The sequence below is a fragment of the Mugil cephalus genome, chromosome 17, assembly GCF_022458985.1.
Source record: "Mugil cephalus isolate CIBA_MC_2020 chromosome 17, CIBA_Mcephalus_1.1, whole genome shotgun sequence".
Classification (NCBI taxonomy): domain Eukaryota; kingdom Metazoa; phylum Chordata; class Actinopteri; order Mugiliformes; family Mugilidae; genus Mugil; species Mugil cephalus.
Genome location: NC_061786.1, coordinates 11,276,787 through 11,347,432, shown reverse-complemented (window position 1 = coordinate 11,347,432; position 70,646 = coordinate 11,276,787). Strand labels below are relative to the sequence as shown.

Genomic DNA, 70,646 nt, shown 5'->3' with positions numbered 1-70,646 from the left:
GGACGGAGGAAAGTCTCTCATGTCCAGCTCGGAGGACGAATTTTCTCCACCTCAGAGTCCCGACCAGAACTCAGCGCTTTTGCTCCAGGGTAACATGGGCCACCCCGGGGCCTCCGCGTACTCCATGTCCGGGCTGGGGGGCCCACAGCCGGTGCACGGCATGCACGGACATCCACACCAACTGCAGGACTCCTTGTTGGGACCTCTAACCTCCAGTCTTGTGGATTTGGGCTCTTAAAGAGGCCGCCAGATTATTATATTTTACAAAAAAGAAGACAGAACGCGAAGAAGACTGATAAGTGTATCGGATTGAATACATGTATGAAATAACACTATAGTAGCCTACCTTATAATATAGACTGACTTGTCTGTCGTTAAATTTGGTTAGATCAAAACTCCTTAATGCGCTTAACCTATATATCCCCACTGACAGGAGGTTTTCTCGTCTCCTGCACACGAACACACAAACAGGACCTTTCTGAAACTCTTAATTCAACGGGACACTTAACTGGACTGCCCATTTTGCTTAATTTATGATATTTTGTTAAGATTACGAAAGAATAATGGCAACTTCCTGCGATGGAAACTAAGAGGTAACGTTTTCCCTAGACTCATGGTAATTAGTTTCCAATAAAACAAAAGTAATACATTTGTCTCTGTGTTATTTGTGTTTTTAAGGAAATAAAATAGTCATTAATGTAGATTATTCGCCCCAAATGTATTCAAATCAAATGAAGCAAAGAGTGATCATTTTTCTTTTTTCTTTTTTTTGAACGTGCACGACTTTTAAGAGTATGTGCTTTAAAAAGTTGAAAAATATGCTTTACGGATACAGCCTAAACAAATCTACGTTGGTGGGATGTGACTCGGGAAATATTCTGAGTCATTTTGCAGGAAAGATCAAATCCAGCTCCACGGGTTCTTTGGTTTTTAAACAATAAACCAAGAGTCATAAAGGGAAATTCAATTTAATACAAATGTGAGTCAACATCAGCAGCTGTCCGTCAGGAGGATGTTGTGTACACACGAAGCCGCTCTGGTTGCTTAGAAAATCGTCTCTGTTCCATAATACAATGTTTGGCCAAAGGAAAGAGTTTTTTTTTTTTTTTTGTTATTTTTTTTTTTCTCGTCATTTTTGGCCCGAGTGCTGCGGATCATTGGCTTTTTGTTGCCGTGTTTTCTTTGCTCTCTCCGAGAGTTTGTTCTGTCGGTTCCGGGCCATGGGAAAGAGCCACCACTCAGACTTTACCAGCTCTGGATTTCCACAATATATATATATGTATATATATACACATATATATGTATATGGCTGATATTACTGGCTGATGATATATACAGAATTTAAACAAAACAAAACAAATTATGAGGGGTGCAATCAGATTACAGGATTTGTAGACAATCCTATATAGACATAATAATAATAATAATAATAATAATAATAATAATAATAATAATAATAATAAAGCAGTCTATCTTTTTTTGTGGGACAGAATCTGTATTTTAGTGAGGACAGCTCTCTTGTCCCCCGCCCCCCAAAACGCTCTCTTTTGGGCTCATGTCAGGGTAAATTGTTTTGAGCAGAGAGCACCGAGGATTTCCTGAGCATAATCTGAAACAGTCGCCGCTTGCATTACTGCCTGATTGCGAAGATTGCAGGGGCTGCAGGGGCTGCAGCGCCCTGCTTCAGTGGAGGGACCTTCAGAGGTATTCTGCATCCCGGAGGCCTCACTCTCACTCTCTCAGCATATCATTTCTACTCAAACACCACGCCTGCGCTTTCCCCCCCGGACTACAGCCCCCGATATCACACACAGTTTTCCATATGGCCGTGAGTGACTGATGTGTCTGGCTGTCCTCAGCAGACCTTCAAATCAACAGGGTTTTGGTCAGTGGTTCGTTTAATCTAATTTGGTGGAAGGTATTCTGGTATTTGGATTTAGTAAAAGTAGTTACAAAAAAAAAGGGATCTTTTTATGAGGAATGGCCGCAGATTGTGGTTTATTGACTTGTCAACAGTACATTAATGTTGTCTGGAGCTAATATGGACTAATTCATGAACTGAAATGCGTCATAGTCTATTAAGAAATCATATGATTTGTATGTAAACATTAGTCTGCAATACTCCCCCTTGGCTTGATGTGGAACTTTTCTGACTAAAAAAAGCAGAAGTTGGAGAAAAGATGGAAATACTGAGTTCATCTTCTCATGGTGAAAAGCTGAGGGAGAAACAAGCCCTCGTTTTCAGAGTATTAAGCTCTTCAGTGAATTTCCCCAGTGACATTAAACAAGTGGTGTGAATGCAAGAAGACTGAGACTGCGATTAGAAAAAGCGGCAGAAGAAAATACAAAATATGTGCAATGATTTACAGTCCATCTTAGATGCAAAATGGCCACAATAGTATAGTATATAAATATATATGTATAGTAAATTTGTATTTAAAAGCCTCAAGAATTGAATTTCTAACAGAATATTTAGTGGTGGAGCCCATTTGAGCCCAGGACAATTAGATTTATCACGAATGCAAACATAAAAATAGTTTAACTTGTCTGTAATCGCATTTATATATGTATATATTAAAAGAAAAGAAAATGTACAACTGAAAGTATCCCACAGCACTGCTCATATGCATCACTCACCAGAGGTCAGCAGAGAGCACAGGTCCTGCAGATCAATGTATCTGCCTGAAAACGGCACGTGTCCCTCCCTCTTGGCACATGGCGCGGCTAAATATTCACAAATTAACAAACAGGTGATCACAAAGCCACCGAAGAGACTCCTCATACCTGTTAATCTAACGACAACGTGTCCGGCAGAGTACAGACACAGCAAGGATTAAACAGGCTCTGTGCCACATGACGCGCAGAGACTCTCAGAGTCACCTTCAGGATGTGCAAGAGACTAAAATCAATCCGACACGGAAACGCAGACGGTGCTTTTAATCACGCTCGAATCCCTCGCTTCCGAATCAGGAGGGACAGAGTCCGCATTAATAAATCTATCTGCTGCATCAGTAGCCGCATTTCCCTCTCATCAGCAACAAGTGCAAGTGGAAGGCCTCCACCCCCACATCCACCCACCCCCCATCTATGGACTAGATGACAAAAGCCGGAGGTAACGTCAGCCTTGAAGCAGGCCGGTGCCAGGAGCGGCAGCTGCTGATGGCAAACAGAGTCGGAGTCATCAAAAGGGTATTTCATTTGTCATAGGCGTAAGTGGCAGTGGCTCTAAATCAACAGCAGGAAGGGCCCTGACGTGTGCAAATAAACATGGAGAGTAGCCCGCATGGGCCTGCGCAGTCCGCCTCAGCTGGGTTAGTGTTTTCTCTGGCACCAGCAGGCACCTCTCGTATGAGGACTGAATCGAAAAAGCTGAGAAAGTTTTGGTTGAATTGCCTCCGCACGGTCTGGTGCCTGCAGGTAGCTTTACTGCACATGGGAGCCGGGTGTGAGACCGTCCCAGGTATCCATAACCACAGGCTGTATGAGGGGTGTGTGTCAGCGGAGGGAGGGAGGGAGGGAGGGAGGTGGGGAGGTGGGGGGGGGCGAGAGTGGGGGTTAGGCGGGTGATGAGGGACAAAAGGATCTTTTCAGGTCTGCCTCAGAGGGGCGGAGGTGGTGGTGGTGTGGGAGGGTGGGGGGAGGCAGGGAGATTTTCTTACCAATGATGCATGGATCTGACAATGTTCCTGCTTGGCTGAACCCAGAGGCAGATACAGGCCGCGTGTGTGCGTGAGTGTGTGTGCGCTTGCACACGCTCACGTGTACGGGTCTGGGAGTGTGTGTGCGTATCTGAGAAAACAAAAGTGATTAAAGTAAATCTCACGCCGTATCTCGACGGCTATAGGGGTCTGCTGCATTTCCAGGAGACGGCAGAAATTACGCTGCTCCGTCTGAAAAAATGTTAATTACGCTGATGCGAGGGCTCCGAGCCAAAGACAGCTTCCACTCACAAGAGTAGGAAGCCATTCAGGAAGCTTCTATGTGACGGAGCTGAAAGAAATATTTATCTCTTTCTCCCAGTCGTCTGAGTGATGCATGACCCGCGGTTCAGACACGGGGATGAGGAGGAGGAGGAGGAGGAGGAGGAGGAGACTCTGAGGACGATCCCCGACTATTAGAGTGTTAAATAGCCTGTTGAATGTCAAATGAAGGACAGCGTCATATACATTACTTGATGAAAGGGTGGGGTGGAGGTGGTGTGGTGGGGTGTGGGGGTCCTAATGCATTACAAGGCTGCAAAAAAAAAAAGAAAAAAAAAAGAACACAAGACAAGATAAGACGTGCGTGAATTGTCTCGTGTAAAAAGAAAATGTGTCCAGAAGGTGCAGGCTCACATAACGAGCCCCTTCCTGAGACAAAACCTGGCTCTGGTTGCCGCGAATCAGATATCTATATTTTCGGAGCTGGGAGAGAAAGCTGATAGTGGCATTAGGCTCATATGTTTGATCGGGAAAGTGACTTCAGTCTGTAGGACGTTATAAATGGGCACTTCATGAAGAAAACTGTGAGTGAGGGGGAAACACCTCAGAGTACGGAGGAGAGGCAGTTCTGAACAAAAGCACAGTTAATGTTTAATTCTTCACGAGCATTTGTTTCCTTGGAATAAAGTATTTGAGTCGCTGTTCAATAGTTGTTGCTCTGAGTGAATGTAATGCTTCCACTCTGCTGGCTGACAATGTAAAACACGAATATATAGTTTCATATAGTTCCAAAGAGGCTGGTAGTAGAGGACGTATCTGCCGGGGGTTTGACATTAATACATGGGCTGATAAGTAATAAGATGTTTACAGCAGTGAGACTGAGGGTTGTGTGCGTGTGTGTGATGAGTAAAAATAAACTACAGAAACCAAACAGTCGTCCTGCTGAGGAAACATGTCAGCATCATGTGGTGCGTCTCTTTTATGGGTTTGATTAATTTATGCAGCCATAAATAGTTTGCAAGAGTAGTTCACTGATTACGATTCGTCTTTTCATTTACTCACAATGAGAAAAAGTCAAACATTAAGGTAGAGGACAAGAAATACATCAGCAGAAGTATCGTAGTGTATTGTTTCAGCATAATTTAACAGCAGAATAAAAAGCGTACTTGAAATGTATTGTGTAGTTCTATAGTTGTTCGTCTCTTTAATGGTCTTTCAGGACCAAGTTTTATTTCCTAGATGTCTGACTGCTTACTGCTTTGCGTTCTTTCGCTGAGGCTAAAAGGAAAGTGTTGAAATTTCAACTTGCAGTCTGAGATGGTTAGTAAAAATAACATACAGTTTAGGTCTGGTGATCGTTCTACATTTATTTTGGCAGCACATCCTGTGATAAGACCTAGAAGGTATTTATCTTACTAATGTGTGTGTCCAAAGTCTGACATATGTAGCTTAGTGGCATCACTTCCAATAAACACTAATACGATTTTTTATTTTTACTAATGACAACAACAAACATTGCTGGTTTGAGTGTTTTGGGGGATTTTTCTAATAAAAAGAAAGAAAATTATCACCTTTAACATTTCCTAAATAGAAACTAATTAAAAAATACAGCTCTTTTTATTTTTTGGGAATTGAATTGTCACTTAGTGTTGAAAGAAGTGTAAATCGGCCTTGATGGCATCTGTGAAGAAGCCAGACATAACTAGAGTCATAACGACTGGTGTCGTATTGTAGGAATTATTTCAGAATTAATAATTGATCATCCTGCAGGCTGTTAACCTCTACCGCTCGTTTTTCTGCCTTTGTGCCAAGCCAAGAAAGATCCATGCATCTAAACACGCTCCAGGCTCAAGGGGCTTTTGGGGAGGGGCGGCGGTGGCAGACACAACAAGAGGAAGTGGTATGGGATATGGGATAATGAAATCTACCTCACACTCTCAAGGGGCATCACCTCACCTATCCCGGGGCTCACAAATAGCTCAAGTAACCGGCCGGCCCAACTTCACACACACGGTCCACACCCCCGCAGAGCCCGAACCGCACCGCCGCTCCCCTCCTCCAGGACCCTGCAGCTATACGCAGTTTGTACTTTATTTGTTTGCCGACGCTGGAGTGACAGCAGCCTGAATCTGAGCTGCCATCTTGCTCCCCTCGCCCCTTCATCTCCGTGCTGCAGAGGGGGATAAAATACCCTTCTTGGTTCCACACGGGGGGAAAAAGAGGGGGGTGAAAAAAAAAAAGAAAAACATTCAGGAAATGAAAGTTGTAACACGATCCTCTGTGTGCCAAACGTCTCCCTGAGCAGGGACAAAAGGCCCAGAGTAAAGCTGCCGGGCCTATTTGAGCCTGCAGATGATAGAAGGAGAGGGAAGGCGGCGGTGGGAAGCACAGACGGAAAAAAGAAAAGAGACGATGTAAAATTAGTGCGATCTGGAAATCAGGAGGATGCGCTGGGAATGAACTAAAAATGAATTCTTGAGTCACTCAAAGAAGGGGAAGAGGAGGAGGGTGCTGCGGTGATGAACTCCTCTGTGAAGAAACCGGAGTGTTCCTGCAGCCCACTGAGCACAGAGCCCCACATCCCACAGATATGCACGCACCAAGAAAAATAAACTTCCCATTCCGGCCCTGCAGTATGTTTTCTAGAGGCCTCTCCTGAGAGAAAGCTTTTATGACTCCTCATTCAGTGCTTACGGTCCAGTCGACTGTGTCCACGATGAGGGCAGAGAGAAAACTTTTGATGTTCGGCGACAACTAAGTGGCTCCTCGTGATGCATTAGAGGGGGGAAAACGGTCGGCAAAGCGAGTGAAATCCATTCGTTCTTATTCTTCCGCCTAAACACTGGTGTGCCATGGCAGATCACCAGGGCATCCTGGCAGCAGAGGGAACGGGAACTGCACCGCTGCTCCTCTCACTGCTGACTGGTGCATTTGCAGCATGGTGTCAGTGGTCGGTGGTAATTACCAGGCTCTCTCTGAGTTACCACTACACCAACGTGCCACCGGCTCTGGTATGCCAGCTAAGCTCTGTTATTAGGCTCAGAGCTGCCACTGGACAGTAGGCGCTGCTTCAGCAGAGTCAGTCTATCCATCTACCCGGTCTGTCTGCGCAATGACTGATTGTTTTACTACGTACAAAATACAGGCTGAAGTGTTAAATTAGTAGGATCTTTGTCACATGTGGGAAACATGTTTATTACGTATGGCAGCTATAATTATCACACTCCACCAGAACGACTGAAAGGTCTAAACAAAGGCTGCATTTGGAACAGTTTGAAACATTTCTGTGTCACTTACAATTAAAGGAGAATCCCTCTCATCATCCCTCAGTCCGTGTCTCCAATCAGCGCCTGCAAAAGACAGACGAGTTATATATCAGCAAATCAAATAAATCCTAGAGATCGTATCTAAAACCTGTCCTGAAGACTACAAAGCCACAGTCAGGGCTGCTAAAATGACAGAAAGCTGAATAATATTTAGAATCTGATAAATTTAGTCAAATGAAAGTCATTGTTTCCATAACCTATAGCTCATTTTCTTACAGTATACACACACAGTGTATACAGATATATAGATATTATACAAAAAATAGAAAGACTATTGTGATTAACTTTATACTGCATTAACAATGACATATTTATAACCTTTAAAAAATAGACTTTTAATTAGGACATAGAATCCCTTACTGCTGCCGATACCATCAAACTCATCCTTCACCAGAAAACACAACAAACATTGTCTGTTCTGATCTGCTTGCGGAGCTCTATCATTCTCATTGCTGAGCTTACTACTAACAGCGTTTTTAACGTTCACATTAACAGGAACATTTTAAAAAACAAACAAACAAAAAAAAACATTTGCGATGATAAAATCTCTTTTGCAACATTGGCCTGCAATAATGCAGAAATGTTAGCAAAGACAAAGACTTAGCAAAGATAAAGAATTCTGTTTGAAACTGGCTGAAGAGATAAGGCTCAGACCATGGACTGTAGTGAAACAGTCTTCTTTTTCCAGCATTCAGCTGTATTAACATTGTTGTACTTAACATTGTAGCTGAATAATTTAACCTGTAATTTAAACATATCTCAAAGCAGCATGATAAATCAAGAGGTAAAAACATAACTTTAAACTGACGAACACAACTTTGAAACATATTTAAATAAAACTCATCTTTAAAATTCAGAAGAAGAGAAGGACCTGTAGTGTTATAACGTTAGTTTTGTTCACATTTTAATGCAGTTTTCACTCAGTGGGAGGGCTGTATTAAAGGTAGTACCTGGTCACAAATGTTAATGACATTTAATTAATTAAAAAAAGAAGAGGCCCCGAAACAAATCCTTGGGGAACTCCATTTCCAGAACATGATAAGAAACAACTTTACCATACCTGACAAATTGCACCAAGTCAGTTAAATCTCTGAACCAACTTGTCGTTTTACGACCAATACCAGCCTTCACCACCAAGTGAGACAGACTCATCATTAATTAACCTGCTCTGCCTTCATGTCACATACATATTTACGATAACATGCAAGAAATTAGAAGTCTTTGATTGACCTGAGGATTGTTCATAAATTTTGATTATTTAAAAACGATATTTTAGTTTGTATTAAATATAATGTTAAAGTTTAGTGTTAAAGATAAGGACTCGCTCGTTGCTAGGCAGGTATTTTAGTTCAGTGGAAATTATATTAGACACATTCATAGAAACGGCATAGTTTAAACCAGGGAGTATATGAGTTCAGATAATTTCACTGTGCATGAATCTATTGTTAGCTACATATTCAGGGCAATCTTCAACTTTCTTGAGCTTTAAGACGCGTGAAGCAAAGGGCAGACGAGGGTCTCTGCTTCACTCTCTCTGTCTCTGAGTTTGGCAGGTTTATAACTACGACCCCAGAGCATGACCGAGAATCGTTCAAGGTGCTGAACTTAAACTTGGCGACAGCTGCAGAAACTGGAGACCAGATAGTTTAAATATAGACCCTTAAAAACCCCAACTGGTGCCCTCACTGTGCCTCAACGCTTTCTTACACATGTACATTCACACCCTCCACTCAGCAATGCTGTACGCTCATTTACACTTGGGGCGAAACCCCTGAACCTGTACTGTGTTTGTTTATTTGTGCACAGCAGTCGTTGTATATAATATTCTTTACTTATTTGTTTTTTTGTCAGATTTGAGCATCCCGTTGAAACACGATAATATTTAAAGGGAAAAAAAAGAAGAACCAAAAACAAATGTACTATATAATGTTACCTCAAGTTATTAAATGGAACTTTTGCTTTCTCCTTCTTTAAACAAAAACAGTCATAAAAAATCTCTTTGAGGCTTTCACATGGTTTATTATGTGATAATGCAGTGAAACAGGACAGACGTCTACAAAATCAGCAGTCTCTGACTTTTTCTCTTAACCATGGCTCCTGCGCACCATCTTTTGGCCAAGAAGCAGTACTACAATTCAACCAGAACTATATTTTAAATCATAATAAAAGTTGTGCGTGACGGAGAAATACATTTTAGAAAGTTTGAGATTTCCAGAGCTCTCGTTAGGTAAAGTTTTATGTTTATTAATTATGTACTAACACAGACTAACACTAACACAACTTGTCATTATAACTCTCATTGGAAAGAAATTAGTTTTCAGAAGGTTAAAGTACGGCCTCTGAGTTTAATTTAATGATTGTCCATTTTTGGTGGAAATTCTTAGAGACAATCGAGGACTCCACCGCGTAGACACTGCGTATGAGTTCTGTATGAGTACCAATGAAATAAAGCAATATGTAAAAAATGCCAGATTTTCGTTCATATAAACATATAATCTTGACGTCTTCCTCTGGCCATTGTCTCCATCTAGTGGTCGGAAAGTGTATTGTACTGAAAGATCAAACGTCATCCATTCCCTATGTGTATGATAGTCGCAATAAACGTGAACTAGATCAGATGCGATATGGACCACTGGTCCAATGGTTCAATGGTGAGATTCAGTGATATTTTACTTCATTTTTTATTTTATTTTTTTCTTTTACTCAACTGCAGTTATCTGATTGTGGAAATTATGGACGCAGCATAGAAAGCACGGTGAATATTGCACGACTAAAGCTGAATCCTACGAGTAGTGTATGGTTTTGGCAGCAGGTGAACGTGAACTGATTACTCAGTGGGAAAAATGGAAAATTCAAACAAGGTGCATTGTTTGGTGATTTCCAATTTTGGCAGTTTGTCATTATTTGCTCGTTTGCTTTTGTTTGCAAACGTGTACAAATGCACAATGTGAGACCTTGGGTGGGCTTTAGAAGTTGAATCAAAACAATATTTGTTTTCTGTTCGACAAGCCATGTTGACGTGATAGACAGCCATTCATTTTAGATTAGACTCAACTTTATTGTCATTACACATCTACAGAGCAATGAAGTGCAGTTAGGCATCTAGCCAGAAATATAATAAGCAGTAAGTGTATGTAGCATAAACAGTGTGGTATATAAGCGGTATGGTACAGTTTATATATATGTGGTTTTTTTATAGCATATGGACATACATTTTGAGGATTGTAACCCTTTAAATGTCAATTTGATTACTTAAAGTCAGTGTTGTTTTTTATGCGAAAAAACACACACTCAGAAATGAGTTATTTTCCATAAAACTAATGTTAGAAGGCTGGGGTGTTTTTCCAAATCAGTCTTGGATATGATCAAGACTATCTAAACTATTGACTTGATTGCATTATGAGATTTTGTGTAGCATCAGACTTAAAATTTACCATCCTCTTATAACCTTAGTCGACAAAAATCTCCCATTGACTCCCATTGTAACCACATTGTTTAATCCCTCAGTCATGACACAATAGATTGATTCATTCTGCGATATTAGGGTATCATTTGTGAGAATAATAGTCAAATTTGTCATTTTTAGCATTCAACACTAAAATCACACATTTCCTTATTATAAGGCCTATTCATTAAATGTTTGTTATTTGATTGGCTTTTGTGCTTATGTTATGTTACCGAGCTCAGCAGGCTATTTTAAGGTGTGTGTGTTCTTGTACAGCTATCTTTCCAAGAACCAGTTTAAGTTTTATACCATCAGATTGAGGACATTTGTCTAAAGTGGTCGGTCCTCACTTTTTTTTGGCTGTTTTGAAGGTTAAAACTCAGTTTAAGGGTAAAAGTTACAATTCGGTTAGAGAAAGAGTTAGTGTTAGGGTTAGGCATTTAGTTGAGATGGTTAGGGTCAGAGTAAGGGGCTAGGTAATGCATCATGCCAACGAGTGTCCTCACAAAGATAGCCATACAAACGTGTGTGTGTGTGTGTGTGTGTGTGTGTGTGTGTGTGTGTGTGTGTGTGTGTGTGTATGTGTGTGTATGTGTGTGTGTGTGTGTGCGAGATCCTTCCGACCCTGGAAGAGATGTGTGTGTTGACAATCACAGCTGAGAGATTAAACATTGTGGTTATAATGGGGGTCAATGGGACATTTTTGTCCACTGAGGTCACAAGAGGATAGTACATTTTTAAATCGCATGATAACCCAAAACTAATAATGCAATCAAGTTTACAAAAATTCACAATGTTCTGTTGAACTATTATACATATATATCTAATTTATTTATTTAATTACTGGATGTCAAACTTTGTGTGGAGAGATACTTTGTTACAATTCAATTGTGTCACATACACTAATGTTGCCAAACTGATGTCCAGATGAAGAAGAAAAAATTGCCCAAATGGACAAAAATGTCCCTAACACTGCAACTGCAACATTTAAAGAATTATTCAGATGTTTACAGTGAAATATGTATGTCTCTGTGCCTTAAAACTCAAAGTCCTCAACAACATGCAGACAAGCCAACCTCCAACAGCAGCAGCACCGCCTTCATCTTAATCCCCCAATGCACCACAACTGCTTTTCAGAATCACATATTCATCTCATGTTTGTTACCAGTGTCTGTAAAAAACAAAAGCCAGTCACAGCTGTAATAACCTTACTGTAGCGCTCTTTGTGTGAGCAGAGCAGTCTGATCATCAGAACGCATCGCTCTCATAATTGCCTCACATTGTCTGAGCGTCTGCTGACAAACACACCGAGTCAAGGTTGGAGCCGTGCGTAGATTGAGCGATTGATCCAACCATGACTCGGAGGCTGAACAGATGATTTGAAGCAGAACTAAACGAGGCCAATCGATGTCTCCTAAACTAACAGAGCTCTGCTGAAACTATAACCTGGTTGAAAATAATGAATGAGTGGATCAAAGAGTCGACCACCATCCAAAACATTTTTTAAAGGATTTGTTGTTGCACAAAGTTGGAGGATAACACCAGCCCCCAAACCATCAACACTCATCTGCTTTGTCAAAGAACAAATGATTGACTGAAAACAGAGTATGGGGCTCTGTCCATGGTGCTGAAAGTCTCCTGAAGCCCATGGTCGAGAATTAAATGACAAATATCCCACTTTAAAGGACCCAAATTCATTGTGTGGTCATGTCTGATGGTTCTTTGGTAACTTCATTATTTCCACATTTGTATGGACGTTATTATTGGTTTCATGCACCAATAATGTGTATCCCCCCAAAACATCAAAGATATCATATGGATGGGATATATGTCAGAGCAATGTATTTCATATTGTGTTTGTAATTATATCAAATTTAAGTCTGTAGAATGTATTTGACTAAATCCAAGACAAAACCAGGCTCCAATTTTAAATCTAATCTAGAAAGCTGCCATTAAAGACAATGTATTATTGAAATAACTGTGGGAATATTAAAGAATCTACATTTTACAATCACACACAAACACTTAGAATAAAGAGACAATTTCTGTTTTTTGTTTTTTTTGTTTTGTTTTTTGTTTTTTTCAGGGTATGTTTAAAACTAAGCTAAGACACAATAATATTAATAGTTTTTTTTAATGGATTTGGTGTTTGTATCATTTACATTTTGCAAACAACAGTGTGGAATCTCGGGTGGTCGAATTTGAAATTAATGTTGAAAGAAATATAGACTTTTTGTAGGTTTTTGGAGATTTTCACTAAATTCCTTTGTATTATTTGTAGTATTATTGTCAACATCTATTTGAGGCATTCAGTAAAAAAGTAAGTGAATTTGTATTATTTTGACTTTGATCTGTTGGAAATGGAAACAAATAGGCCACCGCCTTAATTACCCGCTTGAATAGAAGATTAAACCCTCATCTGATGTCTTATTTCACTGTACTTCGTTCTTGGATTCGTTTATTTATTTCAGCTACACTGACACGGACCCCAGTGAGAATCCGCCGCCACCAGGGGGCGCCACTGACACGCAGTTTCAATTTTCCTCTCCTCACGATGGCGATTTTGCCGGGGAGCCTTCAGTACGCGAAGCATCTGCACACTTCACATGACATTGTTTCTCATTGTTTGAAAAGATAAACCTCTCAGCCGGGAAGAAAGGCATCTTACGAAGCACAGACAAATACCTCAAAAATGGTTGTACTTCCAAGGTTGGAGAGCACTGAGGGGGAAAGGAGCTGTGTTTAATGAATTATTTTTATATAAATGCATGGCCTTTGTACAATGGCCATGGATTTATTTTCGCAGTGAAATCTGGTCTAACCTTGTAAACAACAATCGGTGGGGGTTAACAAAAAAAAGGAAAAAAAAAAAGAAAGTTGTTGTAGGGCGGACAAGATGAAGCCCCGGTGAAAGGACGACGTGACCTCGACCACTTCAAGAGGCGTGTGGAGGGTAAACGTGCACATGATTAAATTATTATTATCTTTACCAATTTTATTCACTTGTAGAGAAACAACAATACTATAGAAGAAATACACATATTGTAGTAGAAAAAACACAAATTAGCGGCCACTTAAGTAGGTCATTCAAACCTTTAGCCAGCCTATTTGAAAACATAAAACTAAATTAAAACTACGCTTCATAGAGAAAGGCCCATTTAAAAAAAAAAAAGTTATAATTATTGATGCATTTATTTGTGAGCATACCGATATTTTGCAGCTTTTAAGTCATGTAATGTAATCTTGCCTGTATGACATAGGCTACTACTGCCTATGATTCTTGATTATCCGGTGGATATAACTGCACGATTTAGCCGAGTCCATTGCAACTGCTCTAAGCTGAGACTCGTCTTTACGAAGGCCACAATGTTCGGGTTTTTGTTTATGTGCATGCATTCAGTTTCTTGTTTACTGCTATGCACACAGTTAAATGTGGTCGTGACATACATAACAACGACACAATATGACTCCAGTCGTTAAGAGCTCCACGAGAGTACTGCCAATAAAAACAGAAAGTGATGGGAATCCTAGAGAGAGAAATGGCATTACGCAGTAGATGGCATCGGGCTGCCTAATAAACCGGCCATCGAGTATATTTTTTATTAATAATATAAGCCTGCACTAAAAAAATAAAACAGACAGGTAGATACACTATAATGTAGCGGAGCAGGAGTGTGGTAGCATTAGGCAGCGATGTCTAGAAATTGTAGAGAATCGGACTTAATATACTCGTTGGCATTGCACCACCGGCAGAGCATCAGCGCAGAAACAAACAAACTAAGGATGACGACCATTTTCACCTATTTTCTCTATTATACGTACTATAACGCTAAATCAGCAAAAACCCTTACATTACATGTTTGGATGCAGCACATCCAGATCAGGTGAGGCGTCTGCACCCACACGGACACCTTAACCGGCCACTCATGCATACTACGCGCACGTTTCCAGTCGTGTTGTACTAATACATCACTGTAACCACACAACCCACACTCAAGAACAACGCTTGGCAACCAAAACAGACACATCTGCCTCTTTGATGGTCGTGTTAGAGTGGCGAGACATTCACGCGTAGCTGAACGCGTTTTATTCGCTTTTGACCCCCAAGAAATCCAGAAAATGCTGATTCTTCCTGAAACTCCCAGAGGCGCTCGACACCAATCTGTGGGTTGATTTAGCTCATTAACTTTGAAATAATTATTCAGCGGAGGTTGTTTCATTTTTATTTTCCCATCACATTTCCTAATTCCCTGACATGCACAGGATTCGGTAAAAGGCCCTCAGTTTCAGGGTTATATTCGTTTTTCTATTGATCATCTCGTTGTGAGGTGCACATTAAAGCAGGTGCACGCGCAGAGCTGGGCATCTTCAACGAACTGAATGTAATTCATAATTTTAAGTGATTTCTTTTAAATGATTCTTCTTATTATTGGTAATGATAACAATGGAATGGAACTGGATCCAGTTCAACCAAGTGCAAGAAGACAGGGCTTCTATCCACAGAGAGTTGTGCAGATATTTATGAAAGGAAACTATGAGGCGCTCCACGCTGAAGGACGCGCAGCAGAGACGTATAGCCAAAACCGCCGCCTGCCCTTCATCTCATATCACTACTACAACTGAAAGAGTCTCTGCAGAGCTTGTAAAACAAACAAACAAATAAAAAAAGTCTGACAAAATTTCTGCTAAGACAATCACAACTCGCCCTTTACAATTTTGAGAACGAGTTAAGGATTTTATTTCCCCCCAAGCTGCCAACAACCTATGTTGAGTAATTCATGAAGATCACACTGAAGCATAATCAAAGAAGTCCGGTGTCTGTGAGATGGCTACTACAGCAAGTAAGTAAACAATCACCTGGTGATTAAAGTCTTTTTAACAGCCCGGGCCATGAGCTCACCCTGTAGAGAGCACACACACACAGACACACACGCACTGGAGAAGTTGTGATTTCCGTGCCCCAGACTCTCCTCACAGGAGCCTTTTCTTTGGAGAGGGACCCGCGGTCGCTTCTCTTCACAAAACAGCGGCAGGGCCCCTTTTGTTCGAGCTGGGACCCCAGACCCATCATTAGCACTGATTACCGCTGACCAGTTTGACAACCGTATTGACTGCGAGAAAGACTTTTTCAACGAGTCCCCCGGGCCTGTCCTTACTCTCAAAAGAAACGGAAATATTTAGCTATTTTGTCCCCCGTATAGTTTGAAAGAGGAGCAGGCGACAGGAAGAAAAAAAAAAAAAAAGAAAAAGAAAAAAAGGCACCCCAAACCCCATTTATTTCCCTTCACTTGTTTCCTCCGCACATTTAGCTTCTGTCTTGTTCAAACTGAAAGGCTTTTGTGCGTTTCATAAGTTACTGTAGCCTAATCAACTGCAAATTGGAGGAAACCAGGTGGTTGCACCATCAACTGGAAAAGCTAAACTTTAAGAAAGAGAAGAATATTTTTTGTCCCAGATTTAGGTTTTGAAAAAAGCCGTAAATACATGTCAGGAAAAAAAAGCGCACGAACAATGCCAGAGGGGAAAATATGACCACAAAGATCTGTCCAACAAAATCACTATTTTTAGATCATGTGTGCGCGAATATAACACAAATACTGCCAATAATTATAAAGGATAAAAAATCTACCGCGTCCCTTTATGTCAATAAAAAGATGCAATTTGACCCATGCGCGGTTTGTTTACTGAGATCTTGGGAAAATGGACACTTGCACGACTGAAGAAGCCTGTCTCTGCATTGTCTGTCCTCCTCCATGCGCTGCGTAAAGCTCAGGTCGACAATCTGCTGTTTTGATCTGTATGATCTCTCTCGCAGATCATCCGGGTTACTGAGCCGGCCTCGCTGTGACCTCTCGCTGTCACCCTGCATTACAGGACGCAGAGCATGTTGGCCAATTAGGCTTGGCTCTAAAACGTGTCAGGAAATACAGCAACGTGGCATTATAATCACGAAAACCTTTCTCTTCGCGCAAACAGCCGAGAGGAGTCTACAGAAGCGTATAATAACGTCGATATTTTACCATTTTTATTCATGTGCATTTTTTAAAATAATTTTAATACGAAGGAAAAAAATAGGACTAAACTTTAAACTCTCTTCATCAACAATTATTTTTATTAAGTTATCTTTACTTTTTTTTCTTTTACTGAAACACATTTTCACTAAAGCGCGCATGCTCAACAGGTTTACCTGTGTACAAGGTAAGTATTAAAAACACCAAGCAAATGAATATGAAATTCGAAGAGACAGAGCAGATCGTTTTAAATAGGCAAATAAACATTATTTATAAAACTTTGAAAGTAAAGTAAAAATATCACAGTTCTTTTCAACATGAAATACCCACAGAGAACAGCAGGTTAGGCGCGTTTGGATGCCCTCATCCCTTTTCCTTTTTTTTTTTTTAATATGTATTTTTTCATCTGGTAGCGTTGGTTGATTAGTCCGTGAACTGTGTTTCGTCCGTATTAAGTTCGGTTATCCACACGTGGGTAAAACGCAAACAAAAGTAGGCCTAAAAGGATAAGGACGGGCAGTCCGCCGCGGATCACAAATCCCCTCGTGTTTTGTCAGCCGTCAAATATCAGTTTGTGTGTGATTTTTTTTTTTTTTTTTTTTTTTAAACTCAACGCAGGCACTATGACTTGTTTTATTAGATTGTCTTTCACTCGCATCCCCTTAATGCATTAACACCCTCGATCTGCCCGTCAGATGTCACATTCACTGTCGCTGGAGGTGATGGAGATGGCCGAGGCGGCTGCTTTGCTGGACAGACTGGCCTCCGGACTGGACGAGTTCCCCAGGCGGTCCACGGTGGCGTCGTCGTCCGCCAGGGAGCGAACCGAGCCGCCGGACAGGACCTGCTGTTGGAGCCTGCGCAAAGGGACAGAGAGACGACACAAATGTCAATAAAACTACATTATTACGGGGATTTTACATTTTCCACGACAATACTAGTGAGAGTTAAAAAAAAATAATAATGATAATAAAAAAAGGAAACAAATAAAAACATCTCAACCAGTTATCTATTTTTCTTCTCACTTTTACAAAACACGTAATATGAAATTTAATTAAGTAAAAATGGAATTTTGTTTTTGCACCGTGTGTGGTTGAAAATATCCCACATTAAACATGTGCATTTTAGCTATAATACAAGCCTGTCAAACATATTATTTACGTTATAATAGCAAAATTATAAATAATATATTTTCAGTAATAAATATTTACTATTTAGTTTTGACAAACAACAACAGAGGGATCTTGACCTGCTGAATAATACAGCTACAACCTGGAAAGCACACAACAACAGAAAATAAACTACAGTTGTAACATTTTTATTATTGTTTTTACTGATGTATAAACGAGCATATCATATCAATATATTATTAAAATCGTCATTAATCGCTTTCCATGTTGTTAATCTCACTGATAACAAAACTAAAAACATTTATCCCGATACAGTCGCAATAAATCAAAATAAATGAGAAAATTTTAATTGTAGATTATCGGTGTATTTTTCGTTGTTGCTGTCACTAGTGCTGACTCGCCATTTTCTGCACTTTAACCCTTTCTAAATAATGTCATGACAGACACTGGGAGCAGCATTTATACCAATACTATACAGATTTTGGGATTAAAGGATGATTCTGAATTTAATATCCACAGAAATGATGCCACAACCGAACGGCTCCCAGCAGGCCTGTTAAACTGGAGGTCTAGCACATGATGGAGTCTGGATCTCTGTTTGCTCTGCTGTGTCCAAATAATTTAACATAAACTACAACCAAAAACCATGTAAAGATGCTCACCTGTTCTTCGCAGCCGCTGCTCTGTCTCTTTGTCTGCGGTTTTTGAACCAGTTTCCTACTTGTGTGGGTGTAAGTCCGGTAGCTTGAGCAAGCTCCCGCTTTTTACTGGGGTTTGGGTAGGGATCCTGCAAGTACCATTCTCTTAGCAAGTGCCGGGTTCTCTCCTTGAAGCAGTGGGTTTTCTGCTCTCCATCCCAAATGGTTCTGGGTAGGGGAAACTTCTTCCGTACCCTGTATTTGTCCACTGGCCCCAGCGGGCGGCCCCGCAGCTTCTCAGCCTCCTGGTAGTGCGCTTCGAGCCACAGCGCCTGCAGCTTCGTGTGCGACTCTTTGGTGAACTTGTGGTTCTCCAGGATGTGGTAGAGTTCGCGGAAATTTCCCGTGTGGAAAGCGACGACGGCCCTGGCCCTCAGCACCGACTCGTTCTTGTTGAGGACCTCGCAGGCCGCTGGCGCAACGGGCAGCGACCAGAGGAAGCGGCCCAGACGCTCGACGTCCCCGCTCTCCTCCAGAGTCTCGCAGACCCCGGCGACCTGCTGGGGGCTGAAATTCAAGATGGGCAGCTGAAACATGGAGGCTTCTCCTGTGTGTCCCTCTCCCCCTCCTTTCTCCTCTCTCGCTCTCTCCCCGGCGTCGGGTCCTCCTCGCGTCTTCTCTCCGTGCGCCAAGGCAAATCCAAGACAAACCAAAAAAAAAAAACAAGGCAATCCCAAAGTTTACCGAACCAATCGTCTGACCAGCCGTGGAAATCGCAGACAAGAAACGCCGCGGAGGAGGGACGATGATGCGCGGGGGCCGGCTACCGCATCCTCGGGCTTGGCAAACTTGGCAGGCAAAGGGCTGAAGGTGCAGGAAAAATAAAAAAAAAAAAATGCCGGAGCGGCGATGTATTTGTCAAGGTAGGCTAGGACTGAGTGTAGGAAAGAATTAAAGCCGGAGCCGAGATGTATTTTTAAGGGGGGGAGAAAAAGACAGTCAAGCCCCCTCCGATGATTTCCTATTGGACTTGGCAGATTGGTTGCCCGGTTGCCATGGATGCACGTCAATCACTGTCAAGTTCGGCCAATCGGGCGGAAAGGAGATCTCAGCACCTCCCTTTTCAAAAATAATATAAACATTTTGACCTTTTTGCTTCGCGTTTTCAATCGTTTGGCCGCCCCACCGTGCTTCCCAAACACACCCTGCCTTTGTGCGGCAGGCGGCGTTAAAGAAAGACTCTTCAGTCTATATTGTAAAGTGCCTATGACAAAACGCGCTCAACCCAGTCTCCTCTTAGAGCCATTGAAACAGGCTTTACACAGCAAAATGACACATCTCCGCTCACTACGGGCTGCCCGAGGTACACAACAGTGGATAATATTATACATTATCATATTTAAAGTGGTGAATTTCATTGTGTTATTTCCGCACTGTATCTGTAAAGCAAATAGGTCTGTATTATATGCGTATAGTTATATAAAAATGTGACCATTTCCTTATGATCCTTATAAAATACGAATCTAATATATTTTTTTAAAATGTTTTTACTATTATCCATAAAACCTTTAACTAAGGTAATATGTTAGCCATGTCAATTATAAATTATGGAAATGATTTTTTATTTTTTTTTATTTTTTTTTAAAAAAAGGGTGAATATGTCCTTCATTTGAACATTTCAACGGGACCGTGAATTTTCAACCTTGAACAGTTAGTCGAGGCTTCCCAATTTATTTATTTTCTTTCCAATCTCACAAAAATCATTATTTAGGCCATTAATCTTAATAAATTATATCATCGCCAAACTCGCGATGATGCATGCTCTTTTATGTGGGGCATGAATAAATGCTCTTTTCTTCAAAACACGCTCTCGCAGTTGTGTAGTATGTTGATTTATTTATTTTTTCCTTTTAAATGTAGCCATTATTATTTCTATTTACAGTCATGTTGCGGTGCCCGGAGCGTCAGAGCGGTGCGGTTGTGTCCAGTTTGCGATGACTGTAGAGAGAGGAAAGAAAAAAAAAAAAGCAGTGGAGGAAAATATTTGTGTATATAGGATTATCGTGGCCCCGCCAGGCTACTCGGTTGGAGTATCAGGCTCACTCCGTTTTGTGCACAGGCTGATTTAGTAAATAAGAGGGCGGATAGATAGCGCAGATGGTTTGAAGTGTCGGGTCAGATTATTTCATGGCTGGATACAGTAGTAAAGTTCATTCTGACGGAAAAGCCTGATATTATTTTCACAGATACTCTCTCTTTCTCCCTCCCTCTCTCTCTCTCTCGTGCACACGCGCGCACATATGCACGCACCACACACTGGAGCTGCATCGCCTTCGGGATCTTTTTGCATGAATTATAGACTCTTGATGCGGCGTTATGAAATGCCTTCTGCACAGGAAGCTGTTCATTCTCTTGCTGGTTTACTGGAGAGCACATTAAAAAAAATAAAAACTTAATAGTAAAGAATTTCGTCACATAATACGGATGGAAGAATACATATGCGAGATATAGCCTATATATGGATATATATGTATATATAAATATCCGCGCGTGTGTGCGTGCGTGCGCGCGTGTGTGTGTGTGTGTGAAACATGCCATCCTAACACAACATGGCATACCAATACTCCCATAGCGCATATGATCACGACGCATTGAGCAACGTACAGATTAGGACGATTTGACTTCTCTCTATCAGGGTCACCAGTCACACAGATATTATAACACCAGACGAGTTAAGTAAATAAAGGATAAGACCTCTATCAGATGAAGCAGTGGAAGTAAATTGTGAGGGCGACTGACAAGGTGCTGGTCTGAAAAATTTAGCTGCCGTAAATATTTCATTCTTGCAGTCTTGCAGGATCCCCGTCCCGACCCTAAATTTACGAGGACTCCAATGATCTCTTTCTTTCTTTCTTTTTTCGTTCTTTCTCTCTTTCTTTTTTTTTCCTGGGGAAGCGCGCATCAATTAAATATAAGTCAGCCTTGGATCTCCTAAACTGTGGGCTGGAAGTAACAATCGTACACCATGCTGTGTAAGCAACACGTCTGACTTATGGCATTTAGAACAGAAAGGAAAAAGGAGTGCGCACGTTTTGTATTTTTTTTCTCTCTCATTGAATTTGTGCTTTAGTATTTCTGCGCCATATTAATCTTTCTGCGCATCATTTTACACGATCTTAGACACGGTACATGTTCTTTAGCCTTAACCCATGATTTGTGTGTGCAGTCTATTTAATTCCCGCACCGTTTTCCATTGTATATGCGAAAAATAATTGCAACGCAATCTTAAACAAAGTAGCGTAAGATCTACTGTGTCTCAGTGAGTCCAGGCCTATGTCACTGTGTCAGGAGATAGGCCTCCTGACACCAATATCTCCGCATATTCAGCACAGCAACACAGTGGACCTCATTCAAACACATTTTTTTTTCTGTCTTTTGCCCACTTGTGTCATGAATCCCACCCGCGCAGTGAGACACGCCAGATCTTAGCACTTTATCATTTCACCCTGTATTATCTCAAAACAGGTGATTTCCTCGTTTATTCTGGTGCTGACATACTTGGTTGTAGCTACATACAAATTAGTACACATTAGTAGTAGTTAAGCACCCTCTTATTGAAATTCCTTGGAATAAACATCCAGTGAACAGGTTTCTGAATCACGTGGAATAAAACAACGTAAAATAAATCACAGCTCAAACTGTGATCAGAAAACTTACTGGAAATTTAATTTCTTCACTTTTTGGACATAGTTGCAACAAAGACTTTCCATTTTGTTGTTGTTGATGGTTTGTGGGGTCACTGCACTGATTTGCATTTAGGAATCTTGTCATCTGTCTGTGGATATCAGAAAGGAGAGTAATGGTTTTTAATTTAAATGAAGTAAAGGTATAATAGCAGCTACAAGAAGACTTTAAAGAATTCATTAACATGGAAATCTTTATTTGACTTTAGTGTCAGCCGCTCATACCAAGGTTATTTACTACCTTCATGTTAAAGTTAAATAATATTATCGTCTATCATTTCAACAAATCTACCCTGCAACAGTAATTCTAACACAGTGAAGAATATTGAAGCCTTGGTAAAATAGTGGCAGATAGCGTCAGTAGCACAAAAACATAGTGAATCCCTGCGTTAAATGATCTGAAAATATCATTGGAAAATAAAAAGAGCTTGATGTGTGTGCGTTTTTCAAGGTTTGCGGCATCTCAGTGACAAATATAAACAAGACTACGAGTTCAAAGAAGGACTGATGCAGCACAGAGGCGGTGCGTCCGGCTGCAGACCAGTTTCCTCCCAGTTTACCATAAAGAGAAGAGGAAAATTTACTTAGTGTCATCATTAGCATGTAGCTGGGTCGTAGCTTGCCCCGGGCAGTGGGAGGGAAGGAGTGGGGAATAACTACATGTGAACAGGCTGGAAATGACCCAGATTCCCTAGGATCACTGGAGCAGACGAGACGCTACAAGAGCCTGTCACCAACAGACATCCTGCCACTATCCCGTACACAGCTACAGTACCTTTCTCTCTCCACATCGGTGCTGCTCTTCTCATCCACAGAGCCCACTGAGAAGTATGCAAACATGCAAACAGGCACACCAAAGAGCATACTTAAAATCTAGGGTACGTGCCAATCCGACTCTGAAACCTATAATATCACCTAATTGTTGACAGGCTTTGATACTGTAAATTTCCTCTTCTCTGTGTGAGCAGACACCTTTTTAAAGCACTTAAACAGCATGACGAGAAGGCTGGCAGTGAAGTAAAACAGAGTCATGATGCTAATGTATAGTGTTAATTGCCCGGGGCGGGCAGGCACTACTGCTTGCCAAAGATGTAAACATTACTGCGCGAGTGTTCGCCGCTCGCTCGACTTCAGCGTTCTGCTGAATTCTCTCTGCACAACAGACTGTTTTAACTCAGAGTCAGCTGTTCCAGCGCAGGATTAACTTTCCAATTAAGATATCATGTCAGCAACACTACCAATAGCCCCTGGATGACCCGGATGTATTTAAAAGGCCTGCCCCATGCAGCACGACTTAAAGGGAAGTCGCTTCACTCATATGCTGTCTCGTGGCCCGGTGGTGACAGAAGGGTTAAGCCCAAGCTCTCTCAGAGTTGTGTTTTCAGACCCATTTGCCCCCGGGGCAGCACTAGCTCTCGACGCTGCGTTTAATCTGTGGATTTGCGGTAACAGAGAAGACTTCTTATCCACTGACCCATTGGCCCCCAGTGTACGTAATCCAGTGCCTTTCAGTCACACAGCTCTGCTGACACGGATAGAGGAGCGCCAGAATGCTGCAGCAGTCACCGTGGGGGTGCAAAAACGCTGTCCTGACACACATACTATTCCCCCAAGCTTTTGTTTCACAGGGCATCTACAACACAGCTCAGGCATGCCACTGTTATGATGGTTATTAAAAACAGTCCACATGATATTTGACCTCATAAACACCAAGCCAGTTCACACGTAGAATATATAATTCCGTAACGTTTATGTCGGAACCGAGACATCGCAGCAGCGATGAATATTCCAACTGGAGTGCAGACGTTCTCAATGCTAGCATGAAAAGAGTCACTTTACCAACAGACCCGTGAATCATGCACACAGTGAGGTCACACAAAAGCATCACGCCTCGGTCAAAGAGATTTTCCTTTGTGTAAACCTCTGCAGTGCTCCTACATGTTACAAAGGGTTTTACCAACCATCTGTGGAATGTAAATGTAACTTCATTGAATCCCGCTATTGTCGCGCAGCATAAAAGTGAGAACCTATATGGAAGGTTTTCGAGAATCCGAGTACGTTCATCTTGGCTGCAGGTCGCAAAGTGAGGGGTACTACATTTGGCTCCCGCAAACAAACAATACAGTGAGAGCGAACCTCAAATCCTTGGCAGAAAGCCATTAGGAATACCTTGAAACCTACCCTTTTTTTTCAGAAACACATTTGCGGAGCATGTTATAGAGTGCATGCAATTATTACATCCATTCCACTCTTGAATGCAGTCAATTTCTAGCCAGATAAAGGGCTAAATGAAACTAGGGAGAGTGCATGGTGCATGCCGCGTTGCTTTATATAACCTGTGTTTGTGAGTGTTTGTGTAAGCGGCGGAGCGATAGAGAGCAGAAATTGCAAATGAACAAACCCATAGCGTGCAATCACCTATAGCACTTGCACAACAAAGTGATTGTGTGTATGAGGTAATTATGAACGGTAAATCAATTGTTTACGCACGGCCATATACGACGTGCTCGAAAATGAAATTGAACACAGCAGCAAGTGACTTACTACATACAAAACACACATGAAATTGGCGTCCAGTGGTGTGCGTTCCTTTTCAATCGCTCCCTTGTTTTCAGTCACAGTGAACTGCAACAGTCACGTGTACGGCTGAGCGAAAGCAAGCTTTTACAAAGTGCTGTGTTTTCTAAGGTGCGACATGAGGGTGCGGTTGTTAAACCTGAGGAAATATCTTACAAATAAGACCTTTTCAATGAATGTGTTGTATTGACACAGCTACGGACAAACTGTCAAAACAGGTGGGTTGATTGAATGCTTGGTCTTTAGACCTTCCCCTGCAGCCTCCCACACACCATCTCTGTCTCCCCCTCTTTTTATTCACTGTACAATGCATCGGGCTTCCAAAAGAAAATAATGGCCACTCTGTTTTTATGACATGTCAATGATGAAAATTTTGTCCATTCCAAGTTATTGTTGTACCGGTGTATGAAAGGGTTTTCTGACAGTGACTGAGAAGACGACATTAGAGGAAGCATGAGCAGCGCAAACGTTTAGCAAAAGCTCTGTTTTGTTTTCAGTCGTTTTAATTCTGTTTGCAAAGTCTCCTCTCTCCTTTCTTCACTTGCGGGGATGGTGGTCAACCTCGCTCAAAAAGAAAGAAAGAAAAAAATACTGTCCATGTCATAGGATCTTGACGACACCCAAAGGTGACAGGAGTCAAAACTCATCACGGTCAGGAGGTCCTCTGGCGCCGGGGAGCTACATGATGTGTGAGTCAGGGCACAGGTCAGAACGCCGCAGCTATGCCGCCTGGGCCTCACCTCCACTTCACATTGTCTATGAGCCTTGGCTCCTTCAAGCCAAAACACACACACACACACACACACACACACACACACACACGACTGTCAATAGATGTCTCTTCTAGCAGCATATTTTGCTCTTTTGTCTGCACTATCACAGCTTTTTCAGCAATGACCTTTACACATATCTCTTTAGGATGTGTGCGATTTAATGTGTTGTATGTGAGCAGAAAAGAAGCTCGCATGAAAAGCTGCAAACACTTCTTCATTGTATTTACATAGCTTGCTGGATTAATCTATTTTATATATTTATATGTCCATTCAAGAAATATAGCATAAGAAAAAAAAATAAATAAATACTAAATTGTGCGCATTAGCTCACGGGAACGATTCGCACCACAGTGGCTTCACAGTGAAGTAACAATTACTTTATTGTAAATGGTACACTCATCCCATTTGGTGCCATCCTATATGATAATGATTTATGACTGGTACTTCTTTAAGCTGATGAGCTTCCTTAAAACAGGATTGCTTCCTCGAGCTAGTGTTTATCGGTGCCCGACCGCAGATGAGCAGCAATCTGCGAGCTGCAGCGTGGCTCACTCCAGAGAAGAGCGTCTGTGTACAATGCAGCACAATTACACTCAGGGTCTATTGAAAACTGAGACGTTTTCATTGGCTACGGTTGTTATTTTCCAATCAAGGGGCATATACATTTTTGTCTGTTTAATATATTTTGAAAATAAAATAACAATAATCAACATGATCCTTAAAAATATACTCTATTCTGCAAAATTGATGGGAAATTAATTTGTTGGGGGGGGGCAGCTTTGTAGGTTTGTGGGACTTTGTATTTCTGGCAAAGCTAATTGAGGTCACGTCATTGATATCTATTAGGTCGAGTGGAGATCAAAATAATCTGCCTTCTAACTGCAAAAGAGTTGTCTTCAGCGCGAGGGCAAGGGGTATCCCAGATTTCCAGAGTTTTAGTATCTGTCAGCTGTGCTTTATTGATGGCTTATGTCAAATGCCATTCTGACAGACCTCATTAGGATGAAGGGAATTGTCTAGGTAGAGGCAGGAGAAGGCAGAGCTGGTGAGCTGCCTGATCACTGTGTGCACCAAGCTCACCACTCTACCTAGAGGGTGATGCCTCTGACAGGAGTTAGCTGACAGGGCTGTGTGCATGTGTGTGTGTGAGATACACAGAGGAGGGTGAGGGAGGGTGGCTGTACTCAGAAATAAAGTATATGTGTATGTGTCCATGTCATTGCTTGAGTTACCCGGTGTCACTGAGCAGGTCCCTGCTTGATGCCAGGACTCCAAACACAACTGACAGGCTGAGAGTCATCTCGCTTTCGCCACTCACACATACTCAAATATTTATCCATGCGCAGGCCTCTCAGTGCACCGCGTGGCATCAGCAGTCTTGTGCTACAAGGACAAGGCCCTGTGGAGACTTCGGGGACCTTGAGAAGATGAGTCAAATGATTTCCTCACTGGTCGTTGCTTTTCTATGCCGCGCAGTAACTATAACATCCTGCGATACCCTAAAAAAAAAAAAAAAAAGACACAAAGAGGGCATTTTATTAGCATCTCAATAGTCACTCCGGGTGAGGTTCTCATCCAGTAAACATGCATTTTACACATCATCTTCATTCAGTGATTAATCTCTAATAGCTAGCAGCCTGTCTCTCTAATACTACTCTAAACAGCTGAATCCATCTTTGCTATGGCCGGCGGCATCGCTGATGAGCTCAGACTGTTATGTGACATCTTAATATACTGATTAAAAATGCATGTTGGGAGGGTAAGCAGAGGGGTGCTCTGGGTGCTCCTGCCAGGGAAGATTAAATCACTCTACTTAACAGACATACTGGGGATTCGGGTCAATGTAAATGAGCAAGATATGAGACACAAAGTCAGCAGCAGATTTTTCTAACGAGGAAAACTAATAATATCACAAAGTAAAAGTGGATATGATCAATAAAAGGCCGTGTGTGTGTGTGTGAGCCCACGTGTGGCCAGTTCATGCTGATATGGCAGCGTTCATTCAAACAAGCCCTGCAGAATTTGGTGCCATTTACATTATATTTTCAGTCAGTTCAAGCAAACATAAAACATCCTATTTGTCCTTTTTTTTTTCTACAGAAAATACAAAGGCTGGATAAATATAAATATAAAAATAAGTCCTTGATCTGTAAAAAAAATATAATACAAGTCTGTTTGCCGTCCAGATTCAGTTTGGAGATCGTTCCACTAAACTGCTTGGCACACTGCAACAAATCAGCAGCAGCAGCACGGAGGCTGAGCCAGTACAACTCGAGACAGCGTGAACGCCATCTTATCTTGAAAGTTGTATGGAGCCCGGCCAAGGAGACGTGCCCACTAATCCAATCAGCCAGAACACAAGTCCAAATAAGATTTGGGCTGAGCTGATCAATAACAGTTGCTCTCTCTTTGCCTGATACACTCTCGCACATGTCCACTGACAGGTGGAAAGGCATAAACAGGGCAAAGCCACTGTAAGGAGGCACGGCTTACAATTAAATGAGCAACAATTAACACACACACACACACACACACACTGGTTAAAACTCGTAACAAACAAAAGAGGTCTACAATAAAAATCTACAATTTATTTACGTGTTAATTACATTTAACTGAACAAAATATATAAAATGATAGTTTCATGTCCATTTATGCATTTACTCATTTATTTTTAAAATCACTATGAAGCTTAAATGATTTAATATTTTATGAACTGAACTGAATTCTGCTGCATTTTTATGTTGGTCTAATTAAATAATTAATTAATTATTAACTAATAATTACCACAATATTGCTAATGCTGATTCAAATTTACATCAGCAAATAGTTGTGACTTTAATCACTTAATATTGTAATTTCTGATCTGTAGATTAATGAAATGTGTCCAACAACATCAATATAGTCGTCAGAAAGTCACTAAAGTCACAAAAAATGGAAGTGTACTGTATATGGACCGTAACGTTAGAAACAGCCCCTCTCATTATATAAAAATCTATAAGTTTCTTTAGCACACGAAGGCTACATCAAGGATTATTTTACTATGCAATATGTCTCTATTTTGTTCCTGACAATTTTGCAACCTCTCACATATAAAGGTTTGACATTGTATACAATATCTTCCTTTTCTTTTCTTTACCTTGGTGGGTTCCTGTCAGTTTTTAGCATCACCGTTTACAATGTTCCAAATGCTTTTAGAAACACTGACTGTCATGGCCTTGTGCTGAATAATACAGCTTTAGAGAGAGCAAGGGAATTTTCCTCAGGGCACAGGTGTGCTCTGATAGTCTCATAAGCCTCCGGCAGCACAAAGAAAGAAAGATGCTTTCTTAGTGAAAAGGAATGGGGAGGCACAAGGTGGAGGAACAGATCAACAATGGCTTCTTCGTTTGGATGTATTTGGTTTTGACCTTCAGACAGAGCTTCAAATAAACGCGACACCGAGGGGGAAATCAAAAATCCAGATGACCCTGAATCTCTAAACCCTACGCTGGCTGGGAATGAATATATTCAAAGATGACTTGGAGAAAAAAAAAAAAAAGTGTAATACATTTGCAGACAAACAGAGAGAGGAAGCGTGCGGGTAAAGCCTCTCCACGGTCGGCAGCACCAGCAGCCACACTCACTTCTTTTTATACATTCATACCCTTGAACACAGAAGTGCTGCAAACATATGCCTGTAAATGACAATAAAAATATATGCGATTTGTGCCCAATGCCCGTGTGTCCGCGATTCAACACTGACACGTGTGTTCTGTTACGAGTAAAGCTGCCTGCTGTCTATACACGGAGCTACCGCAAACGGGACTTGGGACTTTAAACTCGTCCCCGTTTCCATCATTTTTTACAATCGGAGGCTGCAGACGGCCTGAGAGGCTCGGCGTGGCTGCACGGGGCCGAGGCGCTTGATGTGTGGTGACGGGGGTTGACAAGGTAAGTGGTCAGGCTGCTAAGTCAGGCAGTCAGGAGAAAGGCAAGACACTCATCGGAGTCCAGGAAGTGTTTGCTCAGGAAAATTCAATGAGTTTCTCAAAATAAAAAAAGGGAGGGGGTGTGTGTGGGGGGCTTTAATTACTGAATGAGATCATAAAAATTGATCATTTCAAAAATAAACACAGCCCGCCTAAGTGACCGCAGCTCGTGTCTCGGATTATGTTTGGAAATATCAATGTTTCAAATGGCAAAGCTCCCAAGCAGCGATGCCTTCGGGGAGGTGGGGGCTCGGAGAAACCCTGCCTGTCCTTGTGTGTCACTTACAAGCCACAGGAAAAGACACTTTTTTTTTTTCTCCTTTCTTTTTCTGCTGATAGCGCAAAGTGTCTCCATGAGGTTAATGCTTTATGTCAGATTCTATACTAACTGCCACGTTAGAAAGAGGAGATTCACCTTTACTTTTGTCGTAAAAGCATTTTTTCCTTTGCTTCCACACTTAGCAGCGGTAAGGTTTTTAAGTATCGACGCAGTTGAAAAGCTGATGACTGGCTGCTTATTAGGTGCTAGAGGTGTAGTGCAGAATCCTCCGTGATTCATCCTGTTTTGTCTATTTTCTCTTCATTTTATTATCTACACTTCAACCTCAACTTGCAATGAGGAGGGCTAGACAAGTGAATTGATGGGAGGGTGGAGCAGGGAGGGAGGCAGGAGGCAGGGGGAGGCGAGGGGGGGTGGGGGTGGGGGGGGGGGTGATAAGGAAGAAAACAAAACAAAAAGGAAAACAGACAAGGAGTGCCAGGCTCTGAAAACTGGCATGCTGCAGTTGTATGTCAGTCACCTAGCAACAAGTCCTCCCCATCACTTACCCCCCGCTTCCCCGTCTCCCGCTGCGCTCTCTAATTCAACAAATCTGCTCAGAATGTATGGCTGCTCCTCTAACAAAACGTATTCTGCGCTAGGGGCTAAGGATGTGGGCCTCCGCTGAACACGCCACTCAGCTGCCCATTGACCACCGGGGCCTTTCTCTGCACACACTAAGGAGTGAGGGACAAAGACCCTGAAAGCAGGGGCAGCTCCACAGAGAAAACATTAGCTTGTAATTGTGTTTGACTGCATAATGAAAATGATGTTCTTTTTTAATTTGTGCTTGTTAAGGCCACACTATTTTCCTCTGGTCACCTGATTATTGTAAAGAACCAACCCCTCACTTGCCCTATGGGGCACAGAGGGGGGAAATATTGAAAATGGTCCAAAGACCTCCCCACTCTTTACTTTAACCCCTCTTGTGTTTCAAGTGTTCTCAGGTAAAAACATAAATATGTAGGCTCTGTTCATTACAGGATGGGAGAGTACGCTAGAATGAGTTCTTTTTCTTTCTTCTTTTTTCCAGAGAAAGGATAACGACGGCGAGGTGTACACACACACACACACACGCAGACACACGCACGTCCACGAATGGGAGCGCGGCCATGCCTGCCCTGAGTTGTGAAGCATTGAGAAGGTTAGCATTCCTGGTCCTACTTCAGTGAAACAGACCATTAGTGGGAGCATTGGGCTAGCACCCAAAAGAGTGCTTCAATGAACACATTCACATCCAGTGATTATTTGCACTTTTTAGCCCCCAATTTCCTGTTTTATTAATGCGCGTTTTCCACATTCATCGTGCCTTCCCCTTTTTCTGCTCGCTGCTCTTCGGTGGCAAAGGTGAGGAGCATTCAGGTGAATGTCTAGGCCTGGAATAGAGGTAATTTGAAACACCCTTTGGTTTAACTGTCCTGTGAGAAGGCTACACCGGATCATATTTTTACACCCAATAAAAAATAGTACTACTAGTACCTTTCTGTGACCATTTTTTAGACATACGATTCATGTCAAAAGCTGATGCGTCTTTGAATCCCTCAAGGTTGCCATTCAGCCTACTTATGGGTGTCTATTCAGTGATTTAATTGGTTTAAGTTGGGGTCCCGTTTTCGCAGTCATCCCCAGAAAACCCCTTGACAAAGCGCGAGTCTTCCTAGAGGTCACAGGTAAGAAGTAACAGGCCTGACCTTCGCTCTCTGATATTCAGGCGTGTGCTGCGGGTTCCTGTCCAGGAGGCCCGGGTGAAAGGTTAGCTCATGTGACTCCGACAGCGAACTGCGGCCCCCCGCAACAAACCAACGGCACCTCTTTCATTCAGCAGGTGCAACATCTGTCATTCATGATCCCAGCTCACGTTATTAAATCTCGCAGTATTAATAGAATTTATAGAATCGTGTGGGTGATGAGAACATCCTCCAACACGCCTTTCACTGCTCTACTGACTGAATATCTGAACTAAAGGCTTGAGGTCATGGTTAAATTCTCCTATCGCTGTTTATTTAATATTAGACTGCAAGAATAATAAGCACAAAGATACTAGTCGAGTCTAGTTGTATAAGAGTGAAAATTTTATCATAAGGTATTATAAACATTTACACAAATTAGCAGAAAGTTCTACCAGCAGTGAATTAACTCCCTCATAAATGAAAGTGCTTCATATTATTCATGCAAAAAACCCAGTAAATCTAATCTTACCTAAAACAATCCCGCTCAGTGAGCGGTTCACTTCCCCAGTATAAAAACAAATGTCTGATCACTCAAGCTGAAAGAATTAGTGGAGAAATCGATCTGGAGTCTAAATGGAAATTAAAGCACAACACAAGTGTGATCATTTTAATCTTTGTAATTTCTCTAACAAAAGTGGCAAACACGATCTAGTTCCTTATTCTCTAGTGTTGGCTTTTTCTGTGCTTTATATCATTGCAGGTGAATAACCTTGAGGGGCATTAAATAAGAAAAAATAAGCCATCTGAGGCAATATGGGAAATTTGACGTGGGATTTCTTACCAGATTTGACGTTTAACAACATATAAACATATACATATAAAAGCAAACTTAAATCATGAATTGGTGGATCATATAATGCACCCCCCCACAATCCTAATCAGGACCAAATGAATGAGACGATTGAAAAAAATAAATACTTTTTTCCTTTAAGCTGTGAAGCACTTTGCGATTAAAGGTAAAAATCCTGTGTCATCCCTAACTTGCCATGCGACGTTGGGACTGAGCAGGTGCAAAGACTGAATAGTCCGAGGGGTCAGATGGGGCTGACTTAAGTCGCAGGATCTCCTGTCAGACTGGAGTGGCTAGAGGGTCTGCGGTAACACCCCTCCCACTAAAGATTAACAAGTTTCAGCAGCACATTGACGAGGCCCTGCTTGGGCTTGCTTTGTTTGTTTCTCCCAAGTGTCAACAAGTGAGCCTGTCCGTCTGCGTGGGACTTTCACCATAAGGACCCCAACTCTGACACCAATTAAAGAGATTATGTCTTAAGATGAGAGGAGAACCATGGCGGTGTGTATGTGTGCGTGCGTGACCACGGCGATTGCTTTAGACAAGGTCACAGGTTACCGTGCAACAGTGCATGACCTCAACAGGGTGCTGCTGCTCTTCCAGGCATGAAAGCAAAGAAAAAGGAAATAAAGACGTTAAAGAGACTGGGATACACAACACTCAGTGCTCAGGGAGATCAATGTTCACACTCAGTGGCAATAATGATAGATTACCTGCCCCAATCGATAATGAATTTTGAGTTCATACAACTGCAGCATTGGCTTATGGGTCACACAGAACGGCAATATTATTATTTGTATGTCTTTATATTAGTTTGCTTTCATTTTGAATTATTCATGAAGGTGCTTGTGCAGAGTTATTAAAAAAAAAAAAAGAAAACTCAAATGACATTTTTTGTGTGTGTTTTTTGGTGAAATCATTTATACAAAAGGTTTGATAATAGCCTGGATATACAGCATATGAAGCAGGGAGGACATAAGAGATAAGTGGTGTGTTATAAAATAATTAATTGAAATTAAATGAGGCAATCAACTACTTACAATAAGCCATCTTTACATATTCATTCATATCATCTTCCTCAACGCTATTTATCAGTTTTATTTACCTTTTTCGGCATTTTTTTTTTTTTTTTTTTTTAAACAAGCGGGTTAACCTTACATCCGGAATAAAACCCTCCTGTGTGGATATTTTAAGGTAAAATAAAAAGAAGTGACAATGAGTATCAAAATAAATAAATAAAAATAAATGAAGTCAAGCGGGAGGATTTTCCCCCATTTTCCTGAAAGAAAACGTAGTATATGTTTTGGGCTTTTTCTCTTATTCCGTTTTCAAATAAATAAATAACAGATAAACATAAATAAATACATACTTAAATAAATAAAGTCACGAAAACAGAGGAAATATATACCTTTAACAAAGAATAACGCACTTCAGAAAGTTATTTTCTTATAACCTAAACGTGCAAACAGCAGCTAAAGGCATTAGCATTACATTAGCACACAGCTCCAGGAGCTACGTGCTACATGCTAAGCCGGTAGCTGGATAATATAATTTTCGAGGCCTACTCGGGAAAGTTTTCAACAGTTTCTGATGCCCTACCTTGACGTGGAGGGCAGGTTCATCCCGACTCAGTCAACAACAGGATCCTCCTCCTCCTCCTCCTCCTCCTGTATTTTCCTTTTTTTCATTTGTCCATGTTGTAGCGTGTTTTCATGTTAATTAGCAGCAGTTGAACTGTGAGCCGTAAATCAAGAAGTGCAGAGTGTATTAATGAGTCGGACCACCCAGGAAAACTATTTTCTCTGCACTTTCTTAGCAGACAATGTGAGGACACTCGAGCCTGCCATGCTCCGAGAGCCATGAATAGACATTCACAAGAGCAGTGCTCCCCTGCTGCCACATTTCCAGCAGACCAGTGACTGTTTAAAGTATTAAAAAGAAGAAGAAAGGTTAAGTATTCTGGACAAAAACTGATCATTTTGTTGGATAAAATGAGGGTCCCTTGTATTTTTTTTCCTGTGTGCAAAATCTGAAGCAAAAAAAAAAAAAAAAAAAAAACGTTTAAAGGTACATTTACAGTAATAACGAAAAATTAAATATCAAGTTGCCTATTAATCACCGAGTTTCTTTAAGAATCCACGCAGCTCTGAAAAAAATACCTGCCTTTAGGCTGTCTGTTAAACATATTTGACCAATAACCTTTTCCTGTAATACAAAGGAGGGGTTGTTGAACTTTTATTTAGTCAGAAAAGTCAAATTATACCAGCATTTGTGATACACTCCCTTTACATGTCCTTTTAAAAATTCACCAAAAAAATTCTGACTATAAATAAATGTTTTTTTTTTTTTTTTTTTCCCTTCACAAGAGCAGATCCTCAGCACTGAAAGTAGTGCCATAATTGTCTTCCATTATGAGACCTCACAAAGCTAGACCATTGGCTACTAAAATACCAAGGTTAATCTTGATTAAATATCTTCCTTGGGCACAAAAAGCATGTTTTACATAAAACATCCTTCGAGGGGATTAAAGCGTTGGTGTTGGGGAAAAATATATATATAAAATATTGCTGATGGCAAGGCCAAGCATCCCAACTCTCAAATGAAAGGTGTCAAGAGATAAAGAAAAACCATTACAAATCAGCACACCGCAAATACGCCTGCTTCTCTTCTATTATTTTGCCACCCTAATTTAAGTCACCCCAGCAAGCCAAAGCGGCAACTTTGATCTTTCCTCAAAGGGCATTTTAAGATTCCACGTAAATGGTACATCGGTAGTCGGTGCATGTGCCGCAGCATTTTCTGCTTTTGTTGCTGTGGATCATCTTAAAAGACACGTCTTGTGTTCTTTAAGGGGCGGCTTACACCTGGGAAAATGTTGGTTATTCTCCATCGGTAGGTTTGTTTTGAAAAAGCCGCATAACTATAATTAACTTTAGGTTAATTGGGTTTGCTCTAATGTCTGACTTTGAGCTTTGCTGACCAAGAGCAAGTTAATTCCGCTGTGTAAATGCTTCTACACAGCCAGCTGTATCAAGGCTTCCCTTCCTTCTTTCCTCTGCTGAGCAAGGAAATCCTCCTGCGGGCTGAATGCCCCTGGCCAGCGACTTTTGTTCTCTCACACTTACCCTACACACTCCAAACGTAACATCCTCCTGCAGAGAGAGAGGGAGAAAAAATATATTTCCTCCCGCACCTGTTGATGAATTGTGTTTGTGTGTAAGGCACAGACAGGGCAATAACACATGTCTTTATACATCACAAAATAGCAGTTTCCTCACATGGATAGCGGTGAATAGGGAAACCCTTTTCACAAAAACAGCAAAGAGGCTTGTGGGCAAATTAGAGTAATCGTCACTGACAAACAGAAAATAATTCCCAGTTTGGGCAGGAAAGTCATAAGATGCCTTAATGAGTGTTGCTCCTGCTGCAGAGGGGAAAAAGGGCTGTTTGTGCTTTGTGGCCGGTGGTTGAATGGTGGTGAATTTCTTGCCAACACAGACTGCCCCCCCCCCCTCCAACCCACGCTGTTTTATTATACAAAGGAACAACATAGGAAGTCATGCAGTGTAAATACAGTTTTCCAAACCGTTTAATTCCTGTACTCAAACCCTTCAATTCAAATTTTAGGGTGGTTTCCTGTTGCATTTCGAAAAAAAAAACAAAAAAACATATAAAAATAAAGTAGTGGGTGCAGCGTTTACACACAAGTGAAGAAGATCGTCATTTACAAGAGGAAAAAGGGTCACAGGGAGACGTGTGATGTTAACTTTTCTTCTGAGTAAAAGTCAAGGAAATATAAGAAACTTACCAAACTTCTTGTTCAAAAGCATTTTTTTTTTAATGCCATATCAAACTTTACTGTCTTTGAATAATGAAGATATAACGTAAAGGATGAAAAGCTAAAGAAAAGGAAAAACAGCCGTGAAGTTTTCTCATGAATGAATATCGGTAATGGATTCCTCCTCTAAAGGATGCGATTGTCAATTCCAATGACTTCCTCACAAGGTTGAAAAATACAGTACAAAACTAGAACTGTACCGCGTGACCTTAAATTCAGAAATTACATTCTTCAGCAATTTCCTCTTCAGTGTGTGGCTTAGGTCTTTTGTTCTCTTCTAAAACGCTAATTAAGCTCAACAAATGAAACATTTTTTTTTTCCACATTCTGGTATCAAAACATTGACTAAATCTCTGGTATGAATTAAATACCATTTTTATAATGATAAACATGCATTAATTAAAAATGGGAGAAAAAATAGATTTTTTCTTTTCTTTTTGGACAAACCAGCCTTAATGTGACTAAATACTATAGGCGCAGTATCATATGGCAATGTAATGTGATACAATAAGCAGCAACTTAATGTAGCAACAGTTGTGTTCAGTGATACGCAGTGAAAATTCTCTAAGGCTCAGATTTAGTGTCGCACATTATTCACTCAGTGCTCGTACACAATAAAAGCATACATGTACATTTATTCAGAAAAATGAAGCGTCATATCCAGGCTGCTCCGTTCCTGACCTCTTTCATCGCCGCTGCGCTCAATTTCTTAATTTCGTTTCGGCAACTGTCAGACAAGAACGATTGTATTTATGAAAGGTCATAAGAGAGCACAGGGGGAGTTAATGACAGGGACAATGAGAGTGAGGGCACTTCGCCACGCTGCATAATTTGCTGCTGACGTAAGACACACGGCTATGAATGCTTATAATTTCACAGAAAAACAGCACACAATAGGGTGACAGTTCAAAATTTTATTCATGGCCACAAATTTCACACAGAACCAAGTTATGGGACTCAGAATTGTTCTCATGAAGGCTTGGAGATATACAGTACTCTAGAGTTCAGTGTTAACTTTTGGACTTAAGCGCTGATTCAGAGGCTGAGTTGGTTCAACAATCTCTGGTCACGCAGCAGGAAGTCGACACTTCGACTTGGGAAAGTTTCAGCCTTAAACCAGCAACTTAGCTCAGCACCATTGTTCACCACACGTTAAACGAAAGGTCACACAGTGAGGTCTGTGAATTACAAAGCACCTGAGTCGTGTGATGGACCAAGAAACACTGACAGCTCACTTGATTCCCTCTTGAGTTGAACCCATTTGGCAGAATGGATGAATAACGTTGAAAAAGTCTACTTAAAGCCTTGTTCCGTGCCGCTTTAAATTTAAAAACGACACTCTCGAAGCGTCCTTCGAATGGAAAATACATACACTCAGAGGAGGAAAGAGTTGCTGCGTTTACATGGACACCAGTATTCCTTCAGGCTGGGAGGTATTTGTAATCAGAGGGGTAGCGTTAACCATCGACACAGGAAAATACTAACACATGATAATCCTGTAAAAGAACAGGATATGTAAAAACATAGGGGTAGTGAAATAACCAGAAGCGTTTTAGGCAGCACCATCAACTGCGAGGGTCCATCTCGCTCATCACTGAATGAATGAATGTCAAAGAAGTTTGAAACCAAACTCCTTCTTTTTGTTTTAAATTTTGGCCCGATGATTCCACGCGTAAAGAGCAATACATAATTAATTCACTTATAATGCATGTGAAATGGAATCGCAGATTTTTCACAACGTTTCATCCATGTAAACGTAGCGGCAAATATTATTGCACATAACACATTTAGTGGTTTGACTCCTTTAACTGACATTGTAACCACATGTTTGATCTTTTTTGTAGTAAAAAATGCTTGATAATTTCTCATTTTGTACCCATTTTCTAACCATTGCTAGTCATTCAGTTTGTAAGATACACAAATCTTCCCATGTGTGAACACATTACATATACAAATATCTAAGCTGTGGCTTTTATACTTTTCGAGCTATAGTGCTTTTGAACAGATGAAAATATACATCATACAGCTTCAGTATTTATGTATGTATGAATCTGTACAATTGTGTGAACATTTTAATAATAATATGTCAAAATACTCAAGTTGCGGTGCACGCTATTAATATAGATTAAAAATTAATGATATTTAATCGCGATTAATCGTATTTTTTTTTTAGTGTGGAAGTCAAAGAGTTAAAATTTTGATTCATTGCTTCTTAATGACATGAAGGGACGAGCAAAATCCTTCTTCCTGATCGTAACGTGGAAAACTCGCAGGGAAATTAAACAACAGCAAAAAAAGCACCAACAATAGATAATAACGCTTTTAGCAGCAAAGTCTGAGAATGAAAAGGTATGAATGGCCAATGGTTGATACATTTGAGAAAGTGAGAGGTGTTTTTTTTTTTAAGCTTTCAGAAGAATTGTCAAATAAAAATCTGACCTCCACACAGGAGAAAGACATTTAAATAAATTCAACGCTTTTTTTTTTTCCAGAAAAGTTGGGACACTGTGCAAAATGTAACTAAAACCCAAATGCAATTATTTGCTAATCTTTTAACCCTCATATATAATTTAATACAACAAGGAAACAGGCGCAGACTGGAAAAGTAGTGTTATCCAAAATAAAGTCTGGTAGAACACCTTCCAATACGTTTTTGCCACAACTGAATTGATTGGCAACGGGTCAACAACTTGACTGGGTATGAAAAGGACAAGAGTCTTTCAGAAGTGAAGACCAGGGAGGCTGCATGGGCAAATAGTTCCACAGTTTAAAAGCATTGCTCGATGTAAAATTGTCAAGAATTTGTGACTTTCATCACGTACAACACATAACATAATTGAAAGATTCAGAAGTTTCAGAGAAATCTCTGCACAGGACACAAGGCCAAAAACCAATAGTGAATGGCCGTGATCTTTAGATGGTACTGTATTAGAAACAGTTGGGATTCTGCAGTAGAAAACACCGCATGGGCTCAGAAACACCTGGCGATTACCGCCAGTGAACACGGTTTGTCACAGCAGCCATGAATGAAAAGATAAAAATACAGAGAAGACAAGGAAGTGTAACCACCCTCTCTGGGTTTGAGCTCACTCCAGATGGAGTGACTTTGACCTTTGGTATGCCAAATAAAATTTTTGAAATTATTTTTGGAAATCCTGTATAGTGGGGTCCCAATACTAAAAAGAAGAGGGAGCAGTATGTTTGTTATGAGCGCGCGGTTCTAATGCCAGCAACTATGACGATATGGGGGTGCATTATGGCACGAATAACTACATCTGTTAAAGAATGATATATATATACGGGTTTTGCAGGAACATTGTGCACATATTAAAGCTGTAAGGCTTTATAGTAAGAGCAGTAATCCATTAAAAACATTTGGTGCGTTATGAAATTAAAACAAACGGTACTGAAAACAGAAGTGATCATGCTTTTTAAAATGCAATGCTGGCAGTAAATTCAAAATCAGCATATATTTTTCAAAAACATAACTTGTTGCTTTCTTACTATTTTCAGCAGCGTTAAGCTCCCTTGAAGAAAAACGATTGCATTGCTTTTGTTAAACATTTTTTTACAGCATCCCACCTTTTTAGAAACCGAGCAGCATACCAAGTCTTTTGTTTGAGATGTGATGGGTGTTAAAAATGTCGCCTCCGTCTACATAGAAGTTTGTTTATGCAGCGAAACGTTTTTCGAGCAAAGGAATGAGATAAAATGAAGCCACTGCAGGTGTTGTTTCCCTTTTCCCGCGCGGCCATGATGATGCCGTCTCCTATAAATCGCTGCGAAAATGAATTTCACAGGTTCATGCAGCTTAACTGCCTCCGTTGGAGCCTCGGGCCTCGGAAACGTCCTCTCTCATCTCTCATCCAACGACACAATCTTTAATAACTCTAATGTCTGCCTTGCATGAATTATTCCTGCAGTTTGATGACCAAAAATAAGCCTGCTAAAGCTAGTTACTGAATTTAAAATGGAGAATTAACACATATTTTTAAATACCTATAGATCTACAAAATTTTAAAGCTCTTCTTTACTCATATCTTATCTTGATAGCTTGAGTTACTATTAGCATGCTGACATTAAACGAACTATTAGTCTAAGATACTTAAATTTTGTTTTGTCAGTAACCGTTTGGAATGAAGCAGCGGCCAAGACAGGTATGAAATGTCCAATTACTACTTCATACATCAGATCAAATCACATTATTATGCAAGTGGTGGATTGAGGGATAGATTCCTAATTGTGGCGGCGGACAAACATGAGGGAACCAATACATGGCTTGACCTCCTCTGATTAGCTCTCGTTTTAGCTGAAACCACGGAAGAAGAGGATGTCTGGGTCCTGAGGGGAGGGGGGAGAGGAGAAGAGCAGGGTGAAGATGAGCTGAATGTGAGGTATCGATACAGATGGAGTGAACTGACGGCATGCAGGAGGAATGACTCAAATTCACCCAGTGGCTGCATGCTACCAGAGGTCAGGCAGCATGCGGAGGAGATGAAGAAGATCAGTATTAGGATTTAATGAAAGTAATTTGTGGTTGAGGGCCTGGTGGGACAGTATGTCGACAGGACGCCATGGTCAGCTGAACATTTCTGAACATCATTGTAGCTAATAGCAGACACCACAACATGCTGAAGGCTGCACGGGTACAAAGAGGATAACAATTTGAGTCACACTGATGAGGCAATGAAGACAGTTGCTGATATGGATTAAGAGTATATAGAGTGTATAACTTTAGCATCGCCTAACACAGGAGAAAACCCAATTCTGCATTTAACGAACCAACTTAATTGTTGTGTGTCTACATACAAGCTTTCATTTCTCTGAGGTCAAGTTCGAGGCCGTGCTTTGCGGTTAACGCAGTGGTAGTTGCTTCAGTCAGTGCTGACACGCTTTTGCGACCGCCGCATTTATCTTGTTTGTCATATGTCAACACGTATGTTGGGACTGTAAGTTTGCTGCGTTTTCTCCCGGTGGACCAACCAAGATTGGGAGAATTAAAGAATTGAAGTGGTTCCATTGAAGCCTCTGAAACTCATCCTGTAAGTTAGGAAAACGTGTTGAACGCCAGTCAGTCCTCCTCTTGCTGGTGTGCGATAACAACCAACCGCATGTTGGAGGCTGAGCACAAATCAATACAGGACAAGGATGCACGTGAATATAGCCCTCTATAGGTCACAGTGGTTACAGAGGGAAGCGAGATTCCTAAAGACTTAAGAATCAACAAAAACGCTGACAAATCAACCAACTGTGAATCTACTGTCGAGGCTTTGATACGGTAATGAAAGACGTTTCTGTTATTTTGTCACTGCCTCGTGGCTGTGAGAAACAACTAGTCAGCCACTTGCCAGACGAGTTATTCTGAGACCGGTTTATTTATTTATTTTTCTCCTTCTCCCCTCTACACAATGAAATATGGATAACCGCGGCGGGTACAGTGGGCAGCTGTCAACAGCTCCCCGCCACCACTGATCAATCAGTCCCATATCTGAACCACAGCGGCGATGACCCACTGGCTAGAGCTGACATTAATCCTAAACCTCCCAGTCAGCGAGGAGGGATGACAGGATGCAAACGGGGCGGTGGGAGCGAACGCCGATACGGCCTCTAACAAGGAAAGGTGCTGATGCTAATGAGCGTATCTGTGGCTCTTTAACGAGGGCCGGCACCATTTGATGTCCCGATTTACAACGGGCAGTGTCTCAGGGGTGCAGGATAATGAGCTGGACCGGGATTCCCAGGGCAGCAGCTTGTGTAACGCATCTCATGCGGGGGGACACTCGCTCCCAAACGAGGAGACCGAGCGAGAGGAAGAGAGCGGGAAGGACATATTTCATGTCTGTAGGAGAGAGGAGGGCGTGAGGGGAGGGAGGGCACATGTCATCCCCGCTTGATATGATTGTTTGTACACACCAATCATTGAATCGCTGCGTCCAAGTGAGAAAAGCTTGTGTTCTCTGTGACAAACTGACCTCGGGCAACAAGAGCACTCACAGAAAGGGGAAATGGAGAAGGAGGGCATGGTGGGTGGGGGAGAACGAGACGCTTTAGAGGGCAAACAGTAGCTGTTAATGGAGAAAACGTCCACGTATCTCCGCATACCTCGCTTGCTTTTCTGGACACATGAGCATAATTTTTTGAGCAATCCTGGAAAAAGGAAAAAAAAAAAAAAAATTTATATATCTGGCTCCTGCTGCACTTCGGAGCAAATTAACAAATGTGGAGCTCAGTGACCTCAGCGCAGAGACCATCCACGCCGAGTGTGCGGCGCGCCCTACCACCCCCACCTCTTACTGCTGCGTCTGCATGGCTGCATTAGTCAAGCTCAAATGGGTTTTTTCCGCCATGAGAAGCAGAGCATGACATGCGCTCAACAATGGCAGGCAGATGACGAGCCAGCTCCATTTGATGATGGCCTCTGCCGACGCGGCCTCTTTTTTTTTTTTTTTTTTATGTGGAGGAATACAAGGGCAGCGTGGTTCATTATGGGTGCACAGGTGGCCGGAGATCTAATGAGTCACATTTTGTGCCGTTCTAACGTGCAAATGGCTCAAAGAGGGGCACTAAAATAAATAAATAAATAAATAAAAACAAGCCTGTTTATGAGGAGTTTTTATTCTCACTTTGATGAAGATGTATCAGCTGTCTATCCCCGTAGCTAATCTGACAAAATGATAACCAAAGAAAAACCCTGTGAGCGCCACAGTGTGCTCAGAAAAGATGACTGCTGATATTTGCAGTATAAAGATTATTACTTCACAGGACACTGTGACGTTAACACCTCAGAGTTAAAGCGTTAAAAGCCGTCACTGCGTCCGTTAACTTTTCAGAATGCTGTTTGTCATAGTGAGAATATTTTCTAATCAGTCTTAGGTAATAACACTGCCCCCCTCTGGCTAGCCGGCCGTCTGATTAGGATTTTTTTATTTATTTATTTATTTATTTTTTTTTTAACATTGATCCGTTGGAAGATGAGCACAAAGTCAAATCCATGTGAAACCAGTAGAAATCTTGTTCCATTTCAGTACGTGTTTTCACCCATTTGGAAAAGAAAGCAATGCATAATAAGTAGAAATGACTAGTAATCAATACTTAGTAGTTTGTCAAGTCAGTAAACAGCACAGCTAACGGTGCTTCAGAACATTGAAGAAAGAAAGAAAAACTATAATACAGGGCTTCTTTTTTGCATGCTAGTCCACGCATCACAGGAACCACAACAATCCAAATTGTACCTGATCTACTAACTGCTCACCACTGAGCACCATTTGAACGTTTGACCTTCTAGCACAGCCTATGACATTATGTTGACATTTCAAGTAATCCCTCCCACGGTTCTTAATCCCAGTGGCCGTGGACTGCCCTGACCCATCCTCGGAGCTCAAGCCCCTTACATGCTCTCACCGCACACTGACAGAAAAAAAAGCAGGGAGACAAACACGACTCGGATACTCGGAGCGGTCAACGACGCCCCTCGTGCTTCTGGAGAGCTCACGGGGGCTCATCGGAGCATGCAGCGATTAGAGAGCTTGTTAATTATTATATGCAAGTTGGAGCGTTTCCCCACTGGGATTGAACATATAGCAAGAGGATGTATTAGGTGCATCCTATTTTTGTTTGAAGGTGGATTATTTGAGTTGTTTTGAAGGTAGCCCTCAAAAAGTCTTAACACATGGATGAGAAAATACTCTACCACAGTAAAAAAAAGAAATCACCTCAGTGTTCTATTTATTTTTTCCATCTTCCCTGAAGTGGCAGTTCATACTTCAGCAGATCACTTTCTGGCATTAGTCAGCTTTTACAGTAGACACCTGCTACCACATGTCTCAGTTTTATCATGTTTGAGTAAAGCTGTATTTTACCTGTTACGGTCACACAAAGTTTCACTTGGACAACGGGCCCCGGCAGATAAAAAGCGATGAAATGATGAGGTACAAGATGACAACCCATTTATTTAGTAATACATTCTGCAAACTAGAAATTTTATTCAAACTTCAAAGGCTAAAAAATGAAAGAAAGGAGGGAAAGAAGGGGAGAAAATTTAAGGAGCAGGGAGAAAAACGCATCTATTCACAAGCAAGGAATGCAATTTGTTCAATCGACAACACAAATAGTACAATTTAGTTCAGGGAACAAAGCTTTTTTAAACATTTCTTTTTTTTTTTTTCTCTGCCATTCCTTTGGAGCTAGAACATAATACAAAATATACAGTTATTGAACTTTGTAAAATCACTCACAGAGGCCTCTGAGAAGCATTTGAATCAACATCGACGATACTTAACTACAGCACTCTAAAGCTATTCTTGAATGTAATCATAAATAGAGCAGACATTAATGTATGTACGCACATTTTGAATGCTTACGAGGTTACCATGTTAAAACACTTGCATTTGTTAAAAGTATGACATCATCTGCAGTGAAAATTAAATAAGCTTTTTCAAGATCCAATACGGTAACATGGAAAAAAATAATAATAATAACAGGAAAAAAAAAAAACAAACCAGCGATGCTTGAAAAGTTGTACCTTGTGACAACCAGGACAAAGTCACTTTGCTGATAGCTTAAGTACCTTAAACTGGACAAAGTTTTTAATCTGTACTCCTCTTCATAGTGTTTTGTTGGACAAGTACTTTAGGGGGCAACATGAGATTTGGGTAAGGCAAATCGGTGAGCTTATTTATGAGCTGAAAAAGGTCAGCAAAGGGAGGCTCAGGTCCCCCTGGGAGGGGACAAGTAAACCACCACTGCTAAGGGTCACACAGTACACGCCACAACTGAGGTACATCACTATGTACAAGAGGGCGCAAGCATTTAAAATCTCTTTCAACTTCTGCCAGGTAGTCCTCCATACAAGAATATACAGGATGCTTTCCAGGCAACCAAAGGTAAATAGCTTTATAATCTTTTTTTTTTTTTAATTTTTAATTTTTTTTTTATTCTACAATAATTTTCTGGAAAAAAAAGAGCTGATTATAGATGGTCAGTGCATATGACTATTGTCATTTAGTCACTTATTTTCTCACACATCTCACATTTCTAAAACCCTGAACTCTCGATACAATTATAGATTTGAGCCAAGTGAGCATCACACAAGGGGGCGAAGCGGGTGAGGTTACACAGGTTTGAGGGCGACGCTGGGGGGGGGGGGGGTCGGAGGGGAGCTAACAGGACGAGGCCAATAGTGTTCCTAGTCACTAAAACAAGTCGTCTTCTACAGTAGCTTCTCGAGTCATCTGTTTAGTTAATAGAACAATTCGAACACTGTACAACCTTATCTCACTCTAATTGATCAGTGTTAAAACAATAACAGGGAAGAGCCATCGGAGGATGGTCCTTGTTAAAGTAAAATCGCCAAACAAAAGACAAAAAAACATTTACTATAAAGTTTATGAGGTATTTCAGTTAATGAGAGATTAAAACTATATACGTTTGGGATCCTTTTTTTTTTTTGATCAGTTTTTGGGAAAGTAACAGGGATGATTTAGGAAAAATTGATAATATGTCTACGGACAAATCATGACCAAGCCACTGTCTGTATCTGCAAATGTGTTACAGCTGCAGCAACTTTCAACATTTCAAAGTTAATTTCTAACAATTCTCATCATGAGGAATGAGCCAGTTGTAGAAATGGGTAATCCATTAATAATAATTGAAGGATCCAGGATAATTTAAAGGGTGGACAGTCCAGGGGCGCGGGTTTATAAACTGCTTCGACATACAAAGAAATAAGTTTGTTCCTCTTTAAGCTTAAAGAAAAAAAATAGCATGAAATGTGGCTTTCAGGGTCACACTGTAATATCAACAAGCAGCAGGGTGCAGACAAAGGTTAGACAAGGGGAGATATTTAGTGCACTTAACAAATACAAGCTATGCAGAGCAAAATAAATAGCTTATAGATTAAATATAAACTGCTTAGCTAAATAAAAAAAAAAAGAGCATTTTAATATAAATACTAAAAAATGTTTTGCAAACACACCGAATATATTGGCTTGAGTTTTACATGTGTGTGTACAGTAGACATACAAGTATTAAGGTGAGCACTCTGAAAAATATGCTAACCATTTAGCGGTTTATTTGTTGAAATTTGATTTTTGTGGGAAGGAATATTCAGTGAAACCATATTTTCATGCAAACACAAAGAAAACTATTTTCCTATTTGACACGTTTACAGTCTGGAGTTTGCTACTGTACCACTTTAACAAACCTGTCGATATTATACTTGTTTTTTTTGTCTTTTTTGTAGGGTGACTAGTCAAAGGTACTTTATGGAGTCTTCAGTGTAAATACAAAATTAAGTTACATTCAATATTTCTGAGCAAAATGCATTTTGCTATAAGGCCTAGCCAAATTTTCAGTAACATGTTCGTCAGTAGGTGGGTTTTTTTTTCTCCCCGCCTCCCGCTCTTTGTACACGATCCTCCAGTCTCTAATGGTTTGTTGGCACACTCGCACCACATCACCATGACGCCACCTGTTGATATACACATTACTGCCCCCTGCAGGCAGGGGGAGTGCACTCACGTTCTTGGTGTGCGCTTTAAAGCGAACATTTCCCTAAACCACCGGCAAAGGTTCAAAACTCCACAGAGTACCTTTAAAAGTCAACTAATGGGAGCTACAGGATAGCATCTAATAACTTTATATTTTTGGACTGTTGCAGTGTAAGAGCTACGTTCTCTTTGTACCGTGACTTCTACACTTTGGCATTTTTAATTTAGGATTATCATCAAAGTTAGAGTCCGTTTAAGCCTAAAGCCTGCGAAATAGTTAGGATTGTCATTTTGATTTTAGCACGTTATCAAGCTTCATCACTTAAAACTAATCATCAGCGTTGGCGACGGGGACAACAAAGTGTTTGAGGATTTTTTTCTTGCTTTTTTTTCCCCGCCCCGAACCCCCAAAATGTAACCAACCGTCTCAAGACAAACCAGAATCACATTTTGTCCATGGCAACAAACTAAACTCAAGCGACATGATTTATTCCTTGAAAAGTTAAGTCAAAAATATATACATACAGAAATTTCCAACAATGCAAGACACACACACACAAACAAAACAAAAAAGAAAAAAAAAAAAAAATGGCAGAAAATAAATCTGAAATAAAAACCATTTCTCTTCGAGAAATACATCTACCGAGTGTGTTAAATACAGATTTAGTCAGTGACCGTCTTTTCAGAGGTGGGAAATAAAGTTAACCTACAAGTGATACACTATAGCAGCAAACTGTATTGTGATGTGGCTTGTGGTGCCATGGGGGAGGGTTTTATTTAGAGCGAATGGGAATAAAAAGGTGCTGTACAACCGCAAGAACTCAATGCAGATTACGTGTTTGTTCTTGGTGTGAATTTCCAAATTACCTGAATAAAAACGAGGCTCGTATGTTTTCGAACCGTTTTCCGACTGTTAATGCGCGAGTCCGTCTAAAATATTCAGTGCTTTAACTGTTCACATAGGTCAAATTATCAGATGTTAAATGCTAAAAATCTATCTGTACCACATACAAAAGAACTTAATCTCATGAGAAAGAAAAATAAAACTTGGCATAGGCTGTTATAAAGCTGTAAAATATGATCAAAAAAAAAAAATTATATGGCACCCACAGTGGTCACTGGTGTGGAAGTAGGTTTAGAATCTGATATTTAAATATGACACAAAAGTGTGTACACTAGTCCACACAAGACTAGCAAATCATTGTACACCACTGGTAAATTGAGTTACTTGTGTCATCTCAGGTTACAGTCATATATATGTGTGGAAAGAGATAGAGCTAAAAGTTGTTCAAATGTTGTTGAGTTGATATGAAGCACTGGCTGAAAGAGAGAAACGAAGAAAGAAAAAAAAAAAAAAAAAAGGCTGACAATGGGTTAGCACGAGGAGGGCGATTCCCTTGAACTCCAGCCCGATTTGTTGTCTGAACCACCTCGGCGAGTTGAAATTAGAGTTGCTCATTAAGATCTGCCTTTCCACTAACACGCGTGCGGCGTGTACGTACACACAAGAGGGCACGCACGCTCGCAGGTGTCCATCTGCACAGAAACGTGCGAACATGGAACCAACCGCAGAGCTTTGCAGAAATGAGAATATATACACGTTTATATATTTCCACTTCATACTTTCAAAATGACTGAGAAACAGCTTGCCAATATTATTTGAGCATGTACAGAAAAACACTTATAAAAAGTAAAATACAATTAAAAAAAAAGCACAGGGAAAAAAATAATTAGGATTTAAATGGTCTGATATCGAAAGCTTACTGTGCTGTCAACTATACAATTTACCCGTTTCTTTAAAGGAGCATAGACTAACTGGGGGGGGAATTAAAAAAGAAAAGGTAAAAGCGCAGAGACGTGCCAGGAGGACAAGCGGTAATATTCACTGAAAAAGATTTGTTAGACTTCCAGAAGAGCAGGAAAAGGCAGATAGTGCATAAAATGTTCTCTTTTTCCATTTCTTTCATTTTTTAACTTAAAATCAAGCTGCATTAAATACAGGCTGTTTGTACAGGACAATTGCACTTCACAAAAACAGAAATATACAAACACACACAAGGAAATGTGAATCAAATTAATTACAGCAAAAAAAAGAAAAAAAAGAAAAAAAAATCTTACTACTTAAGCTGATTATTTAACATAAAGAAAGAAAACCTTGTGGACTCACTTGTTATGGATTACTTTAGAGGAGAATATTAAGGTGGGTGAACATAAAGGGGAGACAAGACGGTGGGGATCCTGAACTCCAGAGTGGACTGGTGCTGCACTATTCCAGGTTTGTGTGCATGCAACTCCTCTTCTTCTTCCTCCTCCTCCTCCTCCTCCTCCTCCTCCTCCTCTTCCTCCTCCCATGAAATTCCCTTCTTAGAAACCAAAAGCTCAGAGTGACGGAGAGACAGACTGCTGAGCTGAGCTGCTGTGGGTCTTGAGAGGATGGTGGTTTGTAAACTCTATGCTGTGTTAGTGGTAGGAGGTTGTGTTACCACATGTCGTCAGTGGACGCAGAGTCCTTGATAAGAGAGGAGAGGAAGGAAAAACCCTTCAGACTCTGGCTCTACATCCGTGAGAGACACACACTGAGAAATCTAGTTCAATCTCCCAAGTGTGAACAGAGGCATTTAAATCCCACAGACATCTTTGAGGCGACTGTAAATATAACAGATAATCTACACTTTACTTGTGTCATTTAACATTATTCTTGTTGCCAACATGTGGCAACTGTGAACTGTCTTTGTGTTGTCGACATGTATTTTTGAAGCTTCTTTTACAAACAAGTGATTTGTTTTCTCCATAATGTACAGTAAAAAATAATGACTAGTAATAATAATGACTAAATTAGTTTCGTTGTCGTTTTTAAAACATATAAAACTAAAACTGAAGTTGTTTATACCAACTATAACTAAAGGGTTATTACAGCTGGTAAAAACAACATTTTTAGTGCCTTCTCAGCCCAACAGAGCCCGAAATAACCACAGTGATTAACAATGAACATCAAAAGTGACTAATAAAAATACAAAAATGTGTTTACAATGGAGATATTTTGATTGTCTGGATTTTCACAGACGCACACTTTGGTAAATAAATGAAAGAAATCCAGTTTAACATTTAAAAATAGGTCACATACCATTTTGCATAAGTAATATGTGCACCATTCTGTTTTGTGGACCGACACATTTCAAATATATTGTGTCACTTTCAAAATATGACTCAATATTTGGTCTCAGGGGCATTAAAAGAATACTTAGGTGTAGTGGTGCAACACTCAGATTGGCTAAATAAACAAATGTGTCAAGGTACAACACTGCTAAATCTGCGAAGAGAGGAAGCTCCACTGTACAATTACCTCATTCCAGGCTGATGTTTAAGTGCGCATTGGGCAGCTGTGTAAATTAGATAAATATCATTTTCGGATCTGCATCGGCACTGGCAGATACCCAGTGTTAAAAGCACTTGGTTGAAGGGCAACAAGCTTTATCGGGACATCTCCAGTGTTTGCTCATGCTGTGACATTACCTAGCAACAGTGAGTGCGCCGTCTGCAAACAATCTGGCTGCTCCCAGACAAACTAGCTTCAGAAGATCACCACTTCACGGCGGCCCTTCAGTTTCAGTAAAGGTCTGCGCAGCTATAGCACAGCCATGGTCTATACAGTCTAAATGCATACGAATAAGCAACATAAAGTGTGTCAGCAAACATAACCTTGCTTCTTTGACTTGAGACTGTTCTTGTTTGTCCATTCTTTTTTTGTTTGTTTGTTTGTTTTTCAAATATTATTACGATTGCTCTCGTGTAGAAGATCAAGGTCTGAGGTATAACTTCTACACCATTATTGTTCATTCTTTGTTGTGGACCAAGGTCTAACAAATACCCTGCTGGGATTATTTCTGGTTGGGACACAATCATTATTTTCACAGTGGTGATATAAAATAGCCACCACAGAGTCTTTAAAGTTTGTTACAGGACACACAACAAAGCAGCAGAAGAACTCCAAATAAATGGGTTGACCTGTGATCTGGATCATGTCCCACATCCTTCATTGTAGATTTTATTTAGTGGTATTTTAAACATGATATTGTGTCAATGTGTCACTGGAATATTCAGCATCTCGAGGGTTTATGTATTTTCTCTTGTCAGAGTTTATAATGGGCTATTAGGATTTATTGTCACAAATCAACTTGGTTGGTCAAACATTAAGATGCAGACTGAGCTAGATGAGTAGGCTAAGATGATCATTACTGCTCTGAAAGGAGCAGAAGGCTTGATGACTAAAAATAAGTCATTTAAAAAATACAAAAACTGCAGCGACTTCTGAAAAGGGGGTTGTCCATCCAAACAGAGAAACGAGATTGGACCGTGGCCACGAGAATGACTCAGACGAAGCAAGAGATCAGAGATGTCATGAAAAGAAGTATTAAAAACAACAAAAGGGCAGCATGACGGGATATTTGTTTGAAAAGACGACGTGTAAAGACACCGACTGCTTAAAAGAGAAACTGCCTGCGGGTCTGATGGAAAGATTACAGAGCTCCTCAGCTATGCGCCCTGATGAATGTGTCTGAATCACATTGTGTTGGAATAACTTGATAATATTTTACCACGGTTAATGATGATACTAATGCTGCCAAGTTACAATTCGGTACAATGCAGTCTTATACTTTCGCTTAAACATCTAATCTGCAAAAATCACATTTGTCTCTGTGCACTTTTTCCACAATACTTCTGTCAGCGTTTAATGAGATTCTCGCTGTTGCTGCTAGACCTTGAAGCAACAGCATTATATAAATTGCGCTTATTGATTCCATGAGATTGAAATAGTTTACATAGTTATCACGATAACTATGTTGCCGTTAGGTCACACTCTGGTTGTAGATACGTGTGACACATCCGACACATTAACTATGCTGCCAACTGTGCATATAGACATGTAGACAAACTCCCACATCCCAACACATAGCGCGTCACAGACGACTACTGTGGACACTGGTTAAGTAGATTGTTGAACAGATAGTTCACACATTACACAGCGCATCTTTTAAGATCATCAGTCGTTAAGTCATAAAAAGGATTGAAGACTAGTTGCTGTAAATGAAGGAGCAGAGCAACTAGTGCTTGTTTTAACAAGGGTCGTTTCTTAATACCAGCGGACGGAAGAAAGAGCTCATTTATGAGATAACATGAAACCTTAATTTCAAATCTCCATGACTTGATTAACTTTTTAACCGTGAAATACTTTGTGACAGTATCCCGTGACACCACCAACTTACAAACGAAACCCACAGTAACGCTGGACTGGCTTCAGAACAAGAACGTTAAAGCCCTGGTGGCCAGGCCAGAACTCGAATTTAAAATTCATTAAGAATAATTCTTTATGAATTTTCAGAGAACAGTTTACGTGTTTACCGGATTTGAGTACATCTGCAAACAATAGGGCAGTAAGATGTTACAGATGTGTCCAGAGGACATGAAAGTACTAATGCTGCCAAAGGTGGTTTTTAAAAAAACTACTTGTTTAAAAGGCTGACTATGATAAACACAATGTAACATTTGTATGAGCTGCTTTCAACACATTTATACATATGTTAGAAGTTCATTTCACTTTTTACACTGAAATGTTTGTGTAGACTGGTGTCAAAACAAAAAAAAATAAATCCCAATTTAGCACATTTTGTACTTACAACATAATACACACAGGTCAAAGGGCCTGACGGCTTTCAGAAGGCACCTTAAACTCCGAGAAAACTCAATGTGTGAACACAATTTAAAAATGCCACCGTTATTCACACTCAATATTTGAGTGGACAAGGGCAACAGGTTTGTGGTTTGTCTGCGCACTAATTAGCGAAATCAGCTCACGTTGTTGGGGACTGAGGCTTTTTGGAACACAATCTTCAATACAATTGTGGTCCTTCTCAAAGTTAAATTACAAAACACCCATGTCATTGCGGAGTCAATCCACATTTGTTTTTCTGATTGAAAAGTTCAACTTTCATTAATTTGCTTGTACCATTTTGCTGAATGCTAGACATGCATTAGATTAGTTAATTTGCTGGTTACACATCAAAACCATGCATACGCTAAACAAAGCATACCTTCAAAGAGTTAAAGACCAGCTGGATACTTACTGTGTCATCGCTTCGGTAGGGGTTGAGTTTGTTGTACACTGCTTCAATAACACTTCGTCTGAAGGGGGGAAAAAAAATATAAAATTATTAATATAATTATATTTTTTAAGCATACTGAAATAATGAAAAAGACACAAGTGATTAAATTGACAATCACCACGACGAAGAAAACCACATCACACATAATGTCGTAAGGAAGCTGTAATCCATTCAAACCACAGAGTTCACTTACTTGCTCGCCAGGTCTCCTCCAGGGGGGAGGTTAGGGATGCTCTCAGCTGCTAACGTCCGCAACACATGGACCAAATCTGGGACACCTTCATCCCCCTGCTTTTTGATGATCTCTGTTAGGAGAGAAAATTACATAATTTTAGATATTTTAATATAAAGTCCCTCTGGAAATATCAGAACAACATGTGCAATGAAATGTTTGCCCAATAAAAAAAAATGTGATTGACACCTGATTACAGGGTAATAATATTCTGTTAAGAATTACGTTGGGTTGAGTTATTAACTACTCAAACAAACTAAAGTTTGTTTATTGTGCCTTGCACCAAAAAGCCCAAGTCTGCATAACTGCAAATCTATTAAGCCAATCGTGCAATTGCATGGATGGAGGACATAGTTGAGGTTCATAACACTTTTAACTGTGTAGTGGCAGAAGCAGGTGTAGATGGACTTGGAACAGAACATGTCCTTGTTATTCTTCTTGGTTTATTGTACACATGACATGAATTAGTATCTAATTCATTCAAGTACTCTGGCAATAAGCCACAAGTCAACAGCATTTGACAGCATTTCAGAAAAAGAAAGCACTTTTTTTTTTTCCCCATTTATGGAAAAAAATTATGATAAACAAGAACAGACGACAGCTGTGTAAGAGGCCTGGCAAAGCATCAGAAAGAATATGATTATGTTCAATAACACTGGAGCCCCTGAAAACACAAGGATCATAAGGCCAAAGTGGCACCATCAATTCTGCACCAACACTACAACTTCAAAAACATGACATTTCCTGGAAACATGCATTCAACAATATGAGCCATTACTGGCGTCACGGGCCTTAACAGCAAATATTAGGTAATCCTTTATGAAAAATAAAATGGGATGCCAATGACATGGTTATGCAAGTAGCGCTCTAGCTGTAAAGAAGGAATGTCAATTCTTTGACTTGGTGTTTTGATGTTTCACATTCTCCAGCAAGAACAAAGCTTGAAACTTGAAAATAAATACTGTGAACTGATGATGGGTCTCTGCCTTTAAATGTTAATACACCAAGGTTTTGGGAAAACTCTGAAATATTGTATGATCTCCTTTTAATTAAACATTCAAACCCTTTTCCTCTCCAGATAGGTACTAACGAGCAGATGACAACATCTGGAAATAGAATTAATCCATCAGACATACAACTTTTTACAAAATTAATATTATCCCCATCAACTTGTGTTACTTAATGTGGAAAAAAAAAAACTGTACCTTCTACTCTGCCCTCCAGATATTTGTCCAGCTCAGCCTCCCGTTTCACTGCTTCTGGAGATACCTTCGGAGCCCCAGGAAAGCAGATTAACACAACACTCATATTGTCCCGGCTTCCCTGTGGAATAATAAACAAATCAGTAAATAAGTACGATACCAAACACTGGACCAAAATGTCAGAATTGGGTTTATAGATATGCCATACCTTGTATAAGCAGGTGTCAACAATTTCATTGGTGACTTTTTCAAGATCATCTGTAACCTCTAGTCTTGACCTCACAAAATCACACAGTTCCTCATTGGCCATGACATCCCAGATGCCATCACAAGCTAGTACTATGAACTCATCTTCGCCCTCACTTCTCTCTATTGCATAAACTTCAGGCTCTGGAGAAACCAGCTGCTCAGTTGGGCCTTTTCCAAGAACGCACTTGTAGTCGAAGTCTCCCAAAGCCCGAGACACAGCTAGGGACCCATTAACTCGCTGTATCATAACTGAACCACCAGCATTCTGGATCCTTTCTTTCTCTAGTGGGTTGCTGGGTTTGTGATCTTGCGTGAAGAAATGCACGGCTCCACCCCGGCTGAGGAGCCCCCGCGAGTCGCCACAGTTGATAAAGTAGATATGGCTTGGAGAAATCATCACCCCCACTGCGGTGGAACCACTGCGGTCCACGCCATGCTTCTTCTCAGAGATGGTTCGCATGTGTTCGTCGATCTGCAAGAATCCTGTGCGGATCCCACTCTTCACACTTTCCACAGAGGGGTCCTCCTGCAAAGCACTCTGGAAGTCTGGGTTGCTGGTGATGTGGTGCAGCAGGTGCTCACAGCAGTACTTGGCCACCTGAGAGCCAGCATGCCCATCATATACAGCGAAGAATGACCAGAGGTCGAGACCATGAGGCAGACCGATTACTGCCGTGTGCGCATCTTCCATCTCAACCCGCCAACCTTGCATGCTGCTCAGCCCATACGTTAGGTTGTTACCCTCACCACGGGAATTATATTTTTCCATCTTTGGTTTGTCCAGAAACGCACCCATTTTGTCCTAAACAGCCTGTAACACAAATCAAAACAAAAATAAATAAATTGGGATCATAAATCAATACTTGGAAAACTTGTGTGGCAATATACACATTTAACTATTTAACCATTTAACTGCTATAAGGTATATTTTAATAGATCAAAATAGTTTTCTAAACTAATTAAAAAATAATAATAATAATGAGAGTGCAGTGCTCAGCAGATGGATGCACTAATGACTGTAACAACTGAAATGAAACGGTCCATCTTCCCTTCGTTTGTGGCAAACCATTAGCATGTTGAAGCTCGGTTAAGGCCCCTGCTCTAGTCTAAAAATAGTAGACCTCTGTTCACATTTTGTCTACATATTAGGAACGCTGCTGGTGGATCTAATTGAAAACACTTCAGGTCATATACTGGTCAAGTTAAACACTTGGCGTGGTGCAGTGAATGAAGTTAATCAGTGATCTTCTCATACACTACAACACCCTCTGACCTTCGCAGTGCAGAACACCTCACCATACACGGGGCATTGCGAGTTACAGCCATCGTTACATGCTTGCAGAGCTAAGCGACTGGCCAGTTACTCGATAACCACCACGAACCACAACATCAGTTAAATACAACACTGACGCTGTGCTACGCTGTAGGTTAATACCGTGAAACCCGCTCAACGAAGCTCAATAGTGCTACTGAATCTACGGAGAAATTTAGCTGTGTGTGGCAAACCCAGACCACAACTCAAACAGACAGCTTTACCTAGTTGTGGGCCTTGACCCTTGTCCCTCGCAGCTAACTCTGACAGGCCTGCCTCCTGCCTCCATGGCTACCGTACTCTCGCTACATGCTAACAAGGCTAGGCTAGCTGACTGCCCAGCGCTCCCAAACAGTTGTTGTGGATTCAGAGAAAACATTTCATGACTTACCAAATAACCCCAAAAATACTGGTCGACCGACAGCAACGGGTGCAGAGCTGCTACGAGGACGAGGGCCGAGTGTCTGCGACTCACACTAAAGAGGGTACACCGACGAAACGGAAGGGTTTAGCTGGGCTAGCTAGCCGATTAGCTAGCAACGAGGACTCAGACTCAGAGCAGATAAACTGAGGAGGAGCTGGGTCCCTCTTTGAGTAATCATTCGCGATGCATCACATCATCTCAGCTGGCAAGATAAAGAATATTCTATCGGATTTTGTTGTGAAGCTTATGGGCCGGAGCTTTGTACGGCCAAGCCGGGGGGAGGGAGAGCTGACAGGTCTGAGCCCCAGCCTCTCCTCTTGACAGCTAACTAGCTAGTAGCCACTAGCCGAGAAGAAGAAGAAGCGGCAGGACCCGGATGTTACAGGTTGCGTCTTCTAAAACATGACGTCACCTCTGAAGAGTTTTTGCTGCTTGGGCTGCGAGACCAGGGGCGATTCTGGGGTCAGAGCTTTATGGGCGCTTTAATGTCACAAAACTATCATTTCGTTTAAAGAATAATAATAATAAAAAAAGAAAAAAAGAAAATACATTTAAATGAGAAGATGAAGAAGAAACAACAATCAAACAAACTTAAAGATACGGCCAATAAATATAGGCAACCCAGTCTATTCTTTGCACATTTCATATAAAAGACATGGGTTGGTGAGTTGAAAACATTATATTCTTGCATAACTACAGCGAGCCGTTCTTAATAAAATGTCACAGTGTTTATATTTGTTAGCCTTGCTACGTAACACTATGCGGATTTAAAAGTGTATCGGTGCTAATCATACTAGAATCAGTCTGTAAAATGATGTTTTCAATACTAGAGTGTCAAAATTTAGGTTTGCATTTTTTTAGCACATGTATACATTTTAGCCTATCTTCACACAGGCTTTTTCAGCCTTATGCAAAGCGGTGCTGCAAAATATTTGTCTGATCACAAAACAAAACTGCAAAAAATGAATAAAATAAAATAAAATAAAATAAAATAAACGTGTAATTTTCTTTCAACAACAACAAAACAATCACCAAAGTTTTTAACCTTGACACTGTTTTTCTCTCTTGACATGTACATTGCTGTAACATCAGATGACAGCACACATTTCCTCACCCTCCACTTGTGCCACGACGTGTTGTGAAACAGCGATAACATTTTAGAGAACCACCGAGTTTTACTTGGCTAAGGTTTATGGTTATGGTTCCTTACAGCTGTTACTCAAAACTGACTCACCCCGGGGAGGAAGGGAGAAAGGGAGGAAGATAGATAGATAGATAGATAGATAGATAGATAGATAGATAGATAGATAGATAGATAGATAGATAGATAGATAGATAGATAGATAGATAGATAGATAGATAGATAGATAATGTTTCTCAGCATTGTTTCTGTTTTGTCTCTGCGGCTTCCGAGTTTAATTCTGAAAGTATTACAGGAAGTGACGTCGTTATCCTTTACCCGTATCTATTTATTCTTCTCCTCGCTGCATTTCATTCAGCCCAACTCATACGTGTTTCCGAAATATGGACTGCTGCATTGCATCTGCACTGTGTTATTTCATAGCGCTTGTTTCACTCATTCACTTGCTGTATTTCTTCTTCGCGGATGCAGACTTCACTCTGCTGCGGGCATGCCTGTTAGGGCAGAGGCCAGGTGAGTTAGCCAAGTGTTGCTTGTTCCTTATTTCTAATTCGCTTCACTAAAAGTTCGGCCAGTCCGCCATAAAAGTAACTTGACAAGGTCACAACCAGCAACTGTTTCTAAAAAGGTTGTCACTCACATTTACCTCTGAGGTGTTCAAAGGCCAAATTCCACGTGTGTTGTGTTGTTGGAGTTAACATAAAATCATCCAGTTTAGTGGCAGCGAGACAGTCTGAAAGTATATATATAGCTACACAATGTACAAAAAGTTTATTATATTAAAAGTGGAATGGATGTAGCAGAAATGTAATGTACCATAAAAATGAAATCATACCCAACGAAACCAAAACACAGCTTTTAATTTGTTATGCAGTGGAGAATAATTTGAATCAGGTGCGAATCAAGTGTGCTGTAGGTGAAGGGTTGACAACATGATTGTATTGTGTGAAGCAGCTGCTTCATGTTTTTGCTAGTCTGAAGCAATTATAGCAATATTTTTGCAATCCCATTGAAATCTATTTATCATTCTGTACTTTGAATGCAAAATCTAAAAAACAAGAAAAAAAAGTAATTTTTGGAAGCGTTTGTGGTAAAAGTACAAAGTTTAAAGAAGAAATGTCCTTAAGTCACTCATAAAATGCACGGATGGTTCAGTTTTAACAGTTCACTGTTTGACCTGCCATTAATGATTGGTCTTTTCCAAAGCGTCCCAGTGAGCCAAGAAAACACGGCGACAGTCAGCCAGCATGCATATTACATTATGAACCCTGAAGAAGAAGCAGCTAAATGGAAGCGTGCCAACTCTGTTATATGAGATACAGTTTTTTTCCTTGACTCGTCAAAATGTGTTTGCTCTTTTGCTTTCTGCCTCAGTTCAGCAGTCATCTTTGTTCTACGAACGGCACCGCTGAAAAATAAATGTGTAATTTGTGTCTTCCAGAGACCAAGCTGAAGGGGCTGGTGGTGTGGGTCACCGGAGCCTCCAGTGGTATTGGAGAAGAGCTGGCCTACCAGCTGGCGAAATGTGGGTCGCGGCTCATCCTATCCGCTCGCCGCGAGGATGAGCTACACAGAGTCAAACGTCATTGTGTAGGTAAGATACGGTTTTATGCTTTTTTTTTTTTTTTTTTTGCACAAGCACTTTAACTCTTTAGTCAGTTCAGGCGAGACACAGAAACAGTCTCTGCATGAGTTAGTCTTATTTTCAGTTGTGACCAGGTGAATTCTTTTTGTCATTTATTCTCCAAGAGAACTCCGACCTTGAGGATAAGGATATTCTTGTTCTTCCACTTGATTTGTTGGCAAGGACATCTCACGAGGAAAAAGCGAAAACCGCCATTCAGTTCTTTGGACATGTAAGGCCACCGCGACTGTTCTCGGTTTCATTATGATAAGAATATTTCTACTTGAAAATATCATGCTATTTTCTCTGCTGTTGTCTTCTTTTCCACGCCTTCCCAGATTGACATCCTGATAAACAACGGTGGCCGCAGCCAGCGCTCTCTGTGTTTGGAGACCGGTGTTGACGTGTACCAGGCCTTGATGGAGCTCAACTTCCTGGGCACGGTCTCCCTAACGAAGCAGGTGCTGCCTCACATGACGAGACGAGGCACCGGGAGCGTCGTGACTGTCAGCAGCGTCGTTGGCCTCGCTGGGGCGCCCCTGGCAACGGGATACTCCGCCAGCAAACACGCTCTTCAGGTGAAGAGATTTCATATTGTAACATGTGTGTGGTTTCTTTAACATTGTATTTACGTAAGATAAATATCATGAGAAGTGACTGTCTGTCCCACCTGAGCCTGTGACGTTGCTGACTGTTACTGTGCTGTTCACAGGGTTTCTTTAACTCCCTTCGAAGTGAGTTGACTGACTATCCAAAAATACTCATTAGCACCGTGTGCCCTGGGCCGGTGCAGTCACAGATCGTCCACAACGCGTTCACGGAGGAACTGAGCAAGGTGATGCATTTTATTTTGATAATTCGTGACATAGCCGTTGTTGTTTCAGTGTGTCAGTAACCAGTTTCTCTCCCGTTGCCTAAGCCCGTGGCCTCAGCTGGCAGCCAGGAACACAAGATGCCAACGGCTCGCTGTGTGCGTTTAATGCTGGTGGGAATCGCCAACGGCGTCAAGGAAATGTGGATCGCTCAGCAGCCATTCCTCCTGTTTTACTACGCCTGGCAGTATGCCCCCACCTTTGCCTGGTACCTCACAAACGTGCTGGGCAGGAAAAGGGTACAGAATTTCAAAGCGGGTCTGGTAGGTACATCATTTTGGGCTATCTGTGCGTACATTTGATATGATGCAGACTCAACTTGAAGCCTAGTTCACTGTTAGGATGGTCCACATGGGCAAAAAGCATTTTTATACTGAGTTGTTGAAAATCCAGGTTTTACTATGAGCTGGTTTTCTTGACCAGCAGACATTGACTTCGTCACAGTATAGTGGGACATTTAACAGAAACAGCTAGGATTTTTTCCACATGTATTTTCTCTACTGTGACTGGTAACCAACTTTCTTTTTATAATGTGCTCTTACGCCTCTGTAAGCTCGGCGTTGCCGCTGCATTCTGCGAGGTTGACCTTGCTGCATTAGACCTGAGACCGGGGGATTGTCACTGTGTGAACAATACTTGAATAAATCAGACACTATGTGAAGCTGCCTCTTAACAGCTTGGAGGTCTCAGCCGTTACTGACCTTGCTTGAGTCTAATGAGAAGGAGGCAGTGGCTAGGTTTTGTCAGCGAGCACGGCTATTTCCCTGCAGTGCTGGTCGGCTGGCTGACTGACTGACTGACTGACCAGTGCGTCTGGTGGCCTCTGCTGGACAGTGACAGCTGAGGGCCATCCGGAAAGGTCATGTTCCAACCGGCCCGCCGTCGTGGCGTCACATGCTGCTGCTTCAGGTGGCTCTGTGAAGGAAAAAAAAAAAAAGCCCATAAAAGCTAACATATCGAAGCAGCACGGTCAAGCCTGCAGTTAAAGCAACGTCTGGGTCATGCTCGTGAACACCACGCAGTTGCTTAAGATTTTCAATTTTCATCCTTGAATAAAAACACAAAGATGGAGGCCAAAATAGTCCTGATACCTGGTCTTTTCTTTTGCAGGATGCAGACTCTGCATACTTCACTAAACCAAAGACTGCCTGAAAGTAGCAACCTGAACAGCATGCAGGTTTATTGCATTCCCAACGTTGGACCTTGAATAATTCTGCTTTAAAAAAAAAAAAATAAAGTTTTGAAGACATGACTTCTGTTAAAGCTCAACATTCTCTTTTCAGTTCTCTACCAATTGCAAATGTAATGTTAATGTTTTACCCTTCATAATAAATGTTCAGCTTCTGGTAAATAACCTTTGAAAATGTATAACACAACTATATGAAAGAATGACTTGCCATAACTGACCTTTTGAATACCTAATAAAATTTTGAATCAAGTTTCTTCCCTGTTTGTTAAATCAGACATGACCAAACTGCATTTACAAACCAGTTTTATTATAAGTATATACACTTAAACATATAAAAATGAACAATATGTACAAGAAACTGAGGACAAATTCATTTAACTCTTCATTCTACATTGTAAACAGGTGAATTGTAAACAAAACGATAGCACTAAACACCATTCATACACATACGGCAAGACTTACCCAAGGCACATCCTTGATATATTTTAACAAAACATTAAAATTCTTGTCCCTTTTTTTTGTGGACATGGAGGGGACATCACATTAAGTTGTGAAACCTAACAAATACAATAAAATATTCTGCGTGTGTCTAGATGGGAGTTGGCTAAATGTAATTATTAATTTTTTGTTTAAGTCGCACACATTAAACAAACCTGTGTGCAAACCGGTGGCAACCCAACAATTCACATTCAGCATTTCTTTTTGAATGTGCTTTTCTAGGAAGTAGTCCACACTGACAGTTAGATTTTGCAACTTTTTATTTTAAGAGTACAGCGGTGATGCCACCGCTCCTTCCTCTATGGTCCAGGAAATAAAGCACCCAAAAGTCAAATTAATATGAGAAATCAATTTGTTTCCCCAAAGAGACAAAACTCTCACAGTTTTAGAGTCAACAGTTTGGAAATAAAAACGGTTTTACAAGTTTTCTCTGGACTTTGCCGTAGTTGCCACATGTATTTTGAAATTACCAAAAGAAATTGACATTTTGCCGTGATAGTACCGACTGAAAAGCATCTGCTTCCTTCTCTAGAGCGTAACGTGAAGATGGCTGATGGAACCACAGGTCAGAGGCTGGGGAAGTGAAGGGGCGCCGACGAGTAAATGGGGTATCCTAGAGGGGGATCGGCTGCCTGGACAGTTAAGTTTCTCAGCATGAACGGATGAGCCTGGATGCTGTACCGCTCTTCGTCATCATTTGTAGCGTACAGGAGTTCCCAGGAAAGGTTTGCCCACTGCCCACGAACCCCTTCTCCATTCAGCCGGCCCACCTGTACCAGCTGCTCCTGCAGGGACAGGACTCGTCCTGTGTAGGTACCCTGTGGACAAGGACAGTACAAATGTTCCACTGGATAAGTCACCTACATTTTATGCCAGTCGATGAATATAAATAGGCTCTAGGTATTAACATTATGTAATTTAATATTCTATAGCCGAGAATGCAAATAACGAGTAGTGTATATGATTACCATGGTGAGGTCATGTCCTAGAGAGAATAGGAATGGTTTCTCCTGAAGGACACTGTCATGCCAGCCTTTCTCCGTCACCAGGCCGATGTACCAGTCCCTTTCATATTCCTCCAAAGTGCTGAACAATTCCTCGGAGGACTCCATTGGCCCCAGGCTTGCTTGATCAAACAACAACTTGAAACTGAACCTAGGGGCAAACGAAAACAGAGGCAGAGCTTTCAGAAATAAGCTGTACTGATCACAGTCATCAAAGTCAAGAGGTCCTAACAGGCAATTTTACCTGAAAGCCTGAAGTGCAAGCTGGTAAAGGTCTTTACTTGAGGACAACCAGTCGAGTCCTTCTGTCCACGGTACGTCTCCACAATAGAGCCTGTAGACGTAACTCGGACTGGTGAAGGCAGACTCTGCCCCCAGGGAGATGAGACATGAAAGTGCAACCTGAACGTGCAATTCTTTCAAGACTTCATCCTCCTTCAGGGCTTTGGTCATGTCCTCAGACGTCTCACCCTGCACAGTGGGCCCAAACTGGCCCAACGTAAACCTAAACCATTCCTCTGGAAACAAAGGCCTGAGCGACAGTAAGCGGGATGGTAATAACGGTGCTGTCCTCCACCCTGTTGGTAGGTTAAATATCTCCGACTGAGGACAGCTGAAGTTCAACTGAGGCAGAGAGCCAGGGCTTTCTCTGAAGACCTCAGGGTTACGGCCTTTGTCCACCGCTGGCATCCCGATGCCTAGTCCCAGGGGCTGCAAGGGCTGCAGGGCAGAGAGAGCCATGTTTTCAAAAAGACTGTCCATCTCCACAGAGCCTGGCAAAGAGGCCCCTGTCTGCAGTGTGGTTTGTCCGGGCTGGGCCTCTGCAGTGACTAAAGCCACTGTCCGTCTGGTCGGTTGAGGTCCGAATAAATCATCCTCATCTGACCAATCTCCAAAGGAGGTCAAACTGGAGCTGTCCTGTCTGAACCTGAGAGAAGACACGTTGGATTCTACAAAGACAGCCTCAGGCTGTTGGTTGCACGTCGTCTGGGCTAACTGTGAAGACTGGGACTTCATCCCTCCAATCCCTGACCCTTCTTCACTGCTCCACAGAAACCCTTTATGCTTCTGCACACAGTACCGCAGGAGCAACCAGATCAGCGACTTCATGAAGTCATCCTGAAGTTTCCTCAAGTTATCATGAGAGTCAATGATGCCAGATAGGACGTTTCGGGCGTCAGAATAGACTCGCACTGCAAGTGCAGCACAAGGGGTGAGGGCGTTTCCCCAGTGCAGGTTAAAGCCCTGGGTGAAGCCCAGACGCTCCGGGCGCTCAAAAGCAGCCTCGAACACCTCGTCCACCCTCCGCGCCTCCACTGTGTGGCAAGAAGTCTCCTGCAGCTCCAGACCCTGAAACAAACCAAAATACGTTATGTAACCTTGCTGTAAATGACTGCACTGAGTCTGAGTAGATGAACGGAAAGATACGATACCTTAATGTTGACAGTACAATAGCCGTATCCTCTCTCTAGGATCATTATCCAAACCATACGGTCCTGAAAGCGGCCAAGGAAATGAGAGCCTGGAGCTAGAGAACCTACAAATGGAAAGAAAATCATCAGTCATCAGTGACGCATGTAAGGGGGCATTATATGTAAATTGAGAGAAAGAAAGGAAAGCACGCAACATGTAACAGCATTATGGAATTTAATCGCACATTCCTCGCATTTTCTTTCAGCTTTGCTTCCCTCTGCTATTTACTGGATAACATGACTAGTGGATGAGCTGTTTGAGATACGTACCATCACAACAGAACAAGACGGTCATGTTGCCGCTTTAACTGGGTGACTGCACAGAGATCTAAATATTAAATCGCTTCTTTAGCTTTTTATTACCGTGTAAAATTTCACTCCTTTTTATGCAATGAGGTCTTTTCCTTTTTGCAATCAGAAGACGTTTGTAGATATGTTTAAACAGAGATGAAAGGGAATACCAAGGTGAAGGAGGCTTTTGTTTTAAGTTGACTAGTGCTTGCTTGGCTCAAGGATAATGTCATGTCCCATAACGACATCTCAGAATAGTCCCAGCCGCTACCCCGTGATGTGAAGTGACACACTGAGCAGATTACTTTCCTGCTCACTGCTCCACGGCCCCTAGTGAGAGCAAAGCAGGATGACGCTACAAAATGCCATCGTTTGACTCGAGAGGACCAACCAAACAAGCAACTATTCTGAATTATACATTGTAGCGACAGCATCCCAAGCTCAAGGAAAACAATAAGACCTGGTGATTACATCCCCACAGCAGTTTTTGTGAGTTTTGAATCATCAAATCATCGACCCTTAAATAACGACACTCTACTTGAATCATTTTTCTTCTCTTGCCCCCTCCTGATAGAGCAGAGAATAAAATCCTAGCATCAGCACAGCTTAGTTTTACAAGTGTTGCAAAGTGAATGTTGTGGAAACTTTGGGATGTAATGAATACAGATCAGGGCTTTTTTGTGCGTGTCACTTCACGGGATGCTCAGAGATCCCTGGATGAAAAGTGCATTATATATAAAATGTATTAAATTGTTATTATAATTGGATAGTAAGTCAAAAAGGCAGCTCACAACCTGCATTTCTTTTACTTCCTAACCATAATATTTGACTATTATTTACAATTAATTTATTTAAAATATTCATATTTTAATCTGGTTCATAAACAGATGTGGTTCATAAAAATACTAATTATTGGCATTCCTATTTAGAAGTAAAAAAATAAAAAATAAAAAAAATAACACATGTAAAGAGGAAATTCTCTTTTTTTCCATAACGTGAATTCACAAAAATATCAAAAACAGAAAAGATACACAGCATGAACAACTTACCCAATGACCCTCTTGCAAAGGCCGTCCTTAGAGCAGAGGCCAGACTTCCACTCATTTGTTGGTAGAAGATGGAGTCAGGGCAGGGACACGCGGTGCCCACGGGTCCAGGCCAACTTCGCTGAGGCCTGGGAAACCCCACGAGGAAGATGGGGAGAGTGAAGAGGGGAAGCAGAGGGGCAGAGAGCAGAGCAGAGAGGGTCACTACCGCCAGCAACAATGGGCACAGAGAGGCGTTAAGAGCCAGGAGAGTTCCAGCCGACTGGCGGCGCTGCTTCTTCTCCGTCCAAGATGTCACCAACACAGTGAGGGTGAACTTTAGCTTGGCCAGGAACTGCGTCAGTCTGTCCATCAGGAGGCCCACCTGGATCAGAAGAAAGGCAAACATTAAGAGGAGTGTAAAGGACCCACAAGTGTAAATATTGCCTAGGTTCAGAAATTAAGGTTTATTGTAATGATATGGTTTATTGTTGCACACTGTTGCCCTATGTCAGTTGGGATCCAGACACCCTTGTGACTGTTCAAAGAGACAAATGTGTATAGTTAATGGATGTATGGCTGTGTGAACATAATGTTGACAAATCATTGTGGTGGTAAAAATACAGTATGTTAGATGCAACACTGCCCAGATACATGAGGGGGAAATGAGAGTTGAACTCACCAAAAGAAGCTGAACTCCAGTTCCCAAGTCGTCCCAACCCGGCAGCGTTTTGCTTCCAGCTGCAAGCCGCACCAAGATCACCACCACCATTTGGAGCAGAGCGTCCTCTGAGCTCTGCCACACCTGCACAGCAACAAAGAGAAACCTCCGTGCTGAACATAACAGGCACAAAAATCAAGAGAAGAGCACTCTGCGATTAATCACGGTTCATTTAAATAAAAGTTTTTGCAGACGATAAGTCAGGACGGTGACTTTGTTTTCCCAGAGTTTTTAAAGAGAGATCTGATTTGTGCAGAGAATATGTCTGAACGTATCTTAAAAAGGGTATAAATATTTACTGCATATTTATGTGTTTGAAAAATATCAAGTGTGAGTATACCACTCTAAAGGCCCGTGTGAATCCCACACTGAGGGAAACCCTGTGGAGCTGCTGCAGAGATTTGTCCATAGACAGGAAGGCAATCATTCCAAATGGAGCCACTGTCAAGTAAAACACAGATAAAGTACAGGTCAGGACCCGAGAGAGATGTGAACAGAAAAAAATACTTGTATACATAATAACAAGCTCACCCAAATAAAGGAGAACTCTCCTGATTGCTGCAGCAATATATAACCCTCTGTTCCGCTGCTTGAAAGTTTGCACACTGGACATGCCTTTAGGGTACAGGGGATTGAGGAACACCCCTCCAAATATGTACGCCCCCTGGATCTCTCCTAGAGCCCAGGAAAGGCAGAAGAGTACGAGGAGGAGGTAGCTGACAGGAGCCTGGGGCCCGGCAACTAAGCTCTGGGACTGAACTAAACCGAGGAAGTGATGCAACAGCCCTGCCTCTGCCATCGCCACCAGTAGCAGGGTCAAATATAGCAGTAGCTCCCTGCAGCCCAGATTCCAGCCAAAGGAACAGGGGGGAGGAGGTGGTGACCCCCCTCTGCGCAGTCCCCGGTCCCTGAAGGCTCCCCTGGAACCTCTGCAGAGTGTGCCAACCTGGCTGAGGTCCAGGCTCAGCAGAAATCCCGTAGAGATGGAGAGCAGAACCACACCCAGCGTTGATGGGATGAAGTAATTGCACACGGCGACGCCGGCGGATGCACCAAACATCAACAGCAGTCTGTGGGACAGCGTACACACACATTCAGCATACACAGGCAAACATCACACTTGTCAGTTCAGAGGAATTATTATAATCTGACGAGGACTGGTTTACCACAGAAAATGAGCAGGATATAAATGAACTGAACTTCTTTTACTCTTTAAAAATGCTGAAGATAGTGCTATTAAATTTAATATCAGGCTTTACATTAAGACATTAATATGTAGTTTGGACCTATTTTAGAAAATGCATTTTGAACATGAAAGCATTCCATTTAATGCTTGCATGGTGAAAGTAGTATACAGAATTACAGGTGTACAGTAGCAATAACTTGTACAGGGAGCAGAAGAAGGCAAGTGTGACTTAATATATTATCGGTTTGACACAGGCATATACAGAATACCACATATATGAATGCCAAAGACAATAACAGCCTTGATCAGAAACAGATATTCTCTTTTTTTATTTCAAGACACAGGAAGAAGCTACTGGCCCCGTTTGTAAACCAAACTGTACCTGAGGTTGCTAGACATTGGTGAGCCTCCTAAACCAAACACAAGAGCTTGCTCCATGCCCCATAGGAGCAGGGCATCCAGGGGAGGCAGTATACCCAGAGCCCACAGCAGAGGTAGGAAGAGAAAGAGCACATGGAGAACCTGGCTGGCCAGCTGGAGTTCAGGGACAGGGTTCGAGAACCTACATTACAGCAAGACACTGACATTATTATGACAGCAAACACAGCAAGTATTCTATAAGATGATTTCTCAGTTAAACGGACAATTGTTTCGTTGCTCACCGATCAGCCAAGTCCACAGAAATGAAAATAAAAATGTAGAGGGGCCGCGTGAGTGGGGTGATCTCATAAGTGTCCTGCGCCTGGAAAGTAGCCGTCTCTGTCGCTGTATTTACAATGAGGGAATACTCAGCTATACATAAAGTCACCCAGCTCAGGACAAAGACCACCAGGGACACACCAATGCTGCCATAGAGAGCAGTCAGTCTGCCGAGGAACACGTACCACGTCCCAAAGCCGCAGAGCACCCCAGCAAGAACCGTGTGCAACACCACGTTCATCCCAAACCGCTTCCCGGGAGCAATGAATCGAACAGTCTCCGGGCTGACGCAGTGGGTAAATTCCACTTCCTCTTCATCAACCAGGATGTTGGGTGCACCAAGTCTCTCCACCGTGCCACTCCTCCGAGCAGCGTACAGCGCCAGGGCCTGGACACCCGCTGCAGCCCCGAACATGAGCATACCAGAGAGCACTGCGGCATGGAGCTCCTGCAGCAGCTGCAGCTGGCAGAGCAGGGTACCGATGCCCCCGAAAAGCCATGGTGTCAGGAACAGGACGGCTTGATTGACGTATACATACGGCGGGGCACAGTAGCCCAACTTGAAGCGTGGACCCCCCAACACTGTTTGGGGGAAGCGTTTCCAGAAGAACTCCTGCTTGTACTCATTAAGAAGGGGCACATCTGGCCCCATTCTGACCATTCCCGATGGGGTGGCAGGTCATCTCCACACCGCTGAAGGAGGGTTTCCATTCATCTTCTCTGACATAGTCAAACACTCTGCAACGAAACACACATTTGTTAAGCAACTGACAAATAATTATCAAAAGATAAGCCAGAGATGCATTATCGCAATCCGCCCCAGCCGTCCTAGCCTCTCGGTTACATCAACAGTAAGAAGAACATCTGCAACAGCCCTCCATTATTTTTTTGCTCCCTGTATTTGGATAATCTCCTATTCAAGGTAATGTCTCATCTTACAGGTGTCACACTATAAACAAAATCATTTATTCTGCCATTTATTTACATTCCTATTAAAACACGGTCATACGTTAGTTTTAATAACAGATAGTGCCATGTACTCCCTTCGGTTATTAATGTAAAATACGCAAAAAAGAGAGAGATAGGAGACAAGAGCTACAGCTACTGAGTTGCCAGGAAAACACAACATAGCAACAGTGGCTTGTGGATGTGCTAACGTGGGCTAGCGTGTTCAAGCTGGTAGCGGGACTAATTTTATAGAACCAAACCAGGTAATTTACGAGGAGAACAATGTTTTCTGCATATCCTTTATTTTATTTTTATTACCATTCGCTTTATCTTAGCTAGCTCAATGACTGTTAGCTAACGAAGCCTCCAAGTCTTTTCAGCTTGACTATCCGTTAGCTTGCAATTATTAACGGGTAAATAATAGCAACTTACCGTCAAAGAGCGGAAGGGTGATCTGCAGAAACGCTTTGTCTAATATTTGACGGTGTAGTTGAGGAATATTAGAGGAAAATGGTGCGGAAATCGTCAGCATTCACATTAGCCGCTAGCTAACCGCTGGCATGATACACAGCCAGTTTGTGGCCAATCATATCTATGGTAACCACTGACAGCGAAGAGGGGCATAGAACGCCTCCTCTGATTGGTCTGTAGCTCGCAAGGCCCGCCTCCTACACCACACAGCCCCGCCCACTCAACAACAAGACAACACAAAAGGATCAACACAAGTCCATGTTCGTCGTAAGTGTTATGGTATTATAATGCCTGATGGAGAATCAGTCTTGCGTTTTGTAGTTTTTATATACGTGTCTTATTTTTCTGCTACTTCTGTTGGCGTTTTGGAGTTTTAATGGTTTTAAACACAACAACATTTGTGTAGTATCTCCAGAGGAACTATTAGAATCTGATGAGGACTGGTTGTTTCAGGCTCACATTATCATTGGATTAATACGTATGTTAGATAAAGTGTATTGACACATTATAGAGATATGGCGTCTAATAAAATGCCCTGGCTGAAATCAGATGTTATGTGAGTGCAAATGACATGACACATTGACACACGGAGCTGTATTAGAAACAGCATTGTTTCTAACATTGATAGGGTCTACTGAAATCTGGAAACCCTTTGTTTATGTGACGGTCAAATAAACAAAGGGCCTCTACCAAACAATGAAAAGACCATCCTTCTGTGCAATTATAATTACATCCCATGGGGTTGTCCATCTTTATTCTAAATAATTTTTAAACTTGGCACTTGCCAGTATCTTTAAATCCGGGGTTTTAATGCGCTTAGTGCAACCCAAAACCTGACAACGGATTAAGAATATTAATGTTACATTCTAAATCCTTGTTATCATGTTCTTAATACAAAAAGAGCAAATCCTACAAGTATTTTTATTATTTCAGTATAATGAAAGTGATTGTGGGCAAGTGTCTCCAGGATGGACAAAAAGGAGGATCACTAAAATGGCCACAATATCAACACAAAAAAAGATAATAATCTGGGACAAAGGAGATTAAATTGCTGTTGTTCATTTGGTCTGAGGGGATAAGAGTGGGCAGAAGGTCATGTTTCCTTATCATCTTGAAAAAGCTATTTCTACTTTGTATAGGACTCAATAAACCATAACGGAAGAGCCTGTCATTCACAACATGCACTGCACCCTGTAATCCCCCATTGCACCACTTATTCAAAAACATTGC

The 70,646-nt window shown here is 41.4% G+C and overlaps 5 protein-coding genes and 2 long non-coding RNA genes across 8 annotated transcripts in view; 2 read left to right on the top strand and 5 right to left on the bottom strand.

Annotated features, from left to right (window-relative positions):
* Nucleotides 1-35, bottom strand: part of LOC125023638 — a 9,287-nt gene extending 9,252 nt beyond the window's left edge. Inside the window, exon 1 of the long non-coding RNA XR_007114657.1 lies at nucleotides 1-35. This exon is cut by the window's left edge and continues 105 nt beyond it. This is a non-coding gene — a long non-coding RNA (uncharacterized LOC125023638).
* The window catches only part of LOC125023637 (homeobox protein six1b), a 2,399-nt gene extending 1,752 nt beyond the window's left edge, over nucleotides 1-647 (top strand). Inside the window, exon 2 of the mRNA XM_047611024.1 lies at nucleotides 1-647. This exon is cut by the window's left edge and continues 57 nt beyond it. Within this exon, the coding sequence (XP_047466980.1) occupies nucleotides 1-238 (238 nt within the window). The 3' untranslated portion in view covers nucleotides 239-647.
* A 16,138-nt stretch (nucleotides 648-16,785) lies between these two features.
* Nucleotides 16,786-19,658, bottom strand: six6a (SIX homeobox 6a). Its single transcript, XM_047610250.1, has 2 exons — nucleotides 18,495-19,658; nucleotides 16,786-17,559 (listed from the first exon to the last, which is right to left on the bottom strand). The coding sequence occupies exons 1-2, from the start codon at nucleotides 19,064-19,066 to the stop codon at nucleotides 17,394-17,396; spliced, it is 738 nt and encodes a 245-aa protein (XP_047466206.1). The 5' UTR covers nucleotides 19,067-19,658; the 3' UTR covers nucleotides 16,786-17,393.
* Nucleotides 19,659-25,108: 5,450 nt separating this feature from the next.
* On the bottom strand, nucleotides 25,109-34,007 carry LOC125024036. Its single transcript, XR_007114695.1, has 3 exons — nucleotides 33,970-34,007; nucleotides 26,796-27,062; nucleotides 25,109-25,562 (listed from the first exon to the last, which is right to left on the bottom strand). It is a non-coding gene; the product is annotated as an uncharacterized LOC125024036 (long non-coding RNA).
* A 4,592-nt stretch (nucleotides 34,008-38,599) lies between these two features.
* ppm1aa (protein phosphatase, Mg2+/Mn2+ dependent, 1Aa) lies at nucleotides 38,600-56,633 on the bottom strand. Of its 2 annotated transcripts, none has more exons than XM_047610784.1 (6): nucleotides 56,243-56,633; nucleotides 54,499-55,350; nucleotides 54,294-54,411; nucleotides 53,050-53,161; nucleotides 52,818-52,875; nucleotides 38,600-40,549 (listed from the first exon to the last, which is right to left on the bottom strand). In XM_047610784.1, exons 2-6 carry the CDS (start codon nucleotides 55,333-55,335, stop codon nucleotides 40,514-40,516), a joined length of 1,161 nt encoding a protein of 386 aa, XP_047466740.1. In that variant the 5' UTR covers nucleotides 55,336-55,350; nucleotides 56,243-56,633; the 3' UTR covers nucleotides 38,600-40,513. The 2 variants fall into 2 exon arrangements, with proteins under 2 accessions (XP_047466740.1, XP_047466741.1); XM_047610785.1 differs by lacking the exon at nucleotides 38,600-40,549 and adding an exon at nucleotides 44,138-49,204 and having other exon boundaries at nucleotides 56,243-56,629.
* Nucleotides 56,634-57,655: 1,022 nt separating this feature from the next.
* Nucleotides 57,656-61,355, top strand: dhrs7 (dehydrogenase/reductase (SDR family) member 7). Its single transcript, XM_047611489.1, has 7 exons — nucleotides 57,656-57,929; nucleotides 58,858-59,010; nucleotides 59,166-59,272; nucleotides 59,379-59,618; nucleotides 59,753-59,875; nucleotides 59,960-60,175; nucleotides 61,023-61,355. The coding sequence occupies exons 1-7, from the start codon at nucleotides 57,800-57,802 to the stop codon at nucleotides 61,062-61,064; spliced, it is 1,011 nt and encodes a 336-aa protein (XP_047467445.1). The 5' UTR covers nucleotides 57,656-57,799; the 3' UTR covers nucleotides 61,065-61,355.
* Nucleotides 61,356-61,387: 32 nt separating this feature from the next.
* On the bottom strand, nucleotides 61,388-69,520 carry pcnx4 (pecanex 4). Its single transcript, XM_047611488.1, has 11 exons — nucleotides 69,378-69,520; nucleotides 67,961-68,735; nucleotides 67,681-67,860; nucleotides 66,644-67,182; nucleotides 66,453-66,553; nucleotides 66,074-66,196; nucleotides 65,416-65,776; nucleotides 64,037-64,140; nucleotides 62,848-63,953; nucleotides 62,568-62,754; nucleotides 61,388-62,417 (listed from the first exon to the last, which is right to left on the bottom strand). Exons 2-11 carry the CDS (start codon nucleotides 68,656-68,658, stop codon nucleotides 62,166-62,168), a joined length of 3,651 nt encoding a protein of 1,216 aa, XP_047467444.1. The 5' UTR covers nucleotides 68,659-68,735; nucleotides 69,378-69,520; the 3' UTR covers nucleotides 61,388-62,165.
* Between the last annotated feature and the right edge of the window lie 1,126 nt (nucleotides 69,521-70,646).

Excerpts from the sequence above, each read along its gene's own strand:
- six6a (XM_047610250.1), bottom strand. The coding sequence starts at position 19,066 with ATGTTTCAGCTGCCCATCTTGAATTTCAGCCCCCAGCAGGTCGCCGGG. Across the intron at positions 17,560-18,494 it reads GCAGCGGCTGCGAAGAACAG|GCTCCAACAGCAGGTCCTGT; the intron begins GTGAGCATCTTT and ends CCCTTTGCGCAG.
- pcnx4 (XM_047611488.1), bottom strand. The coding sequence starts at position 68,658 with ATGGTCAGAATGGGGCCAGATGTGCCCCTTCTTAATGAGTACAAGCAG. Across the intron at positions 65,777-66,073 it reads CTGGAGTTCAGCTTCTTTTG|GTGGGCCTCCTGATGGACAG; the intron begins GTGAGTTCAACT and ends CTTCTGATCCAG. Across the intron at positions 63,954-64,036 it reads ATTGTACTGTCAACATTAAG|GGTCTGGAGCTGCAGGAGAC; the intron begins GTATCGTATCTT and ends GGTTTGTTTCAG.
- ppm1aa (XM_047610784.1), bottom strand. The coding sequence starts at position 55,335 with ATGGGTGCGTTTCTGGACAAACCAAAGATGGAAAAATATAATTCCCGT. Across the intron at positions 53,162-54,293 it reads TCTGGAGGGCAGAGTAGAAG|AGATCATCAAAAAGCAGGGG; the intron begins GTACAGTTTTTT and ends CTCTCCTAACAG. Across the intron at positions 40,550-52,817 it reads CCTACCGAAGCGATGACACA|GACCCAGACATCCTCTTCTT; the intron begins GTAAGTATCCAG and ends CCCTCCCCTCAG.
- dhrs7 (XM_047611489.1), top strand. The coding sequence starts at position 57,800 with ATGGACTGCTGCATTGCATCTGCACTGTGTTATTTCATAGCGCTTGTT. Across the intron at positions 59,273-59,378 it reads CCATTCAGTTCTTTGGACAT|ATTGACATCCTGATAAACAA; the intron begins GTAAGGCCACCG and ends ACGCCTTCCCAG. Across the intron at positions 60,176-61,022 it reads AGAATTTCAAAGCGGGTCTG|GATGCAGACTCTGCATACTT; the intron begins GTAGGTACATCA and ends TTTCTTTTGCAG.